The sequence below is a fragment of the Primulina tabacum genome, chromosome 2 (genome assembly GCF_025594145.1).
Source record: "Primulina tabacum isolate GXHZ01 chromosome 2, ASM2559414v2, whole genome shotgun sequence".
Taxonomy (NCBI): Eukaryota; Viridiplantae; Streptophyta; class Magnoliopsida; order Lamiales; family Gesneriaceae; genus Primulina; species Primulina tabacum.
Genome location: NC_134551.1, coordinates 49,553,964 through 49,619,144, shown reverse-complemented (window position 1 = coordinate 49,619,144; position 65,181 = coordinate 49,553,964). Strand labels below are relative to the sequence as shown.

The window sequence follows — 65,181 nt, the reverse complement described above, 5'->3', positions numbered from 1 at the left end:
TTATCTTGTTAATCTTAAATGATTTAGTGATTAATTGATGTGATTATAGACGGAATGAATCAAACCGGGAAAGACGAGAAAAGACGCGAAATATGTGCGAGGGAGATGCCATCCGCGCCCATGCGCGATCTGGTGCGCACACATGCGCGGATTTGGCAGAAGACCCCGCGCATATGCGCGGCGTGAAGGCGCGCATATGCGCGAGGTGTCCAGTAGCCAAGGGGCTGGAACAGAACATTGCGCGCACATGCGCGACGTGAGCCGCGCACATGCGCGAGGTAGGCAGAGAGTTGCGCGCACATGCGCGATGTGAGCCGCGCACATGCGCGAGGTAGGCAGAGAGTTGGGCGCACATGCGCGGGGTGAAGTCGCGCATATGCACGAGTGAGGGTGTGCACGAGACAGTAGGTCTCGCGCATATGCGCGAGCCGAGTGCGCGCATATGCGCGAGTTGATAAATTCAGAAGTGCCGGGCAGAAAGCCAGGCGCATATGCGCGGCCTTGGGCGCGCATATGCGCGCGACATGCAAAAGGAAAATAAGCCACTTGGTCTTGGAATGCTCGAAGATATATACATATATATATATCATGAATTCAATTCAGAATTCATAAGAAACCGAGGGAAGCTTCGGGTGAAATTTAAGTTACGAGCAATCCGTCCGTCTGTTTTCGAATCCGAGTACAGTACCGTGTTCCTAGCGACGACAGCTACAACGGGACGTAAGTTTCATTGAATTCTGGTATCGTTTGAAATTATGATATTGTCATAATTGAATAAGAATCATATATGGTGTTTCTGATATAATAGACATCGTATAATTGAAGTCAGATTGAAGAACAGACTGTGTATGTATTTGTTATGATTTTCGGAGTTGATTTGATTGAGATTCGATATCAGAACTGTATTGTTATTGATTATAAGTTGTACCGATATTGATTATGAATTCGGGTATTATATCTGTTATGTGAGATTGACGGGGTTATTGAGACTGCATTGTTATGCCGTCGAAACATCAGTGGATTGATATTAATCAGATTCAGTAGTGACTTCGATTATATTGTGATATTATCGATATGGATTAAATTGTATCTTGATTCGATATTGATCAGATTATGTTGATTTGAACATTGATCAGACTAGATTTTGAATTGAGTTGCGTATTGAGATTGTGTCTATGCGATATTGTATTTCAGATTGATATGGACAGATTTGACTTCGAGACTTCGACTTCGTCAGACCGAGAAGATAAAGGTATAAATTAATGTTGAGTTGGGATTCCACAACTCGAGTAAGGTTTGACTTGAGTCTCCCGAAATCACATACTTTATTTTATTGCATTGTTATTTGCAATTGAATGATATTGATATCTTTGATTTATTGATTTATGTACGGATTCATACGCGGATACGTCTAGTCGTACACGAGTGATCTTGTGACAGAAGCGCCTGATAGTGGTGGGATCACCACGGGCACATTGCACGATGTCACAAGATAGGATATTGGTGAAAATGCCAAAGTCTGTGACGGTTAGGTCAAGACACCGGACGTTTGGCTATATCGGAGTGGATAGAATTGGAGTTTCTTCTATTACTGGTGTTCGATATGGAAAGAGCCAAAGTCCGTGAATAAGAACATGCCACCACCCCGATCGGGAGTGTAGGTGGGTGTATGTTCTTATTCCGATCGGGATCCCTAGATTAGGACTGAGTCGAGTCTGAGTCTGAAAATCACGGAGAGTGATTCATTGTTTGATATTGAATTATGTTCCTGATGATTATATATGTTTAGAATATAATTTATTCTTGATATTGATTCATGTTTTAGTATAATACATGTGATGAATATTTGATTCATGCTTCTGACTTTGATACATGTTATGAATATCTGTTATATGCTTTTATATTGTTTATATGATTGTATGTATACATGATTTACAATGAGAATACAATTCTCACCGGAGTTATCCGGCTGTTGTCTTGTTTGTATGTGTGCATGACAACAGGTGGGACATGATCAGGGTCAAGAAGAGAACGAGGCTGGACTAGATAGCGTGGAGATCCGGGCTCAGAAATAAATTAGGAGTCAGCACTGATATGTAGTTGAACCTAGTTGGATTATTGTAGACCATACAGGACTTGTATGTTTATATTTAATATGTAATTCAGATTGATTTACATAACGTTTTCCGCTTTGTATTTTTAAAAAAAATTTAGACCCTGTTTATTATAATTGAGTAATTAGTCCCAAAGATGATTAAGAGCTTTGTAAGCGTCCGGGTCCCCACAACAGGTGGTATCAGAGTAGTAGGTTCCAGAACTGTAGGTTACCTTAGACTAAGATAGAGGCTAGTGAGCGGGGTAGAATGAATTTTCTTTCCTTGCATGTGATTGCTAGCATGTGATTTATTATAATGTTGAATTACATTATGTGTGCTAGCATGATATTATGTATTATTGTTTTTAAATACATGTTACCTGAATATCTGAGTTGATTTGGTAATATGTCTGATTTGAAAATGAATCAGAACCAATTCTTGATCAGAGGTAAGCTGATCAAAAAGGGACTGAGATTGATTTATCTCATGTGATACTAACTCTGGTGGTAATAAGATATACCTCCTCGAAGAATTCCAGAAAGATGTAGTACTTCGATTGATCAGATAGATGTGTCAGAAACTCCGATGGAAATACAGTTGAAACAGTTTCAGTCATTTCAACCGTCGATTCCGAGAGGTACTGAGACATCTGATGATTGTGAGAATTGGTTAGATGATATAGAGATATTGTTTGATTCACTTGAGTATCCAGACGAACGGAGAATTAAACTAGTGCCCAACCAGTTACACGATGTCGCTCGGAGTTGGTGGATTACAACCAAAAGAGTATTAGAACAGCGTGGTACGGTAATTACGTGGGAAATCTTTAGAACTGAATTCTATCGAAGATTTTTCTCAGTTTCGTACCGAGAGGACAAGAAAGCAGAGTTTGAGAATTTGAAACAGGGCCAACTGAATATTGAAGAATATGTTGCTAAATTCTCTACTTTATTACGTTTTGCTCCTCTTGTAGCTGGGAATGATGAAGCTGTAGCGGATCAGTTCATCAACGGATTGAATGCTGAGATATCTTCCTTGGTAAAGGTAGAGCGACCCCGGCATTTTGGTGATGCTTTGAATAAAGCAAGAAGAGCTGAGGCAAGTTTGAGTCGACAACGAGGGAGGTTGGATGTGATCCGACCCCAGACACAGCAATCCCCTATCAGATTTGATAGTGGCAGTACAAGGGGGAAGCCAGATTTGTTGAAAGCTCGAAAGAAACAATTTAAGAAATTAGGGAGCGGACCGAGCAATTCATCTAGCTCTAGTGGTTCTAGCCCGGGTTATACTGGAGTTTATTGCAGGACTTGCGGAGGAAGACATCCCACTGAGCAATGCCAAGGAGTATTTGGTAGTTGTCATAGCTGCCGACAGTCAGGACATTTTGCTAGAGTTTGTCCACAGAGAAGTTCCCGAAGATTCCAGGGAGCAGAATCATCTGGTTGTAGTGACCGAGGAACAGATCCAGGATGCACTTGATGATGTAGTGACATGTATCTGTTCTTTTATGATTTTGTTCCATATGTATTGGGAGATTCTCGTACATCTTATACATGATTCTGTATGAATTGCAATGAGACATGCTTTATTCTATTGGGTCTGTATATACTGTAGTATTGATTTCTTTATCTGGGAAAGATTGATACCAGTGAATTCTGTAAATATCGTATACTGCAGTGAAGTGAAAATGAGATTTAGTTATATTGTGATGTACTTGTGTTGTCTGATTTTGACCGTATTATTAATACTGATATGCTGACCAAGTGCAGAGCTATTATAGATTCTTACCAGGAGATGGTAAGATTCGGACCTGAAATGGCCGAAGAATGAATGATGTACGGTAAGGATTTTCGATTAAAAATTCCTTTGATATCTATATTATTTATGACTCGATGATTATCGAAAGGAATGGAGTAATTCCTTATACTATCAGCTGATTACTGAAAATGAATATACCATGAGCTGATTTGTCAGTAGCAGGAGAAATGCTAAAGTCTTTCTAGATGAAATTCCGGACTTGCCTTATATCAGGGAGAGTGATTTTCGCCTTGATTTGATACCAGGTACTGGTTTTATTTTAGAAGTCCGTACAGAATGATACTGATTGATTTGAAAGAATTGAAATATTAGTTAGAGGATTTACTGACCGAAAGTTACATCTGATTGTGTGTTTCTCTGTAAAATACTTCAGTTCTGATTATGGGTTGATGAATCCGGCATTCAAAGGTATTCTGATGATTCTATGTCATTTATCTGTGATATTTTGTGATATACTCGTGGCATATGACTGACTAAATCGAATATCTTGTATTGAAGGATCTGAGAACTGAAATCGTTGTATACAGAAATTGTTCATATATGAATCTTAATTGAAACAGATTGTATTCCGAGTATGTGATATCCGAATATGGTATACCGATTGATATTAGCACAGCTGAGGTAGTGATCAGTGGCTGAGAATGATACCGATGTCAGAAACTTCTTTATTTTCTTGCCTGAGTTTAACAGATTATTGTATATAACTGTTGTTTTGAAATTGCTTGCGAATTGTTATTGTTCTAAAACAGTATTAAAGACAGATTATATTGTTTGGGGGACATTACATCCGAAGATGATATAGCAGTTGATCTAAACAACGTCGAAGAGGTGATACAGATTATTGGGAACCGTTGAGAGTATATACAGTTCAAGCCGAATCAGAGCTGATTTTGAAAATTAAAGCAGTCCAGAAGTTTAATCAAAATGTTCAGAACTCGGTTTCGATAATCAGAACAGGGTGTCGATCAGAATATCAGGTAGGTAATATTGTATTATATGTAAATAATCAACTTGTTTGTGCCGAATATTTCGAATCTGAAATGACAGATATAGTCAGAAGCGCACGATAGTCGATTCAGTATTTATTCTGGTGACAGAAAATGTATGATTATTCAAAAAGACAGTTTTGATATAAACAGAGGAGATCTGTTGTAGCAGAGTTTGTATTGAAATATATGCATCGTCGACAGATGAAGACAGAAAAATAGAAACCAGGAGGTTGGTTATATAGATTATCGATTCTTGAATAGAAATAGGAGTACATTTCTATGGATTGTGTGACGACACTACTGAAATCTGGATAAGATTGTGCTATGATGTAATTATGATTAACACATGGCTTGAATATGCTTATATGATGTTGTACAGGATGACGTACAGATACGACCAGATGACTGAGATTTATGTCAGAAAAAGGGGTCAGAGGGTAATGAATACCAAAGTTGATTATATCAGAATGTGATTATCGTTTGATTTTGTACTTTTGGCAGAATATACAATAAATTCTTTACTTATCGTCTATAGATCGACAGATAGTCGGAGCGAACTATCCTGATACTGGAGGATATCCAGGAACTGTAGTGCTGGATTTTAGCACTAGTTGACATGATTTGTTGTCACTTTGTGAATGGATGTACGACAATAGCTATCAGATGAGTATTGAAATAGCTTCAGTCCAAGTATCGTACAGTGAGGACGGTAGATTTCCTTCGTATAGGAATAATATCTGCGAGATACCTGAGATTGGATCGGATGGAATCAGAAATATGAAAAAGAAATTGAAACTGATTCAGAGGAAAATAAAGACAGCTCAGAATAAATAGATTGAATATATCAACGTCGGATGATGACTGTTGATATTTGAAGCTTGAAGATTGAATATAACCTCGATTTGAAATTATCAGAGTTGATAGGAGATGTTAATGTTGATTTATTATGAGCTGTTGATGGGTACATACGGATGTTGTATAGCCAGTATTGTGAGATTAATTCTGTTGGAGTTATTTCGAGTGGTATTATGAGATTATACTTCTTGAATGATTATTCTAGAGTGAAATCAGAGATTCGTGAACGAAAGATATTTCAGGATGAAGACTATTCCGTTTGTGAAAGTTCAATGGAGTCGTTATGATACTGAAGAAATTATTTGGGAAACAAAATCTGAGGTGAGACTGAGATTTCAGAATTGTTTCATTGTAATGAGTTTTCTGATTAACCTCGATTATATATTTCTTTCTTCATCTGATTGAATTGCCTGTGATTTCGAGGACGAAATCGTATCTTAGAGGGGGAGAAATGTAAGGCCTGAGAAATTTATCATGTTAATCTGAAAAGATTTAGTGATTAATTGATGTGATTATAGACGGAATGAATCAAACCGGGAAAGACGAGAAAAGACGCGAAATATGTGCGAGGAAGATGCCATCCGCGCACATGCGCGATCTGGTGCGCACACATGCGCGGATTTGGCAGAAGACCCCGCGCATATGCGCGGCGTGAAGGCGCGCATATGCGCGAGGTGTCCAGTAGCCAAGGGGCTGGAACAGAACATTGCGCGCACATGCGCGACGTGAGCCGCGCACATGCGCGAGGTAGGCAGAGAGTTGGGCGCACATGCGCGGGGTGAAGTCGCGCATATGCGCGAGTGAGGGTGTGCACGAGACAGTAGGTCTCGCGCATATGTGCGAGCCGTGTGCGCGCATATGCGCGAGTTGATAAATTCAGAAGTGCCGGGCAGAAAGCCAGGTGCATATGCGCGGGCCTTGGGCGCGCATATGCGCGCGACATGCAGAAGGAAAATAAGCCACTTGGTCTTGGAATGCTCGAAGATATATATAAGCTTCGGGTGAAATTTAAGTTACGAGCAATCCGTCCGTCTGTTTTCGAATCCGAGTACAGTACCGTGTTTCTAGCGACAGCAGCTACAACGGGACGTAAGTTTCATTGAATTCTGGTATCGTTTGAAATTATGATATTGTCAGAATTGAATAGGAATCATATATGGTGTTTCTGATATAATAGACATCGTATAATTGAAGTCAGATTGAAGAACAGACTGTGTATGTATTTGTTATGATTTTCGGAGTTGATTTGATTGAGATTCGATATCAGAACTGTATTGTTATTGATTATAAGTTGTACCGATATTGATTATGAATTCGGGTATTATATCTGTTATGTGAGATTGACGGGGTTATTGAGACTGCATTGTTATACCGTCGAAACATCAGTGGATTGATATTAATCAGATTCAGTAGTGACTTCGATTATATTGTGATATTGTCGATATGGATTAAATTGTATCTTGATTCGATATTGATCAGATTATGTTGATTTGAACATTGATCAGACTAGATTTTGAATTGAGTTGCGTATTGAGATTGTGTCTATGCGATATTGTATTTCAGATTGATATGGACAGATTTGACTTCGAGACTTCGACTTCGTCAGACCGAGAAGATAAAGGTATAAATTAATGTTGAGTTGGGATTGCACAACTCGAGTAAGGTTTGACTTGAGTCTCCCGAAATCACATACTTTATTTTATTGCATTGTTATTTGCAATTGAATGATATTGATATCTTTGATTTATTGATTTATGTACGGAGTCATACGCGGATACGTCTAGTCGTACACGAGTGATCTTGTGACAGAAGCGCCTGATAGTGGTGGGATCGCCACGGGCACATTGCACGATGTCACAAGATAGGATATTGGTGAAAATGCCAAAGTCTGTGACGGTTAAGAAGATTAATCAGGATATTAATCAAGCAATTTAATTCGACAACAAAACCGTTTCCCAAGTCAAATGAATCATTTAATGTATGTTTCACACTTGTTGGATTAAGAAGATTAATCAGGATCATCTTTATTGAGTGATTGGACAAATGTCTTGGGAACCAAGCATTTCAGTGCAGAGAACAACTTTCTCTTGAATAAACAGAGATTCAAGAAGACCATGCAAACTGCGTATAATATTGATCACATTAATCTTTGTTTACAAGTTTACACAAATCTGGTTGTTATAAAATTCGTTCATCCGATGATTAATGATTAATTACCTGATGATATGGTTGTTCTTAGTGGTATTGTACCAGAAATCTCGATAATTCACTACAAGAAATTTCAAAATCAACAACACATCTACGACAACGGTTTTAACTAAAACCGTTGTTAAAAAAACTTTTAACAACGGTTTTAGTTAAAACCGTTGTCGTAGATCATTTTTTAAGTAAAAGACAACGGTTTTTATAAAATCGTTGTCTTTTGGGGGTCAAAGACAACTGTTTTTAGGGTCATTAACAACGGTTCTGTAAAACCGTTGTCTTTGAACGTTTATGACAACGGTTTCATGAACCGTTGTCTATTAGCATGTTTTTTCGGACAAACATTATTTAGCGACGGTTTGCAGCGACATTTTTACCTATATCGTCGCTAATTTCAAATTAACGACGGTTTCATTTAAACCGTCGCTAAAGTTAGCAACAGTATGATGTACACCCGTCGCTAATTTGAAATTAGCGACAGTTTAGCTAACACCGTCGCTAACATTAGCGACGGTTTAGCTTAAACCGTGGCTAATATTCGCGACAACTATAAGCCAACCGTCGCAAATTCAAAAATTCGATCCCGCCTAAACATCGCTCCATTTTCTTCCACTTCACTTCACAACACTTAAAATTTTTCTCACTTACACGATTTTACAACTTCATTACTGTAACGCCCCAGATTCGACGATTGTCCTCACTGTATCAATACGAGTCTTTCCAGCGTGCTTATGTCCTCACTCACACGCACCCTGGAAAACTTCCCAGGAGGTCACCCATCCCAAAATTGCCCCAAGTCAAGCACGCTTAACTTCGGAGTTCTTATGTGATGAGCTACCGAAAAGAAGATGCACCTTCGTGATATGAGTAGTACAAATCAAATCTTTTAAGCCCTCTTCAACTGTACAGTCCATTACATTGAACAGTCTCGGAATCCCTCTCATTCCCTTGTGGGTCGGTTCATTCATGTTCCCTCCACCTAGAAGCCTGCCAGGAGCCGCTCATTGTCCGTGCAACTGATGGCACCGGCGATCACCCCCCGTCCTCTTCGGCCCCGGGCCTCACAACAACACTTAAAATTTTTATCTCTTACACGATTTTTTTATCACTTCAAAACAATTAAAATTTTTATCTCTTACACGATTTTATCACTTCACGACACTTAAATTTTTTTATCTCGATTGTACCAATTCAAAACACAGATTTATTAAATTCTTAATTTTTTTATTTTACCTAAAATATTAGCGACTGAAATCATGTATGAATCGTCGCTAAGTAGAGACGGTTTTGCACATGAATATTGTCGCTACCTTTAGCGACGGTTATTATTAAACCGTCGCTAAATTTAGCGACGGCGTCACAAACAGTCGCTAATTAGCGACGGTTTATATATGCTTTCCGTCGCAAATTGTAGCTACGACAACAGTTTTTCATTTGCGACGGTTTTCAGACTGTAGCTACGACAACGGTGAAAAACCGTTGTCTTTGAGCGAACCATTTAACATATTGCAGCAGCAAATTAAGTTGAGATAAGTGTTGGACATTATCTCTTAGAAAAATTTTACCTCACCTTAGTGTTTTGGTTTATAACAATTCTTCCGCAAGATATAACGACTCTTTTTTACTATAACAACATTGTAAATTGTGAACAATAACTAGAAAATGAAGTATAGTCTCTTTCAAAAGAAAGAAGTAGAGGAGAAATGAATGTAATGTATACGGAAAAAACAGATAATCCAAAATAATAATTTTTTTCAACTTGTCTTTTATAATGTATTTTTAGATTTTAATCGTTAAGAACATGTTATTTCATCAAAGACTGTCATTTCATCCAAAAATATGATTAAAACGTCAATGGATACTATTTGAACGATAGATATTATGAAAAGTCGCAAAATCAGCACAGTCAGACGTCGCCCCTGGAAATTCCAAGGCACTAGAGAGGCGCCTAAACACCTCTCCGGCGACCTTGGATTGCTTGCATTCAGCGCCCCTCTTAAACGCCTCAACACTTTCATTGACGTCCACATTTTTTTTACTTTTTTTTTACTTAATTTCTATTCATCTAAATCTTAAAACATTCCAACAACGATTTCATCATAAATTCAAGAATCCCAATTTGAGTCTGCGAAAACTTGATGTTTTTTTGTAAGCAGCACCAAACATTTCACCGATGTTCATCTTCTGCCCACGGTATAAGCTTCCCCAGCTGCCGAGTCTTGTATCTGATCTTCCTCCTCCACTGCCGGGCAACAGTGCTTTGCGCCTGATAAGCTACTGCCACTTGTTGGCTGCTTCATTTTCACGCTACCATCACATGGTAACACAACTCCTGTAAACTGGTGGAGCCTTGGAAGATCCGGCATTGTCGGCATCGGAACTTCCTGTGGACAATCTTGAAACCCTTAGGCTGTCGACTTTTAGTTACTCGATATCTTAGTTCTCGAAAGAGAAATAAAGTGCTGTAAACTTTTGAAATATAGAAATTCGAACAGAAACCAATGAACAATGCATGAAAAAATACAATAGATAAATAAAGTAAACCGAAACTTGTACGAATTACATTGTCCTTAAAACAGTTGTCAAAACACAAGTTTCGCATTTGTGTTGTTTAACAACTTGGAATGCATGAATGTTTTCATGTCAATTAGTCTACGAATGATAATAATTAACGCGTTCAAATCTACCATAAAATAAAGAAGAAGGCTCAAGCAAGCAAGCAAAAGTGTTAAATTTATTAATCGATCGCATACTTAATAATCATTACATTGAGTTAAAACGACAATTACTTACATAGCTTCTTCTTCAGTTGTTCGAAAAAATGATCGTCTTGTTAGTTTTGATTCAAAACAAGTTTCGCATTTGTGTTGTTTATTATTTTGGAATGGATGAATATTTTTCATGTTAATTAGTATACGAATTGTATCATAATTAACGTGATCATGCCTACTATACCATAAACAGGAAGACTAAAAAAGTTAGCAAAAATGTTAACTTTATTAATCACATGTTTAATAGTCATTACATTCAGTTTGGACATATTACGTTTTTACGCTTCGGGAGTACTTATCGGATATTACGGGAAGCAAATAATTGTATTTTTCAGATTAATAAAACATGTCGTGCCGGTTGAAGAGATGATCTGTACTGTTGCAGGAGTAGTCCGCAAAATAAACGAAATAATTCGTTTCTGTTGGGTTTGGCCCAACTTTATCCCAAGCCCATAACCCAAAGCCAATTCCCTTAAACCTTGGCCTACTAGGTTGCTTTGTATTATTCTTAAATACCGATTTGTTTCCATCACCCAAGTAGCCAAGCGTGATTTTTCTGATAGAGGCAGTAGCGTTCATTCTTCTTCGGCATGTAGTGTTCTTTGCTTGGTGCATGTGAGCTCTTCTCTTCTCTTCTTCCTCTCTATTCCTCAAGTGATATACGAGTGTGTGTATGAGATTGGAAACTGTCCTCGGTTCCTTGTGATGTCTCGATCAGTGTCGTTGCCTACTATGTGTGGTGAGATGTGTGCTTAGGGGCTATTTGCTTAGGGTTGAGTTGGTTATCAGTAACCGGGGTTTTGATCGGGAAACATTTGTGATCTTCGCCTTGGTTTACTGCGTATTTGGAGAGGCCAAAATCAGTTCGTCTGAGCCCAGTTTTACCCTAACATATCATATTGTATTGTTTCTTGTCGTGGCTAAAAGTTGCAGGTCGGACAACCAGCATTAGAAGATACAACATCACTGATGGGAACTCAACAGTGGTATCAGAGTCTTATATGTCGTGTCTTCATTTTTTGGTTCATTGGAATCTGAAATCCTTACTTAGTGTTTCGCTCTGGTAAATTGGCTGGAACCTCTTTTTGTTGTTTTCATAGCGTAACCACTTGCCGCGGATTTATGTGCTGGGATTTGCTGCTGGTAGAACGCTAGGTTTTATATGCTTGTTGTTTATTGTTGTGTTTTCATTTCCGTGGCTAAAAGTTTCTTCCGCTGTGTTCGTTTTGATCTTGTGCGATTTAAATTTTTTTTGTGTGAAAATTTGTTTTTTTTTGTTAACTGTTGTATTTTTTTAAAATGGCTATGACTGGATATAATCTTGAAAGGTATTTTGGTACAACAAAGAGTTTTTAAAGCGATAGACTTGTCATATCCTGCTGCTGTAACTCCTGAAAAAAGGACTGAAATGGATGAGTTTGCTTATTCTTCTATAATTCTGAACTTGTCTGACTCTGTGTTAAGAAAAGTTGGTAAACTGAAATCGGCTAAGGAACTTTGGGAAAAATTAGAAGAACATTATACTAAAACTTCGTTGTCCAGTAAATTGTTTTTGCTTGAGAAATTTTTCCGGTTCAAACTTGATTTAAACAAGGACATTGATGAAAATCTTGATGTGTTTACCAAATTAGTTCAAGATATTAAGCAAACTAGAGATAAATATTGATGATTACACCCCCTATTGTTCTTTTAAATGACATACCTGATTCTTACAGTGATGTTAAATCTGCTATTAAGTATGGCATAGATCAGGGTAAGTTTAGAAACTGTCGTGAACGGCCTGAAAAGCAAAGAGAGATTTAAAAACCCAATAAGGTGGTAATAATTCTGGTGAGGTTATGTTTGTTAGAGGAAGGTCTAAAAACAGATTTCAGAATCAAAAACCTTCAAACATCCACAACCAATCTTCTGTTAAAAATAGAGGTAAGAGTAAGGCAAGGTCCAAGTCGAGACCCAACAATAGAAAATGCTATAATTGTGGTGAAACTGGTCATTACATTAGAGAGTGTTCTATGCCCAAGCAAAACCAAAACCAAGATTTCAAAAATCAGCATAATGACCTTGCTAATATGGCTTCTGGTAGTGAACACATGGGTGATGTTTTTATTGTGACTGAGGTATGTGATATGTCTGTGGTGAATTCTGTGCATTCAAGTTCTTTGTGTGAGAATGAATGGCTAGTTGATTATGCGTGCACTTTCCACATGTCCCCATTTAAAAATCTGTTTTCTAATTATAAAGAAGTGAAGCATGGGTCTGTTTCTATGGCAAATGAAAAATTGTGTCAAGTTGTTGGTCTTGGTGATGTATCGTTGAAATTTGATTCTGGTTATGTGTTAACTTTGAAAAATGTGAGGCATATTCCCGATTTATGTCATAATTTGATTTCATGTGCTGCATTAGAAGATGATGGTTTACATGGTAGATGGGAAAATGAGGATATGAAAATTATGAAAGGGTCTTTAGTGGTTTTCAAAGCTGCCAAAAAGAGAAACTTGTATGTTTGTCATGCTGAATATGAATCTTAGTGTGCAAAATTCTGTGAATGTTGTCTTAAGTGAAAAAACTGATTTGTGGCACAAAATATTAGGTCACATGAGTTCTAAAAGTCTTGAAATTTTGCACAAAGATGGTTATTTTGGTAGTGATAAATTGTCTTGTATGCCATTTTGTGATTCTTGTGTTCTTAGGCAAACAGTCCAGAGTTAAGTTTTCAAATTCCCCTATTCCCAAACACTTTGTCACTTCTGAAATACTTGAGTATTTTCATGCTGATGTGTGGGGTCCTGCTAGTGTGCCAACGCATGGTGGAAATCAGTATTTTCTATATGTTATTGATGATTTTTCAAGAAAAATTTGGGTGTTTTTAATGAAAAACAAATCTGATGTGTTTGAGAACTTTAAAAACTGAAAAAACTTGATTGAAAATCAAACATGTAAGAAAATTAAAATTCCAAGAACTGATAATGGTCTTGAATTTTGTAATCGATTTTTTGACAATTTATGTGTTGAATCTGGTATTCAAAGACATAGGACAGTCCCTTATACGCCTCAGCAAAATGGTGTAGCTGAACGTATGAATAGAACTTTACTTTAAAGGTGAGGCGTATGCTTGCAAGTTCCGGTCTTTCAAAAAAGTTTGGGGTGAAGTTGTTTGTACTGCTGCTTATTTGATAAATAGGTCTCCTTCTGTGCCTTTGAATGGTAAGTGTCCAGAATCTGTGTGGTCTGGTACGCAAATTAATTTTTCAAACTTGAAATTTTTTGGTTGTTCTTGTCTATCCTGATGGGGTTAAGGGTTATAGATTGTGGTTAAGGGACCAACTTGGTTTTAAAGTGTTAATCAGTAGGGATGTTGTTTTCAATGAGTTTGAATTTCCCTGTTTATCTGTTCATTTACATATTTCTGAACCTACCACTGATCCAAATAAGGTGGAGCATTTACTTGGTCCAAGTCATGATTCTGACAATGTGCAGAATGTTCATGATGTGAACGATTTACCTGAAAATCTGTCTGAAACTGTTTTTGATAATCAAGTTGATGCTGATGTGCATGAAGAAATTGCTGAAAATATGCCTGAAACTGATCTTAATGATTTGAATGATTATCAATTGGCTAGGGATAGATCTAAAAGAAATATTAGGCAGCCACAACGTTTTGATGATTTTCATATGACTTCTCATGCATTTAGTGTGTTTGAGTCAATTGATAATGTTGAACCTAAGTCATATGAAGAAGCTTTAAAATCTGAAAATTTTGTGCAATGGTTAAATGCGATGAATGAAGAAATTAATTCGATGCATGTTAATAACACTTGGATTCTTGTACCTAAACTTGAAAATTGTTCTGTTGTAGACTGTAAGTGGTTATTTAAGGTCAAAAATGAATGTGAATCTGTTAGATTTAAAGCTAGGTTAGTGGCTAAGGGCTTTACTCAAAAGGAGGGATAGACTATACTGAAATATTTGCTACTGTTATAAAGTTTACTACTGTGAGAATTATGATTGCTCTGGTTGCTCAGTTTAATTGGGAGTTGAAACAATTAGATGTTAAAATTGCTTTTTTACATGGTGAACTTGATGAAAAAAATTTTATGAAGGCAACTTGATGGTTTTGTTGATTCTAAGTATCGTGCTCATGTTTGTTTGCTAAAAAAATCTTTGTATGGATTGAAGCAATCCCCTAGGCAATGGAACAAAAAGTTTGATGAATGCATGCTCTCTATGGATTTTACTAGAAGTAATTATGATAATTGCTTGTATTTCAAACACAATGCTAAAGTCCTTGTTTTCTTGCTTATCTACGTGGATGATATGCTATTGATTAATTTTTGTGTGAAAACTATTGATCATGTCAAAAATTGCTTGAGTGCTGAATTTGATATGAAATTACTAGGAGATGCTAAACGTATTCTTGGCATGAACATTTATAGGGATAGAAAACGTTATGTCATTTTGTTGAATCAGGATACATATGTTAAGAAAGTTTCGAGTAAATTTTCCATGTCGAATGCAAAACCATTCAATGTACCTTTAGCTGGTCATTTTGTTCTAAGTAAAGAACAATCCCCTAAATCTGATTTTGATGTTAAAAACATGAAGAATGTGCCATATTCAAATGCTATAGGTTCTAGTCATGTATTTAACTGGTTAGCATGAGGCCTGATATTGCATATTCTGTGAGTTGTTTGAGTCGTTATATGTCTAATCATGGTGTTTAACATTGGTAAGCTGTCAAATGGCTTTTGAGATATCTGAATGGTTCTGTGAAGCATGGTTTAAAATTTTCAAAATCTGATGCTGGTGTTAAATTGGTTGGATATGTAGATTCTAATTATGCAAATGATAGAGACAATAAAAAATCAACAACTTCTTATGTGTTTAAATTGTGTGGCGCTTGTATTAGCTGGAAATCTCAATTACAACACATTGTTGCTCTTTCAACCACTGAATCTGAGTATGTTGCTATCACTGAAGCTTTAAAAGAAGCTATTTGGTTGAAAGGTCTTATTTCTCAAATTGGTTTTCTTGAAGGTGAAATTGTAGTATTTTCTGATAGCCAGTCTGGTATACAACCGTGTAAGAGTCCTATTTTTCATGATAGAACTAAACATGTTGATGTTAGATTCCACTACATTCGTGATGTGGTTGCAAAAGGCATAGTCTATCTTGAAAAAATTCCTTCTCAATTCAATCCTGCTGATATAGGGAACTAAGTGTTTGTCTGTTGAAAAATTCAGATCTTGTTTAAAAATTTTAAATTTTGATACTTCTGATTGATGTGTTCGGTTTCTGTTCTTTTATGTAGCTTACTTAGTGTTTGCTAAAAATTGGTACTTGTACTAACTTTGTGTTTTCTGCAAGTGGGGCAATGATGATGGTTGTAGGTGACTCTCCTGTCCAGTGAACCGGCGTTGGGCCAAAAGGTGGAGAAATGTTGGGTTTGGCCCAACTTTATCTCAAGCCCATAACCCAAAGCTCATTCCCTTAAACCTTGGCCTACTAGGTTGTTTTGTATTATTCTTAAATACCAATTTGTTCCCAGCAGCCAAGTAGCCAAGCGTGAGTTTTTTGATAGAGGCAGTAGCGTTCATTCTTCTTCGGCGTGCAGTGTTCTTTGCTTGGTGCATGTGAGCTCTTCTCTTCTCTTCTTTCTTCTTCCTCTCTATTCCTCAAGTGATATACGAGTGTGTGTGTGAGATTGGAAATTGACCTCGGTTCCTTGTGATGTCTCGATCAGTTTCATTGCCTACTGTGTGTGGTGAACTGTGTGCTTAGGGACTATTTGCTTAGGGTTGAGTTGGTTATCAATAACCGGGGTTTTGATCGGGAAACCTTTGTGGTCTTCGCCTTGGTTTACTGCGTATTTGGAGAGGCCAAAATCAGTTCGTCTGAGCCCAGTTTTATTCTAACATATCATATTGTATTGTTTATTGTCGTGGCTAAAAGTTGCAAGTCGGCAAACCAACATTAAAAGATACGGCATCACTGATGGGCACTCAACAGTTTCTGTTTGAGCAAAGATGGTGGGTTCTGCATGGAACTGGTGAAATGAATCCGAACAACAATAGTTGCTCAAAGTCATAACTGATGGAAGAAATCGACCGACTACCCAAGTAACTTAGATTTTACTAAGAATTGTTAAAACCAATCAAAACTATAAAAAAGACACATAGAAGAGAAAGGGAGAGAGAGATACATGCTTATAAATATATAGAGATATTGTGGAGAATAAAAAATTAATTTTATTTGTTTCAAACAATTAAGTTTCGCCAAATAAAAAATGGTATTTTCTTAATAAATAAATAAAAAGAAGCCTAAAAATTCGAGTATATTGGAAAATAATATTTAAAATGTGTGTATTGAATATTTGAATGTTGAATATTTGAATGTTGAAAATAAGAGTTGTAAATATTGAAAATTAGTGTGTGATGATGTAGGTAATGATGTATTTTATTTTTGGATTATTTGTAAAGATTTCCTATAAATAGATCTCTCATTTGTGAAGAAAATCACAATTGACTAGAGAGAAAAATATTATAAAGTGTGTAGTTTGGTAAATTTTGAGAGTTTGAGATTTTTACTTTTTACCATAAATTTTTACTTTTTCACAACACGTTATCAGCACGAAACTCTAAAAGTCCTACATACTTTTCCAAGCTCCAAACAGAAGAAAAAGGTAACAAAAATAATTATATTTATTTTACTGTTATTTATTTATTGTGTATTTATTTAATATACAATATAATGTTATTATTAGAAATAATAAAAATAAATTTTTCATAAACTTGTTATAAATCCTGGGAGGATGTTAAGACGACATCCCACACTCCCGGTAAGGGATACGACAAGTATAAAAGCCTATAAGGTTTTTAAACAAAATAAATTATGACACTCATTATAATATTATGATATGATATACATAATTATTTAAACATGTCTAATATTATATATATCATATTATTACCATAAAATTATACAAATACATACCTTTATTTTTTTTTGTACCCCAACGGTCATAAATGGTAAAAAACGGCTAGTTTTTGCCCTATAAATATGATCTCACAAACACATTCCATCACTCCAACTTTCTCTTCTTCTCTAAAAATTATTCATCATCAAATTTTTCGAAGAAAAAAGAAAATGGCTTTCTCAAGGATATTTTTAATTATTTTGGTTGTCATACTCACGAGTCTTGTATTTATCGGAGAATATCATCCTCGTGCGTTTTCTTTATTTTTACAAATACTTGTACTTGTTGTTTATCCGTTACTTTGTATTGCAATAATTATTAACTAATAAAATGCATCGTAATTTTTTTTAGTACCACCATGTCAAATTTAACAAAGCTCGAATTTGTTGCGCTCGACATCACGGGAAAGAATTATATGCCATGGACTCTAGATGTAGAAATGCATCTTGAGTCATTGGGTCTAAGCGAGACCATTAAAGAAAATGGCATATGCACGTCACAAGAAAAGGCAAGAGCCATGATATTTTTGCGTCGACATCTCGACGATGGATTGAAATGTGAATATCTGATTGAAAAAAATCCCATGGCTTTGTGGAAGGGATTAAAAGAAAGATTCGAACATATAAGAGAAGTTATACTTCCGACCGCCCGGGATGAATGGAATAAATTGAGATTCCAAGACTTTAAAAAAGTCAGTGATTACAATTCGACGATGTATAGAATAATCTCGCAATTAAAATTTTGTGGACATGAGGTCACAGAATCTGAGATGCTTGAAAAAACATTTTCCACATTTCATGCATCAAATATTACTCTACAGCAACAATATAGAGTACGTGGATTCGCGAGATATTCTGAACTCATCGTCTGTCTTCTTGTGGCGGAAAAAAACAACGAGCTATTAATGAGAAATCATCAGTCCCGACCCACTGGATCAACAGCATTTTCAGAAGTAAATGCTGTAAGTAAAAATGAATTTAAACCTGGAAACCAAAATCAAATTCAAAGACAAAGTTTTGGTCGAGGTCGAGGTCGAGGTCGAGGTCGAGGTCGAGGTCGTGGACGTGGACGTGGACGTGGACGTGGAATTGGCCGTGGTCAAGACCGTGGTTTTGAAAATAATCGAGATAGTTATTTTTATAACTCATCTCAAAAGAACGTCCCAAACCATCCACAGAAAATGCATCATGAGAATACAAGTGTTAATGAGAAGCACTCAAAAAGATATGAAAGTTCTTGTTACAGATGTGGTACTCCAGGACATTGGTCCAAAGTTTGTCGAGCCCCTGAGCACCTTTGTAAACTTTATAAAGAATCATTAAAGGGGAAAGAAAAGGAGACCAACTTCACTGAACGCAGTGACCGTTTGAGTGATTCAACTCATTTTGATGCTGGTGATTTTATGAATGATTTCTCTGGAAATGATCAATATGTTGGTGGGATAGAAATGAACAATATTGATGCTGCAGATTTTCTCAACGATTTCTCTGAAAATGAACAATATAATGGTAGAATATAAATGTACAATAATCTATTTTTCATGTATTCATAGAATAATGTTTTATTGTATAATTATGATTTGTGTTATGTTTAAATATATATTGCAAGTAATTTATTTCATTGCATATTTTTTTGAAGTTCAAATATGGAAAATGCTATGAGCAAAGCTGAAGTTTGCATACCCGATAGTGGTACAACGCACACTATCCTCCGAGATAAAAGATATTTCTTGGAACTAAACCCAACAAAAACAACGGTGAATACAATATCAGGTCCTGTAGACTTGATTAAAGGATGTGGTAAAGCACAATTTTTGTTACCTAATGGTACAAAATTTTTGATCAATGATGTTTTATATTCACCACAATCGAAAAGAAATTTGTTGAGTTTTAATGATATATATTCCCATGGGTATGATACTCAAACAATGAATGAAGGGAATGAGAAATATATGTGTCTTATCACATATAAATCAGGAAAGAAATATGTGATTGAAAAACTACCAATGCTCCCTACTGGATTGCATTATACACATATAAGTCCCATTGAATCAAACATGGTAGTTGATAATTCTTCGATATTAACCAATTGGCATGATCGATTGGGACATCCTGGTTCAACAATGATGCGAAGAATTATAGAAAATACACATGGTCATCCACTGAAAGACCAGAAGATCTTTCAGAATAATAAGTTTCAATGTAAAGCATGTTCTCTTGGAAAACTTATTATAAGACCATCACCAGTCAAAATCCAAACTGAATCACCAATGTTTCTTGAACGTATTCAGGGTGAGGACCAATCCATCCACCATGTGGACCATTCAGATACTTTATGGTATTGATTGATGCCTCCAGCAGATGGTCACATGTATGTTTATTATCAACTCGAAATGTTGTATTTGCAAGATTACTTGCTCAAATAATAAAATTGAGGAATCAATTTCCCGATTATACAATCAAGAAAATTAGACTTGATAATGCTGGTGAATTTACTTCCCAAACTTTCAATGATTATTGTATGTCTATGGGAATCATTGTTGAGCATCATGTTGCTCATGTACATACACAGAATGGATTGGCTGAATCATTGATTAAACGTCTGCAAATGATTGCTAGACCAATGATTATGAAAACAAAGCTCCCTGTTTCTATATGGGGACATGCAATTTTACACGCTGCTTCATTAATTCGCATCAGACCAAGTGCATATCATAAATACTCCCCATTGCAGCTTGCATTTGGTAAAGAACCAGACATTTCTCATCTGAGATTTTTGGATGTATGGTGTATGTGCCTATTGCACCACCGCAACGAAAGAAAATGGGACCTCAAAGAAAGGTTGGAATTTATATCGGTTATGATAGTCCATCAATCATTCGATATCTTGAACCTCAGACAGGCGACGTGTTCACAGCACGTTTTGCTGATTGTCATTTTAATGAGGAAATCTTCCCAATGTTAGGGGGAGAACAGAAACATACCGAAAAGGAAATTACATGGTATGTATCATCATTGTTACATCTGGATCCAAGAACAAAATAATGTGAAAAAGATGTACAACAAATTGTACACTTGCAAAAAATAGCAAATCAAATACCAGATGCATTTGCAGACACAAAAGGGGTAACTAAATCATATATACATGCTGCAAATGCCCCTGCTCGAATTGATATTCCAAAGAAACAAATGGAAGATACTCATGATGTCATTAAACGCCTGAAGCGTGGAAGGCCAGTCGGTTCCAAGGATAAAAATCCTCGAAAAGGAAAATTCATAGAGAAACACGATGATCACAAAATAAAGAATGATGTTTCTGAATAAACACATGATGATCACAAAATAGAGAATGGTGTTCCTGAAGAAACATATGATGATGAAAATGTTCTGTCAGAACCACAAACTGACGAGAATCATGAAATCTCTATCAATTATATTAATACTGGAAAAATATGGAACCGAAAAGATATAGATGAAATTGATGATATATTTTCTTATAATGTGGCAATCGACATCATAAATGATAACGGAGATCATGAACCAAAATCTTTTGGTGAATGTAAAAATCGGCAGGATTGGATAAAATGGAAAGATGCCATCCAGGTTGAATTAAATTCGCTAAATAAACGTAATGTTTTTGGTGGACCTATAGTCCTTACACCTGAAGGTGTAAAACCTGTTGGATACAAATGGGTTTTTATTCGAAAGCGAAATGAGAAAAATGAAATAGTAAGATATAAAGCTCGACTTGTTGCACAAGGTTTTTCTCAAAGGCCTGGAATTGATTATGAAGAAACGTATTCTCCTGTGATGGATGCAATTACGTTTCGGTATTTGATTAGCTTGGCGGTATCTGAAAATTTAGAAATGCGTCTTATGGATGTTGTTACAGCTTACTTATATGGATCACTTGATAGTAATATATATATGAAAATCCCTGAAGGATTTAAGATGCCTGAAGCACAAAGTTCAAAACCCAGGGAATGTTATTCTGTGAAATTACAAAGATCATTAAATGGGTTAAAGCAATCAGGTCGAATGTGGTATAATCGACTAAGTGATCACTTGATGAAAAATGGATATGTAAATAATTCAATATGCCCTTGTGTTTTCATTAAGAAAACAACATCCGGATGCGTAATTATTGTTGTATATGTTGATGATTTAAACATCATTGGAACGAATAATGAAATTCAAGAAGTTGTGTCATACTTGAAGGAAGAATTTGAAATGAAGGATCTTGGAAAAACCAAGTATTGTCTGGGTTTACAAATTGAACAAAAAGAATGTGGAATGTTTGTTCACCAGACAAATTATACAGAAAAGATCCATAAACGTTTTAATATGGATAAAGCAAATCCTTTAAGTACTACAATGGTTGTTAGATCATTAAACATAGAAAAGGATCCATTCCGTCCATGTGAAGATGATGAAGATATTCTTGGTCCAGAAGTACCATATCTAAGTGTCATCGGTGCCCTTATGTACCTTACAAATTGTACAAGGCCTGATATATCTTTTGCCGTGAATCTGTTGGCAAGATTTAGCACATATCCAACAAAGAGACACTGGAACGGAATTAAACATATATTCCGTTATCTACGAGGAACGACAGACTTGGGACTTTTGTATTCAAAAGATGCTAATCCAAGTATAATTGGTTATGCTGATGCTGGATACTTATCTGATCCACACAAGGCACGTTCCCAAACTGGATATGTATTTACTCGTGGAGGCACTGCAATATCTTGGCGTTCTCAGAAACAAACGCTCGTAACAACTTCATCAAATCATGCCGAGATTATTGCACTACATGAAGCAAGTCGTGAATGTGTGTGGTTAAAATCAATAACCCAACATATCCAAATTTCATGCGGATTATCATCTGATGAGAAGCCTGTGATACTATATGAAGATAATGTTGCATGTGTTGCTCAAATGAAAGAAGGATACATAAAAAGCGACAGAACTAAACATATTCCTCCTAAGTTCTTCGCATTCACCAAGGAGCTTGAGAAGAATAGATGTATTGATGTTCGTCACATTCAATCAAGTGAAAACTCATCAGATCTCTTCACAACGGCACTTCCTACGTCAATATTCAGAAAGCACATATATAATATTGGGATGCGCAATCTACGAAATTTGTGAAGAATTGTTCATGTCAACATCAGGGAGAGTTTACGTGACTGCACTCTTTTTCCCTTACTATGGTTTTTATCCCAATGGGTTTTTCCAAGTAAGGTTTTTAACGAGGCAGTACAAAAACACGTAATGAAGACATCATCGTATCATGATCATCATCACAAGGGGGAGTATTGGAAAATAATATTTAAAATGTGTGTATTGAATATTTGAATGTTGAAAATAAGAGTTGTAAATATTGAAAATTAGTGTGTGATGATGTAGGTAATGATGTATTTTATTTTTGGATTATTTGTAAAGATTTCCTATAAATAGATATCTCATTTGTGAAGAAAATCACAATTGAGTAGAGAGAAAAATATTATAAAATGTGTAGTTCGATAAATTTTGAGAGTTTGAAATTTTTACTTTTTACCATAAATTTTTACTTTTTCACGAGTACGTAATGTAATCAATAGTTATAGAAATATTCGTGTCCCATCATTCTTGCCACAATCACCCGCTTCTGGAACACTAGATGACAAGAAAACATAGACATCATGCTTTATCGACCACCAGGAACATTTGGATTCTCAAATCCAATCCGGAGGAAAATATCAGAGAAGAGAATGGCCTCACGGAACAGTTGAAATGCCTTTTCTTCTCACTTCACTGCCACCGCCACCTCCTTGTCAACCGACCAAAACTTCGTCAAATCTACCATCTTTTAGTATATCGGCCTTTTCTACAAAGCCCGTCTCCATAAATTCGGGTCACAATAATGGGTTCCCGTGTTTGTCTCATGTTCGGACTTCAAAGACAACAGGTTAATTTTTTCGTATCGACTCTAGATGAGAAACTGTTTTATTTGGCATGTATATGTCAAATGCAAAAAATCATTGGTTTTTTTGCTGTCTTTTGCCCTTTGAAATTATAGCTGACATGGATGAGGCAGAGGAAGAGGGGGCTGTCTTCACCAAACTGAGGCAGAAAATGGACTCCCGTGGAGTAAAAATTGATTCTTGTACACCTGGTCTCTATGATCTTCTTGTTTGTCCCAAGGTACGTAGTGCTCTGGTCCGGTACCAGCTGTTATGGTTAATTTTGTTCTATGAACTTGCTTGGAACTAAATACTTACTCAGGAAAATGCAGCGAGATGACGATGTTTTTTGCATGGGAATTCGCGTCTTAATAAGATAATGCCTAAAGATTATATTAAATTAACACTACGGGGAGCCATGGTAGTTTTACTGAAGTTTTTTTCTCTTGATCTTACTTGTTGTTGTTGGCTGTGTCAATTTCTTAGCCAAGACCCAAATTTTCTTCTCAAGATGCTGGTAGGGACATTGATATTCTTGATAATTATCTCATTGAATATATTGGCATTTGTCGTGTAATCTTGTTCTCCTCTCTTACTTTATCCACCGTTATAATGGTAAATTTAGTATGCTTTATAGATGCCCTGAGGTCTAAAATTGGCACTCAATGCATCTACCTTCTTGTGGTTCAGTGCAACGGTGGACAATCTATGCAAAGAAGTCTGTCATTTCATGTTGGCCAAAATTGGTACATTGCCTTCTAAATTTTTCGAGGTTACATACTTCTTGAGTTTGATTAAGTATATACATTTATATAACATATTAGGAGTTATGCAATGTGGAGATGTTTTGATACACGATGTGGATGGGCAGGCCAGGTGGCATGACATGTGGTTTTGTTTACAACTTTTTCTCCTTTCTCTAATGTCTTGAAACCATATTTATTTTGGGAGATGCTGATTTTGATTGCAGGTAGTTACAAACAGTAGAAAGCCTTTTCCGGGTGGCAATCTTCATGGACAAATCAATTCCAATTCCCCATCGACAAGGGAAAGTCTAAGGCTAGAGGTGTTGGGTGAAGAGGTAAAAAATTTATGGATCTGACCAGAACTTTTACATGTTTTGATGGACTTTCAATTTTATTCAATTAACTGCACCATTGACATGATTCAGTTGTCCAAGGTTTTTGAAGAATGCACATTTAATTTGTTATTTTTTTCTTCAGCCTTGTGACTATAGACATATTGCAAGGGTATATCATGCAAATGATAGTTTAAGAGAATATGTGGCCATTAGCTTCTTATATTGAATAAGTTTGTAATTGCATCAACTCGATTGACTTGTGACATATTCTGGTACAATTCTCTTAGACCGTCGCTATATTGGTTCCATTCTCAAAATTAGATAACAAGATTAGCTTTTAATTGTATTCATATTTCTCCTCACGGCACCACTACAGGTTTTTTCTGAAGGAGTGGTCATCATTTTAAGTTTGACCTCCTACACCAGCAACTTAAACTCTATGTCCTGTCATGCCACCGAGCATTAGGCATTACGACTGCTTGTGTTTTGGAAAAATATGTATCATGGAGTATTCTTTTCTACAGCAAAAATTGAAATTGCAACATTTTGGATTTTTTTTTTATCGAACTTCTTGGCTACAGAAGATAATAAAGAATTTAAAGCAAAAATCTGTAACAACACTTGAGTCAAACTAAAAATCACAGGAGATGATTTTCCCAAGTTGGCAACACACAAGTATCAAACTTGAAAAGTTTAAGACTGATAATTAGCACTGAAAATCTGATTGGAATTTGAGGAGCAAATCAATGAATCCTAGTGATTCTTAGTATTCTGTTATAGTGCAGCTGTGTCACTCTGCTGCCACTTCCTATGCAGTTTCCATTTCTTGATCTTGTTTCTTTTGGAGACATGGTGGAAAATGTCTTAGAAGCCTCATAAATGATGTGAATGATGAGGTTAAGTTCCTGGTTCTTCAACGAGCTATCGTTGAGTTTTCACTTAGAAGTTTAATTCAGTTATCTTATGTTTCAGCTGGTAGATTACTTTGCTGGAAGAATGATATCCAAGGAAACCTTGCAGAGAAATAAAGTGATGCAAGTTTCTGGTCAAAAGGTACAGATACTCACATTATATACCTCTATCTCAAATTATATGCTACAATTCACTATTCCTGTTCAAATTGAACAGTTTTTGGGTTCATAATTTTATGGAAAGTATGATTAGTGTATGTGTTACATTCAGATTCGGATGATGTCAATTTCTTTTTCACAATTTAAGATATAGAAAATTTTGAAATTGATTTGTAGAAGACAGAGAAGCTCTTAGTGATAATGAGAACTATCTTCCATGAAGTAGTAGACAAGATTAATTTTATAAGTACGTTGTTTTTTTCATCTAGAGCAAGGAAGCCCAGTGGCAGTTGGCATTGGGAAGAAAAGTTTCTTTAGATTCTTGATCTTTGTCTTTTTGGGAACCAGTCATCTGTATGTGGAATTTGGGAGTTCTTTTATTTGGTGCATTCGTGCTCAGGTTTAGTTTGTAATTTCTCAATGCAGAAAATCATTGCCTTTACTTATAGACAAAATGGGCTACTTGTTGGCTGCAAGTACCGTACAATAGAGAAAAAGTTTTGGCAGGTACTTTGCAAACATCTACTTTGGAAGTCCTCTTCAGCATGTTACTTTTAAAGCATTAACGAGAATGATTATTTAGTCCTCTCGGTGAAATTTTGGTGAATCCTAGTTTCTGAACAGACCAACAAAATATCCCTCCTGTAACCGACCTGATTTTTGTAAATTATTGCCTTCAAATTTCAGGACAGAGGTACTGAAAAAATGTTATATGGACTGGATGACATTACAGAAGCAGATGAGATTATCATTGTATTCACTCGAACATTTTTCTGTGATTTAACGGACTCATCTCTGCCTGTTCCCTTCCTCATCATCTTTTTTTGAATCCAGGTTGAAGGTGAAATAGATAAGCTGTCAATAGAAGAAGCTGGTTATTACAATTGTGCAAGTGTTCCTGGAGGAGCACCACAAACTGTTTCAATCAAGGAACTACCATCAGTGGACAAGGTTCAGTTGGCGGTTCTCCATGATTTGATTATTTATACTCTCTAATTAATCAATGGTTGATGTAGAAGTTGAGCACAAACTTTCAATATATTATGTATCCTTATCAGGACGTGAGCTTTCAGTATCTATGGAACTGCAAAGACTATCTGGACAAGGTTCGATATATGTGAATCTAAACTTATGATGCCTTGTAGATCTTCTATAATTTGCTATCGTGTGGTCCACCAATCTTATATATTTTTATAAACCCTTTTAGGCGTCTCGAATAATCCTGGCAACTGATGGTGATATACCAGGCCAAGCTTTAGCTGAGGAGCTTTCTCGCCGCCTTGGAAGAGAGAGGTTACAATGCTCGAATTGCTTCATCCCTATTCCATTGCATCTGTATTCAGTAAAAAAAGACAAAAGAAAGTTCTACCAGACAACATCTCCTCTGATGCAAACTGTTCTTATGTTTCCAGGTGTTGGCAAGTAAATTGGCCGGAAAAGGATGAGTTGAGCTCTTTCAAAGATGCAAATGAGGTAGGATGAGTATTTTTCCATACACCTTTAATCTTGATTTGATCATTCCATTCTTAATGCATAGGTTCTCAAGAATTTGGGCGCAGCTGCACTTAGAGATGCCATTAACGGAGCTAAACCATATGAATCACATGATTTCAGTTGATCAACTTGGAGATAATGTCAAATTTTGTATATTGATTGGCAAATGTTTTTCCATCCTGATACGAATTGAATGAGACATTTTTTTTAATGATATATATTTTAGATTCCAAAATAGCCTAACGCCACTCGTTTAATCATTTTCTTGTTCGATCTAAATACAAAACGCTTTGTGCATATTTTTACCCAAAAGTGCATGGCATGTTTCTATAAAAAAAATTTAAATTATAAATATGTTTGTAGAAATGTTTTTTTAAAAAACAATATAATCCACGAGACATGTAAAACTGGGATCGAAGTCTATCAAATGGCAAGCAAAATAGGTACGCATTGATATAATCCTCACTCCATTGGAAGTGAAGATGTAGAGCTTTGAATTCGAGAGAACAAAAATCCCATCCCCAATCGTAATAAATAAAATGGCAAGCAAGATAACCATAAATTTTTATTCAGACAGTTGCACTTGCAATTACTGTAATAAATATTTTCTAGTCTTAAATATAGATGTTATATTTTCTTTTTCATCCGTCCCAAATATATAATCCAAAATTTATGTATTATTTTCTCCATTATTAAATAAATGAACTGATTATAACAATTCTTGTATCTCATTAAAATATTCATTAAATAGTGATAAATAAAGTTTTAAAATAATTTGTTTAATATAAGTATAACGCAGATATCTAAATATAGAGAAATTTAATCGTAAAATTTATATTTTCAATAATTTTTTAAATATTAGTGAAAATACCAAGTCTGAATATACAGAAAAATGTAATCGTAAAATTTCTCTTGTCAATAATTTTTTTAACAAAACATGTCAGCCTAACAGAATGCATGGGAAGAGAGTAATAATAATTAATTTTGAATTATATATAAGCCATACAGTAGCAGTACTGCACGGATTCTCCAACGAGGGAATACAACTGTATTCTTCTTCTTCCTTCTCCAGGACTCTTCCGCTGGGGGGAATGCAACACCTGTGCCTGCTCAAGTGCACCGTCAATCATCCCCCGTCTTCCCGTTTCTCTTCCTCGCAGGCACACTTTTTTCGAATCCATAGGGAACTTCTGTTTTCTGCTTTTTCACCCAAACCCATTTCTCCTATTTATCACAGAGCCTCTGGCTATAGTTATACGCCTCATGCCGCGCTGCCCATTCCCAGACCGAGTAATGTTTCTTTTTCCTATCCCTACCTTTGATTTCCTGATTTCTTTTACTGTTTTCTTTTTTTGATAGTTGTTTTTCCATTTATTGGTTTCTTGATAGTTTTTTTTACCTATTCTGTACCTTCCTCCCATTTTTTCAATATGTTGGAATATCTCATGTTCGCAATCCTAATTTTGACGATAACAAAATTTGTTACTGTGTTTCTAATATATTTAGTCAAGTGTTATTAACATAAGCAGAAATTAAAACTGAGTTTAGTCAAACTGAATTTCTGACGAGCTTTGATGTTTTGATGCTATATCTCAGCTGGATGACTCAACTAACAATCCGCCAACATAACCGATCAGAAAACTCAATTTGGAACAAGTCGTATTTCACGTCAGTTGGGCAAAATCAGATGTTTTTTAGGTTAAATCGTCCGCTGAATGACCAAACTGATTGCACGAAAACAGCAATCAGTTGGGTATGAGCAGTTGCGGTATTTTGGTCATATCTCTCAGCTCGGTAATTGGAATGAAACGATTCAGTATGCGTTGAAAAGAAAAGACGATGATCTACGAATCATCTTCAAAAGTCAAAGTCTGAATCGAAGTTTCAGATGCTGATAAATGACGATGAAACTACTGATTCTGCTCATGCTGAAATCAGGCACCAGATTGAGCTGCTGACCAGTTCAGTTTCAACCGCTGACCAGTTCAACCGTTAGCAATCGCTGACCAACTGTTGACCAACCGCTGAAAGACCAGTTTAAGTTCGGGAAAATGTCCAGCAAGACGAATTTGACCATTGCAAATTCAGAAACAGTACAGAAACTTTCCAAACGGTCATATTCTTGTGTCTAACATATATATATCATTGTTGAAACCTATAAATACAACATCTTGACCAAACAAGAGCTTTTGAAGGGGATTCAAAGTATAGGCAGTTAACATGAAGAAATATGCTAATTGAGATAACAAGCCTTTGTGTCAGGATACATTTGAGATGTACACTGTAAAGGATAAATTCTTCACACACAATCACTCACACATATAAAGAGAGTTGAACTTCAAAGTTTAGTTGAGTGAGTCTTCACACAAAGATATTAAAGATTGTGTTTGTAGTCTTGGCATAAGAGACGTTAAATATTATGCGGATTGTGAGGTTGCGGTCTATAATCGAGAGTGTGCTAGGAGTTTCAATTAGGCAAGAGATAAATACTAAGTTGAAATGGATTTGTACAAATTGTTGTATAAATCAAAGTCTTCTAGTGAATCTTTCCCAAGAGAAAGAAAGGGGTGACGTATGAGTTGTTAATCTCCGAACATCCATAAATGGATTCGTATCTATTTATTTATTGCATTTACTTATCATTTCCACTGTTTTTAAAGATTCGTTTTATGTGCTATTCAAATACCAAAATATTACATTCCAAGTGTTTGATAAAATGTTTCAACCAAAATATTTTTATTTATTTAACTTGCATATATTTTAAAATGCTTTACAAAATGTTTAATTAGTTTCTACGAAGGATTATTTTGATTGTCTTCCGCTTAGTTTGAAAACCAAACTCGATTTAATTCATTGGTGTTCAATGTTTCAATAACCGAGCTATTGTAACTCAACGATGATCCTCGATCATGTCAAAATGATAGCTCTCGAGGAACATGAAATCATATGATTTCTTGATATTTCTTTATTTATTTATTTAGTTTTGTGATTTTGGATTGGGGTGTTATCCCGTCTTTTTTTTCATCTGCATTTCTAATGTGAAAATAGTGGAGACTCTAAGTATATTTACATCAAGATTTAGCACTGTTGGTTACGTAGTTGGATAATTCATATCTAGATGCTTGCTATGTGTTCCCAGGAAAGTACATAATTCCTTTGATGTTATTTATCTGGTGGACCTGGATGGTTACAGTGTTCTAGATATGCCTGAATAATTCATTCACTGAGTTGATAGCTTATGGATGCGTGATTATTGATGGCATTGGATATATTGGCCATGATCATGTTTTGACTGTCTTTCACATCACATGGCTTTAATCAATACAACAGATTTTTACCTATACTAATTGCAAAAACACTTGCTTAATTTTATTGTATTTATGTTGCAATGGTTCTAGTTTCTAGCGTCGATTTGGAGACTCTCGATATAGCAGATTCAAAACAGCTATCAACGTTGAGGCAGAAGTTGCTTGAGATTGGAATTGATGGCAATGATTGTATGCCTGGGCAATACAATGGTTCGATTTGTCCACATGTATGTTTTTCTTTTTTTTTAATGTTTAGAAGTTTGATATTTTCAATTAATTTTGCCATTATGCAAAGATGGTAATTAACTGTTCCATTCAGTTTTTCATGACAAATATTGAATATGGCATGGACAATCTCTTGAAAGGATGAGTGTCGAGGAGTTGCAGCAAGGGAAGAAATGGCTCACCGAATCATTTTCTTTAATAAGGTGACTCTGTCGCAGGCCCGGGATCTTAGGATTTCAGTGGGCTAGACCAAGATTGTGTATTACTCAGTAGAAGGATCTAGAAATAGGAGAGAGTGGGAGAGAGATGGTCAGCACGAGAAAAAGAATAGAAGGGGAGGGAAATTAGTTGACAGGAGTATGCATATTGTTCAGAACAGTTTGTGTTTGGTGGTTAGCGTGAGCTAAGTCTTGTCATTACCGTATTATACAGTGTATTTCCTTTTGAGAGTTAAATATATCATTGACTTACTCTTCAGCTCAGACTTCAGATTTATTTGTGCGTTGTTAAGAATTGTGGTTGCAACATACTACATCTGCCCAGGGATGCATAAGTTCGCATAGTACACTTGTGGATATATATGTATTGAATGACAATGGCTTATTTATATTCATTCTTATGGAATATAGTTATTGTCAATATTGAATTTTAACTGCTTAGTGGTTCTTTCTTGGTTAAATAACTGGGACACATGTTAGATCTGTGGATTGACATTGTCATTAAGTTTGAACTAGTATTTTGTCATTTTGTATGTTAAATCATTTAATCATGTCCTGGCGGATACAAAAAATTGTAATGAGATAGGCTCGTCTAAGTTTATATAAGTTGTCTTGTGAAATGAAGCTTCGTTTTTCAGGAGGCTTATATTCATCATATGTTCTCATTTCGAATTGTTTGGTTCCCCTTTTACTTTTGACATGTATAACGGCTGATATGAACTTATACACATACATTTTTCTTATGAAAGCGTGAGGTAGTTTTGTACTGTATGAGGGTTCCTTATATCTTAGTGAGCTGAAAACATTATGAAACAGGTGTGAGAATGATTGCCTGCCAAGCATAAATTGGGTTCTTGATCTTGCAAGAGTAGCAGTTCTACATCATGGTGTTAATGGGCTTGTGATCGATCGTATAATGAGCTTGATCATCATCGTCCTCCTTACCGGCGAGTCTGTCATTCTTTTCCAACTTCCTCTCTTCAAATGAGGTCTTCATCCAAATTAGCTTTCACATTCTAACCGCTTTTAATCATGGTTGTACGGTTTGTCTTCCATGCTAATTGATTTTAACCTCCAACCTTTTACGATACTGTTTTATTTCTCTGCCAATTTTACACGACAGAACTGAAACAGAATATGTTAGTAAGATGCTGACGAAGGTCAAACGATTTGCCCAGCATCATGCATGCCTTGTTTGGTTTGTAGCACATTCAAGACAGGTTTGCAGTTGTAGCCTTCATATTTTCTCCGCTCCGAGATTATCTTATAAAAATAACCATCATGCCTATTTTTCTTAGTTGCATAATTGGATTAGGGGTCCTCCAAATATGTACGACATCAGTGGAAGTGCACACTTCATAAATAAATGGGATAATGGGATTCTTATTCACCGTAACAGGGATCCAGAGGCCGGTCCTCTCGATACAGTCCAGGTTTTAGCTTTTTCCATCATACTATCAATCTAAAGACAATAGGATCCAAAATGTTTTACTGATTGATCTATATATGTACAGGTTTGTGTGCGGAAAGTCCGTAATAAAGTCATAGGAACGATAGGGGACGCCTTCTTGTTTTATAACAGGTATGAGCATGTGAGTATTTGTGAATCAGGGATTTGGGTTGGGTTCAGAAGAGAATCTCAGTTAGCTAACGATTTCTATAAAATCTGGATAGGATTACCAGCGAATACATGAATATTGATGCAGCATCCCAAAAAAGATGATTAAGAAATTATTTGTAGCATGGTAACCTTCCTATCGGTTAGTGTTTTCGACAAGTCAAGCAATTGGAAATTTATCGTCGTATTGAATTAAGTATTTGCTTGACTTTTTTTCTGGATTCATCATTTATATCATGTTCGCTTGGTCAAAACTCACCAATTGGAACCTTTTCCATTCAAGAATATCTTCCCTGCTTCCGGTTTTATCAGAAAATGATTTTTAAAAAATCTCTATTTTGACTATATTTTTTTATATCCAATGCTAATTTAAGATTCACCTGCAATGGTTGATTACAGGTGTGTAACTGGAAATAAGGTATTTATCGAAGTAAGTTCTTGTTTCTTAAAAAAAAAGTTGAATATAAAATTTAATCTTCTATTTGGGAGGTCAATTGTTTTTTATTGGCCTTTAACTTGATACTCGCTACGGAATTTTTTTTCCTCCCTTTATTATGGTTTTATCGCATATGTAGTATTTATTTGATACCAGGAGATGTACAGGATCATCTGTGCACAACCGAGGGACCCGGATTCTTTATAAGTAACACGTTGAAGAGATTAGTGAAGAAAAGATTGTTAGCCGTCGCGCGTTGAATTTAACTTATTCTTTTTGTATGCAAAATATTATTAATGGATTTATGATATTTAACAGAAGGCTTGCTTTTATTTTGTTCAAGATTTTAGCTTTCTATCCTTGATTTTGACAGTTGACTGAAGAATAAGCTCTTCAATTTGGTGCGTAACTTTAGCCATACATCAGCTATGTGTATTCGAAATATCTTTATTTCAACTATAATACGACATCTCGTGTTTTCAACTATTATTTAGATCAAAAAGTGGATTATATGATTGATAATCTTTCTTTAGAAGCAAGATTAATTTGAGAAATTCGTGCACAGAATGTCACTGTTCTGCTTATACAATGTCGCAAGATTTAATTACTAACAAGTACAGGTGATAAAAAAAAATTAATTTCGTCATCAGTCGGGGCCGTTAATGTGAAAAATTATAAATTACAAGTGAATTCTAATCTACCTCGAATTAGTTCTTGAAAATAGATAGAATTGCTTGCTGATAGACCGCATGTCACCCAGCAAAATGTATACCCATGATGCCGGATTGTCGCCTCTTCTTGCCTTCAGGAGTGCACTTCACACCACCTGATTTTCCCACCTGATTCTCCTTTTCCTCTTCGCTTATGATTTTGGCACGTCGTTTTGTTAAAGGAGTTTTAGCTCTCCTTTTGGATGACTGAAGCTTCACTCCACTTTTCCTCTCATTCCTAAGCCGCCTAACATGGAAACTATTCACATCTGAGTAACAGGTGGACGAACCTTTTGTGTTGTATTTCACCAGATCAACATCTCCATTGTTCACCTGAACCATTACAAATGAAAATGAGTATACAACCGGTCCATGCCAAGGTCCACAGAACTATCCCCACATTTTGGCAATCAATAGAAGGGTAACTTGAAAAAAGACACAAGTGTAAAATCAATATTGGTAGGATGGATTACCAATTGCAGAAGGGCAGAAAACATTCTAGCGACATCATGCTTCTCTTGACCCCCGACTATATCTCCAAAAGACGAGGTACTCGAATGATTTTGTTCCACGAAGAGCTTATCTAGAATTCTTTCACCGTACTTGTGAATATCAAATGGTGGCCGTGCATCCTGACACAGATGATGGCTGTTAAGTCACTAAATGATGTGAAACCTAAAGCCATTGTAAACCATGATATACTCACTTGCTCTTCCAAGTTCTTTTCAATTCTTTGTTTCCATGTAGAAACCCTGCTAGCCAGTTCAGTTTGCTTCTCACTTTCAGAAAGACTAGCTAGAAGAGAATCCTACAAGTACAGGTTTCGACAAGCATGTATAAGATCGCCAAAGTTCCAACAGGCAGTAGCAGTAGATAGTGTGTAGCACTTTCTTGTTAAAATCATTTCACACGAACTTATCTCAGCTTTGGAATAAAAAACTTTCTTCCAGAGAAATATATGTGGTCACCACTTTGGATTCATCAATTGTCACATCAAAGTATTAATTCTTCATTGAACACTACAAAGCTTTGATTGTAAAGAGATCTTTCTCCTGCCTTGGTTTATGACATCAGTAGCTCAAATTTAGCCACACCAAATAGATGAAAAAACGGCTTTTGATTAATGAAAATCCTTCTAAGGAAGTTAACATGCAGTAAATGAAGATTTTTCCACTGAAAGTAGTAGTCAAATGGTGTGTATACATAATGTCAATTTACATATAGTCCTGGACAAGCTTCCCCCAACGGTGTATTAAATTTAATGATATGATAACATCTTTTTGGCTTTAATGAGAACACTGCTGAATTGTGGGAGTAAGTCTATTTTCCAGTTCAATATGTTGATAAATGAGTTCCTGCAAATAATTTAAGCATATTGCTCGAGACTGAGAATTCTCTTGATAAATTTTGAAATGAAAGGTATGGAACAAACATTAAATGCAATATAAATATTTTGTAAATAATTATGAGGACTTGTGTATCAAAAAAACTAAATTGAGAAAATTCTGGAGAACTTCAATTTGAACTAATCTCCTATTCCATACAAAAGGATAATATATTCAGGTTCATGTAATCCCCAAAAAATTATGCAGAACCTAAAGAAATGGAATCAATTCCATAAGCTTATATGTCAGCGCTATCTAATTTACTTGCAAACCAGCACAATGGCGGATATAGTTTTGTATTCTGGAAGATTAGGTCATAGTCAAAGTAATACAAGATCTAGTCATTGGAAAGCCGCAAAGAAAGTGTCACGCCCTGAGCCCGGGACCGCAGCTGCGTGACTGCACAATGGACCCCTATAACAACTACTTCGTATTCGTCATCGTTTTACGAAAATGATTAACCCAAGTTGCTATAGAAGTCCGTTGTAGCTCATTATAAACTCATTTTAAAATTTAAATATTTAAGATGTTGGACAAGGGTATCACAATCACCCCTCCTTCAGAACGCGACGTCCTCGTCGCGGCCTGACCACTCGATCCACCAGCACCGAGAATCTAGAGGTGGCTCCTACAGGTTTAATAGGTGGCTCCAGTCATATAACACTTTGCCCCGCAGGTTCCAGTCATATAACACTTTGCCCAGCAGGTTCAAGAGGTGACTCTCATGCACGTAGCACTTTGACCTGCATATCACTTATTTCCCGGTGTTCCATGCCGGTAACCGAATCTGATATCATTATGTCACGTTCCGAGCCCGGGACCACAACTGCGTGACTGCACAATGGGCTTCTATAACAACTACTTCATATTCGTCATCGTTTTACGAAAATGATTAACCCAAGTTGCTATAGGAATTCATTGTAGCCCATTATAAACTCATTTTAAATTTTTAATTTTTAAGATGTGGGATAAGTGTATAACAGAAAGTGTTAGGTATCTTCGGAAAACTAAGAATGAGATTGTATCACAGAAAGTGTTGGTATCTTTGGAAAACTAAGAATGAGATACTTGAGAAACAAAGAGTTTTTGTTGAGCATGTCAATACTATGCTCTTGATAATTGACCCTTTAACTGAAGATTTACAACCAAGATTGTTTTAACATGTTCTAAAGATGGGTCTTGGTTAATTGAAAACTTATGTCATTGGCACTTCAAGCTCTCTAATGTATTTATGAAATATACTTTAAATTTCTTATTATGTTTCGATCTTGTATGCGTAACTTTCATTAAATTAGCAGAAAAGTCTTCACAAGACATTATTGAGACCATTATCAAAGTATGATTCTTCATGAAAGTTAAATGGCAAAAATTGTAAATGTTAATATATGGAAAGAGGTATACACAAAACAGTATATGACCACAATAACTTACAAATTTATGATAATGAAAGATTATTTTGGACGTATTTATGTGGAGGTATTAATGAAGTTTATTGATTTGAATAGAAGGTTGATTGATGGATGTATCGTGGTAATGCAACACTTATATATATGGCTGGTCCTCTCTCAGTCCCTCTTCCAACAAAACAAGAAAACGGATCTAGATTATGAAATCAAAGAAAGGTTAGGAGACAGAAATTAGCTTTAAGAATTGCTTTATCATCTGATAACTCAGTTATATAATCTCTCTATTTTGTGAGATGGCATGAAAATATTCAATTTCAAGATGAGTTAATAATAAAAATATATTAACTTAATGCGCCATTCATTGGAAAAAGCTAAAGAATCTGTCTTACCAAGTGAGTCCGACAAAGGTCTTCAAGGCTTGTATGAGCATCAGCACCATCATATTCATTTTCCATGCCAAAGTGGTGACCACCAAAATCATGCTGCACATGTTCAGACTTCAAACTAAGTTTGAACATTTCCAGCATTTACATGCATTGAGGGGGTCTAAATGTACGGCCTAACCTTTTCCTGCTGTGATGGGAAATCTTTATTGTTGAAGACACTATCTGACATGCCAATATCTGGTGGCCCAGAATCTGGATCCCCACTATCATATCCAATGTCTTCATTGAGATCTTCAGGATCATAGGAGGAATTGTCCTTTTTCTTGTCCCCGATAACAAGTGACTGGCGCAGCTGCATATATAAATTTGGCATTGAGGAAAAAACTTAGCACACAAGCATAAATACAAAACACCAACCTTTTCATACAATGATGAAGGTTGTGATTCACCGTGCGTCTCTGAGGCATTAAATTTTGCCTCCCATATTTCAGCTAGTTCTGGACCAATAGGGCCGTGAAGTTTCGCAAGAGGGAATTCTGTAGCCACCGAAAGATGTTTCCTAGAACCGACCCTTAGCCTTCTGTTCATTTTCACTGCATTGGAGCACGAAGAGATCGAAAAGTATCACATGCCTACATGGTACATGCAAAACACTTCTTGTAAATCAAAATCACAGAAAAAGAAGTTAAGAAAACCTTTTCTATAAGGTTTAACTATCAAATTCCCTGGTTCATGAGGATCCAAATGTTTCCATGGATCGACATCATTGTCTGAGTCAAACAAATCCTCAGATTCAGAATAGCCGTCTCTAATTCCATCATCGCAAGGAAAATGATAGGCAGTTGAGCCCTTTTGATCGTCATTTGATTGAAACCCGTGGTCAGCACAGAGTGATTGATTAAAATCCTGTTTCTTCCCCACTGACAGCTTTTGGCCAGTTCCTACAGATCTTCTCGATGGCGACTGAAAGCTCTTGCGACCCTTAGAAGTTAGATAGCTGCCTCCATAAAAATTATTGAGCCCTTTGCCACTCTTACAATTGAGAAAATTATCGACAGTAACAGCATCACAGTAATCCAGGAGAATGAAATCCCGGTAAAGATCATTCGTTGCTAACTGCAAGAATAAACACATCACTTTAAGAAAGTGATATGTACAGTCGAAATAACATGACATAAAACTGATATTAATGTACCAGATATGCTTCTAGCTCCCCATCATCACCTACACCATCTAAGCAGTCACCTTCGAGCACTACTAAATTTGCAGGTGGCCTCACAAAAAGACTAGGTGACAAATCTCTAGAGACTGAACTATCTAACAAAATCTTTGTTTCAGCTGAAAAAAAATATATCAATTGACACAATCAAAATTTTAAATTGCCCATAAATTAAGCAGCCTAAAAGATAGTGAAACTACCAACCGGGGATATCATCTAAACCCCAAAATGGATAATCTTCTTCATCTTTTGCAGGATGGGAAGCAGTTTCTTCCTTTTGAGTGGATGTGCTCGCAGATTGATCTTCTTGACTGTAAGAAAATGCACATCAGCGGCATCATACTGTGTTTATTTTTGTCATTTGAAAAAAGGCAACATAGTAGAATTGGTGCACAACCACTATTAACACATCTGATTGAATATTCTACAGAACAATTTGAGTTAGGTGTAAAAGAAAGCAGTAGCCACGGCCCACAGGCATCACAAGTTTTGAACTCGTGATCTTGTTAGCATTTAAATGTCAACAAAAAAAAAAATCATCCCTGATGCTGTCATGCATCAACATCACATGTCTTGTTTGGGAAAGACAAAATGAACAAATGATTCCAGCAGTTGTGCGCCTGTGTATTTGGCTATCAGTATATGAACAATAAAATCATATAAAATCACAACTTTACATTCATATATTATTGAAAGTTAGATTGCACGAGTATATTATGACTCCAAGAACCAATCCGATGGCTTAGAAATAGTGTTGTTTTTTCTCAAGTAAATAATTAAAATGTGTCAATGAACAAGTTCTTTGTGCTTAGCCATTACATCGGCTTCGCACAAAATAAAAGCACTTAAGCAAAACAAATTCATACTATTGCAGGTGTTGAATTCACAAATCTATCCATGTATTGATGCTAAATGATAAATTTTCTAGCCGGTTCACAGGCTTGCAAACCATCAGTCCCCATACAAAACAAAAGTGATACTTATCCATGACAAGTTCAGAAACACAAGCCAGATTTTCTCAGTAATATAAATCCTCAGCTTTCGCATTTAAAAGACAAAAGCCAACAAAAAGCAAACTTGAATAAGCTGTAAGAGTAGAGCATAAATTTAAGAAACCTAGAAATTTAGAGTTAACCTTTTCTGGGAAATAAACTCCAAAGCATGCAGAACCAGGGAATACAGATACTCCACCTTCCTACCGTAAACCTGCGCCGATCCCTGAAGCACCAAAGCAGCTACAAATTCCACGCAAAAACATCAAAATAAGCTCCGAAATAGGGGAAAAAGTTAAATTCTAAGTGAAATGAAGTACAGAGACTTACCTTCAGCAAAATTTACAGAGCTTAGGGAATCCTCGTTGCCCGAAATCTCACCAGAGCAAATTTTCAGCAGATAATCTTCCAAACTCTTGGCTAAATCCACGCTCCAATTAGATTCGAGATCTCGAAGAGGCTGTAATGTTTGGAGAAACTTCGCAGATGAAGATTCAGGATTGTCAAATTCGCTATTCATTTTTGTTAATTACTTCCATGAATCCAGATTCCTTCGCGTAGTGTTGAAGATGGTGCGTGCGTGTATGTGTGTGAGGGAGTCAGAGGGACAGCGACTGAGATTAAAATTTTCGTGGCTTTTCCCGCCTAGATTGGAAGAAAGTAGTAGGGGCCTAACAGAGAAGCCCAATAAGTATTTTTGGTCCAGGAAATCTCCACCGTGGTCTTCGTAATGGGTCAGGCCATTTACGTGTGACTTGTATTAAATTTTTAATACTTTATTAATATATATTTATTAAAATAAATCATGATACCAAAATAATTTACTCTAAAGGTCTTACACTTAATAATATAATATAGATTGTATAGATATATACTAGTAGGTTAAGATGTACATAAAACGACTTTTTCAGTCTTTTAAGTTTTAAATAGATTCATGAAAATAAATAAATTAATTAGTCAAAAATATTTCAACCATCGATTAAGTATCGAGTAAACCGTCTTTTCAATCTTTTAAGTTTTAAGTGAGTTACGATATAAACGAAACTGTAGATAAATAACATATCAAAATTATATGTATATATTCATAACACGAGCTCGTGACCTATTTCCATTCATGAAGATCAATTTTTTATAGGTGGTATATAACATGTTGATATTGTTGTTCCTATTCTCACGTATGCCAAAAATCATTACTAGGTCTTTCAGTTTCAACGCAATTTTAATGTTTTTTAAAAATTCAAGATCAAATGCAGCTGATACTATTGTAAACGGATATCCTTGAAGACTTGTACACCAAGGGCCAGTTTGGTAGGTAATATTAAGATTGGATTGATTATTAATATTTTGTTTGCTTTCATTTTTAGATTTCACATTGACTATTTCATTGACAAGTTTACTGTTTTTGTTGGAGAATAAGTCCATGCACTGAACACCGATTAAAACAATCCGGCTACCCCAAAAAATTTTAATGACCAAAATACCCCTGATTGTACATACCCAACTTGCAAGTGGGTCTTCTTCACGTCATTCTCCAAATTTCTTACGAAGACTGGTGCCCTTGACCACTGTTGAAGAAGTTCGAAATCGAAAGTGGACAACCAAATCCCCATTTCTAACATAGATATGAAGTAATTTCAAGCTCATTCGAAGGTAAATCTGGATAAATTCTAGCTTCGTAGCTATGTGTGATTGTTGATGTTGCAGCTGTTGCGTAACGCCTTTGGCCGTCGATTTAAGAACAATCTATTGTTTTCTGTTTTCGTTTTCTTCTAGAAATGCATTGTAGAAACTGAATATTTTTATGTTTTCGTTTGTTGGGTGTGTTTTTATATTTTGCTGATAATAATTTTTAAAAAAAAAAACTATCAAAAACATGGACCTCGTCTTACAGTGTAGTAGACATTCATTGGCTTTTATTTTTGTGATGTTGTGTAAGAAATATTGTGTTTCGTAACTTCTAGCATTTTTTTGTAATGGTACTGATGAAAATGATATAAAAGAGTTATAATTTTATTAACTATTTTTTCGGAGACTTGTTAATCATGTTTTGGCTTAATCTAACTTTTTTTATTTTTGCTAAGTAAGAGTGCAAAATGGACCGTAGACGTCATAACATTAGAATTTTCCTGCTGCTACACCAATTGATGATCCGTACAATTTTTATGGTATGTCTTTTAACACGGCATCGCTCGAGATTACTCGCTGAACGACGTCGAGAAGCACGTAGAACGTCAGCTTCGTACAGCATGACGGGAAGACTGAATGCACAAATAAACCATTTGAGAAGAATTATTGAAACCGGAGATGTTCAATGTGTGGTGAATTTGAGGATGAACAGAAATTCATTTGCACAACTATGTTACTTGTTAACTCATGTCGGCGGGCTTGATCATTCTAGATATGTTAGGACTGAAGAAAAGGTGGCTATGTTTTTGTCCATTTTGGCGCATCATAAAAAAAACCGTGTGATCGGACATGATTATGTAAGAAGTGGTCAAACAATCAGCAAACATTTCCATGAAGTCTTGGGGTCATTACTGAAGCTCCATCCTATACTGCTGGTGAAACCTTACCCTGTCGATGAAACCTGCACCGACGAGACGTGGAAATGGTTCAAGGTAATATGAACATTTGCTCAATACTAATTACTACAAATTTCATTTATAATTTTGTACTTACAATACCTTTTAGTATACATCTTGATACATATTACTCGTACTTTTGTAACTTATTTTGCAGGGTTGTGTTGGTGCGTTGGATGGTACATATATAAATGTCAATGTGCCTCTTTTAGAGAAGGGAAAGTACAGAACCAGAAAAGGAACCATTGCAGTGAATGTTTTGGGAGTGTGCAACCGAGATATGAACTTCATTTATGCGCTTTGTGGGTGGGAAGGATCGGCAGCCGATGCTCGAGTTCTTCGTGACGCATTATCACGTGATGACGGCCTTAAAGTTGAAAGAGGTTAAAATAGTGTTTAATGTAGTTATCTTATTTCACAGTTCTTTTTTATTGGATTGCTATTGCATTACTTATTTAATTTAATTTTTATTAACAAAATATATTACTTCGATGGTAGGTTGTTACTATTTGTGCGACCATGGATATGCAAACGTCCAGGGCTTCTTGACTCCATATAGAAGAGTACCATACCATAGGGATGCTTGGGGAAATCGCACAAATGCTCTACAGAATTATAAAAAAACTCTTCATTTGGAGACACAGCAAAGCTAGGAACGTGATTGAAAGAGCTTTTGGGCTGCTTAAGAAAAGATGGGCTATTCTGCGAAGTCCTTCTTTCTACCCACTAAAAACTCAAAACAGAATCATAATGGCTTGCATTTTGTTACACAATTTCATCCGATCTCAAATGCCGGATAATCTTGTAGACGAGATTGAAGAGGATACATTAAGCCCAACTCCACAGAATGAGACTTACTTTATTGAGGATTTCAATTCCTCCAATGTATGGGATATGTGGAGAGATAACTTTGCAATGTCGATGTACCACAACTAGGACAAGTGTTTTATGTTATTGTATTTGGATTGCAAACTTGATTTTCGTTGCTAGTTATGTACTATTGATGTTTGACCGAATAATTGTTTTGTGAATTAGGTATTGGATTAACTGTTTTATTGTAAAATATGTTGTCGAATGTGTTTATCCATTTTGCAATTTATTATAGCATATCTCATTCTAACTTGTCACATTACTGTTTAACAGGTTAACATAGCAAACACATTCGAATCCATGGATAGCACAAGTGCGACTTCCAAAGGAAAAAAAACAGACAAGTTGCGGCGTAGTTGGACAGCCCCCGAGGAAGAGGTTCTAATTGTGGCATTGAAAGATATAATAAGCAAAGGATATAAAACGGAGAACGGTTTCCGTAATGGCTATTTACCATTATTGGAATCTTCATTGCGGAATGCTTTCAAAGATTCAGATGTACGTGGCCATCCCCACATAACTTCCAAAATACACGTCTGGAAGAAACATTATGGATGTTTGACATCAATGCTATCAAAAAGTGGTATTGGTTGGAATGACATAGAGAACATGATTGACGCTACAAATGAGGCATGGGATGCGATAGTGAAGGTAATAAATTTAAGTGAAATGTTTAAATTTCATATTTCAAATGTTTACTCTATTACAACGAAGTTATTTCAGGTGGACAATAGTGTTCGAGTTATGCGTTACAAGCGCTGGCCACACTATAAAGATTGGTGCGTAATCTTTGGCTATGATAGGGCAACAGGTGATCGAGTGGAGACTTTTTCAGCGGTTGTTCATGATGTCTTAAATATGACTGAGCATGAACCCATTGACATGGAATTTGGCATGGACGACTTTTACCGCCCACTTGAAGGAGATGGTGAATCAATGTCTGTAGCTCAGACTCTTCCCTCAAACCCAACAGGAGTTTCAAAGGTGAGGTCTAAGAAACGCAAGAAATTAGACAAAGTTGACAACCAAATTGTTGTTGCAATCAATAATTTAGCTGACATCACAAAGGAGACAATGTCAAACCTCATCAAAGAAATGTCATCGGATTCGAAAATTGAAGATGCTATGGATAGTGTGTTGGCCACATTAGGAACCATCCGGGAGTTAAAGTCAGACGACAAAGTGCGTGTTGCGGAGCTACTGGTGGATAACCCCAACAAACTTTCTTTGTTCTTGCGGCTTAATCTTGAAGGAAAGATAAGCTTAATTAATCGACTACTGAATCCATAAGCTCACATGCTATGCGGTACATGAACTTGATGGTTGTGATTTTTTTTGGTAATGGCCTGAACTATTTTGTGTGTGGATCTTCCCACTTTTGAATCATGATGTATTGGGTACCATATTTAGGCACAATATTATAATACATGTGCTTAAACTTGAGATGTAATTCAGAAACGGAGTTAGATGATGGGTATGCATCGATGTTGCTGGGGTATGGACAGTGTTGGTGTATGGACATTTGCTGGTGCTACTGGTTTCACCTGATATGTTCATATCATGGGCAAATTTTTTTTCGGTTTTGTGGTTTTTCTCAGGTTTCCTCCTGTCCGTACATTCATATATGAATGTTCAGATACAAACTGACTGTGTTTTAATAGTATCACTTCAACTTATGCCAAAATGCACTAGGATGAGTAATTGTGGAGATTTTTAATGCTTCTGATTCTCATAACAACTTTGAAGAGCGTAAGAAATTATAAATAATATAAGTACGAGGGTAAAAATAGACAAGTTTGTGAATGAAATAATTCAAACGATATTGGAGTCTTGCCTCTTTAAACAAGTAAAACCAGATCGATGCTGCTCCAAGTCTGGCATCTCATGACTAGTTTTTTTGGCAGCTCGCAAATGATGAAGAATACATTCATGGGCAATGCACTGGAATTATTGGGGAGATTTTAATTAGCCACTGAACCAGCCATTTACGTTGCTTTTCTGAAGTAAACAACGACCAACATAAGATATCACTCTATTGCTATCCTCAAATTACAGTCCCAAGTTGACAGAATAATTTTTTTTAAACGCCAGTGGCCAAAACTAAATTCAGTCATAAGTTACCAGCATCTACATTACTTATACAAACACCAAAATTAGTCATACGAACACCAAAATTTGGTGAATTAATTATACAAACACCAGCATGTACGTTAGTAAATCCAGTCATTAGTTATACATCCACAATTACAGTGTCGTCCTTCTCCACATGTTGCAACATCCAAAAACAAAAGCTGATACAAACACCACAACGACATACGTCTACCGAACCAGACACCACTACCGAGTAAACCAAAATATCGATGCATACATGAGATGGTACATTTGTCAAGAGCAAAAGAGTAGCATACTTATGATATACTTGTACGAAGTTTCATGTCGAACGAGCTGAGTAATCCGAGCTACTGAGTAGTACATATCCATCAGTTTCAGTCTGCCGTAAGGTTCTCTTGGAAGGACGACCAGTGGGATTATTGTTCGAACGTTTGTTGCATGCTTTGAAAGGTAGCATGTTAGTTTTGAAGTAGTCATCCACTAACTTCTTGCAGGGATTGTTGTTGGCAGTGCTCACTTTTGGTACATTCGGAACTTTGCTTGAAATAGGCTGCACTTCCTTGTACACAGCAGCATATGGTCCTTGTTCATTCACTTGTTCATCGTCCGAGATGATAATCACATCCACTTTGTACTTGCTAGTTACACTTACTTCAGAGGAAGCTTTGTAGTTGACAGACATTTTGGGTGTGTTCTGCAGAATAAGAAAAAGTTGAGCAAATAAACCGGGCTTCTATTTGTGCTGTGACCCATGAATGTGTGAGTATTTAAGTAACACAAACACATTAATCATAGTTGACCAACCCAAGAGTAAATGCTTGTCATTCAAAAGAGATAGAGGATCATATTGATTTGATATCCCACCAAGTGTACACAGTGTTCATGACAATTAATATGTTCAGGCTGCTTACCTTATATAACAATTACTAAACCACCTCCGAAAATGTAGACTCCTCAACCAAGCACCGTTGAAGAGATAAACTTGTCACATAGTCGATATAAATCTCCAGCATGTATAATATTTTGCATTAAATGAACAATGATGTCAACCGGAAGAACAGTAAAATCATATTTGAAATGAGATTACTTACCCTTCACTGCTTTGTACTGCTCACTGCTACACGTATTCACTTCTGTTGTATATGTGAGTGGCATAATACAGGTGCTTAGATTCTCGAACAAAAAACTCAACAGAAATGAAAAATCAGACAATTGTTCATAATTAAGTACAGAACCATGAACAAAGCCAATTAAATAAGTCAACATAAAACTTGTTGGTAGAACTTGCATACAACACATATGTTTGATATTTGAAAAGTTATGCAAGTACATGTCATAGAGTTGGACAAAACAATTTTAAGACACCGGTACATAGACAAAATGCAATAGATCAGAATCTCAAGAGAAGGAATGTAATGAGGACGAAAAGAACGATGATCAATGCACATGTGAACCCAAAACAAAAGCACACATGATCACGTGAATACGGTCTGCTCTTCATCCCATGATTCGGTATCTCATATCTTGTACTTGACATGCCACGGTCCATTTCATAATACCGGTTGCTGGCATGTGGATTAGCTTCTTTCGGACGACGAGCATATGGACCCGAGGACGAGTTCGTGGACTCTTTCTTACAAAACATTGGGGTACTAGTATGACACGATTGATCTTCCAAATTAGTTGCGTGATTTTCATATTTGTACGACTGCTCCTGGGTGGGTGTTACATTCTGACTATGGTACTCAAGATACCAACAAAAACTTCTCCGATGTTTGAGACTCGCAGGACATATATAGTAATAGTGACCAGGACGAGTCGAGTAATCCCCAGCTTTCCGTAATATCATTTCCCTGTTTCCACAATTGCACTGTGGTGATGTCTTCAGTTCCATGATACCTACAAATCAGTACCTCAGATTTGAAACCCTTGTACACAGATTCACAACGCCTATACCAGTTGGCTGAGTAATTCAAGTTATGTATTTGTACATCTTGTTGTAAAGTATGTTTCAACAAATTACTTGATGTCGGCAACAGAGAAGTTAAAAATTAATATTCAAAACACATTCTTTTAGCTCTTTTCTTAATAGCATTCAAATACTACAAATGTTGATGACTGAGAAATTAATGCGAATAACAAGATGCAAAAACTTATTTTAAGAAACAATAACAAGATGCAAAACTAAAAAATTTTAAGAAACACATACATAAAAAATTGCTTCCGTTGCGACTAAATTATTCAAATTACTTTCTGTTAAACTCGGAAGTACAAGATTACTTGAATAAGAAATTCGAAAATTACTCAAAATAAACTTGTTCTCGCAGATAAATCTTGCTTTCTATCAATGGATCGAACGACGTTTGTAGAAATAGTGTCAAATCTCACATGTAAAAGAAAAAAATTTAACTCACATGCTCCAGCTTTCTGTTGCCTCTTCGGTTCAGATCTTTCACGGATCTGAACTCATCGGCCAATCTTCACGGACGAACGAAAGGGAGAGAGTTTCCAATTGCCGTGTGATTTTCCGAAGAAAAGGCCGTAGGTTTGGGGAGGATAAACGATATTGGGAAAGAAAATAAATATTAAGATGAAGGGTATTTTGGTCATTAGTATATGTATCATGAATTTATATATCTTGTTAATTTCACACCACACATGATATTACGTATCTCTCAAATTAAATATCTTATCATATCAAACGTTTATCAATCAAATTATTAATCATTCAATTATCACATCCTACAAACCAAGTGAACCCCAAGAAAACATAGGATGTGTTCCTGCATGTTGTGTGTCGGTGCACTTCATAATCTATTTTTAGAAATAAATATAGTGATTAACTTTTAGTTTGCGGTTGAGAATTTTATGATTTTAATTTGATAAAGTATTTGATGAAGGTTTGAAATGACTTTATCGCAATAACTCAAAAAATAACTATTCGAAATTTGAAATGCTGGATTTGTCCAATTCAAGAATAGGAGACTAGGTCTCTTGTGAGACGGTCTCACGAATCTTTATCTGTGAAACGTGTTAACCCTACCGATATTCACAATAAAAAGTAATACTCTTCACATATAAAGTAATATTTTTTCATGAATAACCCAAATAGAGACTCATCTCACAAAATACGACCCGTAAAACCGTCTCATACAAGTTTTTATCCCAATTCAATTGATTTGTTATAACTGATTTAAAATTCATATATTCGAATCTATTGATTCAAACGCAATCTTAAATTAACATTGATATATCTTTTCATGTAGTTTTTTTTTTTTAAAATAAAAAAATAATAGGTTCTCTTCTAGATGGTACGTCTTGCTTGGTGATGCTATTGCTTCGGCGGCCATATATTTCCAAAGACGCGGTCAAACTTCATAAATAACCATTGCATTTTGACGTATCAAACTTGATTTGATGGTGCAAAGTTCAATTTTAATAATTTTAAAATGGTTGACTTGCCAAACTTGTCCACTACATATACAACAAAGAGAGTCGTAGCCTCGTAGGGTATTATAATTTTTAATAGTTGCGGTTTAATTAATTAATACTAATATTGACAATATTGTATTATTAATTAAGTAAAATATTGTAGTAATTATTGGTTTTAGTCTCCTTAATATACTAGTTTTTTTTTTTCCAAATATCTTTCTTACCATACATTCCTTTTTACGAGAAACCGAAATATAACAATAACTCAAGTACATCGGGAAAAAAATGTTCTAAAATAAATAAAAATAAACAAAATCATAAAAATAAAACATAATATTATATATATTATTTCGCGTACCATGTGATTACTACTTATAACATATGCTTCTATATCAAGTAAGAGATTATTCGGATTGTCACACTTGGATTTTGTGGTCTTGGTAATATAGATTGCAAAATTTATATTAATAAGTGTTGATTAAAAAAAATGAAATAAGATAAATACAAGAAAAATAAAATAATCCAAAGAGAAGCAGTCAAAGAGGGCACACTTCATTAATAAAAAAAAAATTAGTATTTTAATTTTGCCGACAAAGTCCTCAGCAGGTATGAAACCTCGTAGATACCGTACAAATTCTACATGTAAGAAATTTTAAAGTCAGCTGAGAATTCTAACATACTAAGATATTATCTCTATCTATGTTAAGTGGAGGGGCGCAGACCCACATATTGTTTTTGTGTTTTTTTCTTCCTTTTTTTTTTGTGTTTTTTCCTTGAGTATTTACAAAACACAACTTAGTTACAATTATTATATCATATTTATTTCAACATAAATCAGATTGATTTAAAAATATATATGTAAACACGGTGGGGCAAGCACATTCGAACCATAGAATGCAATCCAAACATGATTGTGTGTCAACAAAGTATTTTCAGAATTATATGACAGAGTATATAAAATTATATTTTATCATAGAATGGTTGTTAACTTACGAATACTATCCAAAAATTTATCACGGAGATATTTATTTTATCTGAAAAATTATCACGGAAATTTTCAATTACTAAAAAATATAATCATTTTACAATTATCTTAAAAGGTCATTCTATTATTTTAATACCAAAAAATCTAAATATTGAAATATATTATTTCCATTCCTTTAATAACATCTTATCATTATTAAACAAAGAAATCGTCCAAATGTCTGAATCAGAATATTCAATGCATATTTATCCAATTTAGAAACAAAATCATTCACACTGGACCAGGTACGACACCCAAAAAAAATCAGAAAAATTGATAAATTAATAATCTCTATTATAATATTTTTACCGGGTCTCAATTTGGGCAAGTTAGATAATTAACAAGTCAATAAACTTTTGGAAAATTATGCATCCGTTAATATTTTAAATTATCAATAATATTTTAAATATTCAGTCATAACTAAGATAATTTAATAAAATATGATTATATTTTTTTCGTTTTATTGAAAATTTAATTTTTATAAGTTAATTTCTATGGTTGTTAGTCTACTATTGTTTGTTTGTACGATTAATTTTATTTAATTAGTCAATATATTAAATATTATTGTAAATTATTGAAAATAATGAATATCACTTACTTATTTTTTAAATATATATATATATATATATAATAAATTTTATTTTTATATTTATTCAAATAATATGATATAAATATAAGTGAAATACAAAGTTTTTTTTTTTTGTAATTAAAATTATGTTTGATAATCGAACAGGTATTTTTTAAAATAATAAATTATTAATTTATCGATTGATTAATATATTTTTAAATTTATCAATACTATTAATTTATATAAGTTTTACTGTATAACTTATTATCTTTCTAAAAAAAAATTGTCATAAATTAAAATTTAAATAATTATAATTGGATGAATAAATGTACGAGGTTATAAATGAGATCATATGGGAAACTAAATTCCAAATATATTTTTTCAATGTAAGATTTTTTGTGAGATGAGTCAATCGTATTATTTACAATTAAAAATAATAATATTTTGACATAAAAAATAATATTTTTTATGAGTGACATAGATAAAATATTCATATCATAAAATTGACATGTGAGATCGACTCACGATAATTTTTATGTAGTTTCAACTCATTTGGTTACACTGTCTATGGCAACACAGTGTGACTGTGTGTTCTATTATTACACGAGATATACATACTTGGTCTAAAACTTACTACGTGACATATAATTTTTAAAAATAAATAAAAAATATAAGAATATCTTTATCCAATAACAACATATTATCAGCTACATTCCAATTCTAATAATACAATAATTGATATTTTCCTTTTGAGAAATAGTGTTAATCCATGTAAGGAAACTTCGGATCCCCCCTAATAAATTAGTCCAATTAACCAAATATAAAACCAAAAAATTCAAATTTTAACATATTTACATACCGGTAAGATATTAAAAATCTATGATATATTCTATGACAATAAATATACATACGTGTTTTGTTGAAATTGAGATTATTCAAACCCCAATCTGCATATATTTAATGTCTTAATTCTACAAATTCACAATTCACAGAGGCATTCTGCTACCACAATCAACAATGGAGAAAACTCCATTTCCCTTAATTGTCCTCTTCTTGTTTCTCAATTTTGTTGCATTTTCAACTGCAGATTCTGTTTATGATATGTTTGTTAAGTGCTTTTCGGAAAACAAAATCCCAGATTCGGAAATCTCCAGAATAATATACAGCCCCACCAATCCATCGTTCACAAATATTCTTGAGGATTATGTCAGAAACCGCCGATTTAATGTCTCAACCACCCCGAAACCCAATATAATCGTCACTCCAACGACCGAATTACACGTCAGTGCCGCCGTTTTGTGCTCCAAGAAACTGGCCATCCAACTTAAGATCCGGAGTGGTGGCCATGATTATGAGGGTCTTTCGTACGTGTCGACTCAAGATACGTTCGTGATTCTCGACATGTTCAGTTTCAGGACGATTGACGTCAACATCGCGGATGAAACCGCGTGGGTTCAATCCGGTGCGCAGCTTGGGGAACTGTATTACAGGATCTGGGAAAAGAGCAAAGTCCACGCTTTCCCTGCCGGAATTTGCCCCACTGTGGGCGCCGGAGGGCACATCAGTGGCGCGGGATACGGAAACTTGCTGAGGAAATACGGCCTTACGGTTGATCACGTGATCGACGCAAAAATAGTCGATGCCAATGGCAGAGTTCTGGACAGAGCATCCATGGGGGAGGATCTTTTCTGGGCAATCCGTGGCGGCGGAGGCGCCAGTTTTGGAGTTATCTTGGAGTACAAAGATAAAACTAGTTCCTGTTCCGCCGGTTGTCACCGTTTTCAGGTTGGAAAGATTCCAGAACGGCACTGCAGCAGACTCTGTTTTTCAATACCAACAAATTGTAGAAAAGATGGACAACGATCTCTTCATCAGAGTGCTGCTACAGCCAATTACCAGGAACAAAGTGAGAAGCGTTCGAGCAACGTTTATCGGGATGTTCTTGGGGAATTCAGCCCGATTAGTATCGATCACGGATTCTCAGTTCCCTGTATTGGAGTTGAAACAATCCGATTGTAAGGAAATGTCCTGGATCGATTCAGTCCTATTCTGGACCAATTTCGACAATACCACAGCCCCCAGTGCGTTACTCAGCAGAGTCCCTGACTCGGTCAATTTCCTAAAACGTAAATCAGATTACGTGAAAACCCCGATTTCCAAATCCGGGCTCCAAACCATTTTCAAGAAAATGGTGGACATCGGCAAAGTCGGCCTGGTTTTCAACTCCTACGGCGGAAGAATGAGCGAAATCCCTGAATCAGACACCCCTTTTCCACACCGAGCAGGAAACTTATTCAAAATCCAATATTCGGTGAGCTGGGACGAAGAAGGTGAAGCGGCAGACAAGAACTACATCGGTCAAATCAGGCAACTGTACAGTTTCATGAAACCATATGTATCCAGTAATCCCCGAGAAGCTTACCTGAACTACAGAGACTTGGACATCGGCACCACCGACAACGGTAAAAACAGCTACACCGACGGAAAAGTATACGGGGTGAAATATTTCAAGACAAACTTCGACAGATTGGTGAAAATCAAGACTCAGGTGGACCCGGACAACGTTTTCAGAAACGAACAGAGCATACCTACGCTGGCCGTTAGAGGAAGAAAATCAAAAGGCTGAGTGAGTGGCTTCGTGTATATTGGTTGATCGTTAGTTTAGTACACTTGTGGGGTCAGGCTCAGCTTTGGCTTGGATTGATGATTATTGCAAAATTTATTTAGACATATTTTTACATGAAGTCATCGGATGTCGCACTCAACTAAATATATCCATTGAATATGTGGCATATAATAGATTCGCGTTTTTTTATTTCTGCCTGCGCACGCGCTTAGTCGAAGTTGAATTTGTAACGACTGTCTCCTGAGTTAATTTTGTGAAACAGATCTTCTATTTATGTCATTCATGAAAAATATTATTTTTATACAAAAAATATAATTTTAATTATAAATATGAAAATGATTACTCCGTTTTACAAATAAAAATACGTGAGAACATCTCACATAAATTTATTAGTGCGTATTGAAATGATTATTTTACTGTAATAATCATATTTTGAAAAGATTATCGTATAATTTGTTACTTTAAGTATACGAGGGCATGTGATGTGACACATCTTTGAATATTTATTTAAGCAAAATATTTTTTAGTGCATCTGAATATAACATTAAAATGTTTCGAACTCGAAACTCAATGGTAGGAAATAATTTCATGATTTTGAACACACAAAGGAAAATGTTGTGCCAACCGATTGAGGATGGGGGATTAAGATCAGAGAAATTGGAAGCGTGGAATAAAGTGTTCTTAGAAAAAACATTGTGGAAGATACATACGAAGAAAGAGAGCATGTGGATTAAATGGATAAATCAAATTTATAGTAGGTTTGAGAATGTTTGATATTGGGAGTGGCACAAGGAAAAATCTCCTCTAATCAAGCGTCTAATTTGCATTCGGGACGAGGTGGTTGAGAAATAAGGTTCGGTTGATGCTGCTATTAATACACTACACCAATGGTTCGGTGGTAATGGCGGGATAGTTGATGCTCACAGATTCTTCATTGGGAGTGTGGGGTTGTGGACACGGAAACTTTTCTAGCAAAATCATGCATACTACCTAAACATCGATTCGCATTATGGATGTTTGCACACGGTAGTTTCTAACTCGAAATAGACTTGATTTTGTTGACGAAAAGAAATATGTGTTGTGTAACGCTGCTGTTGAAAACGTGGCCCATTTTTTCTTCTTGTGCCCGATTTCTGAGCTGATTTGGAATGGAATTAGACAATGGTTTGGCATGAAAAAAATTAGGGGCTCAAAAGCTGCGGTCCTCAATCATTCGGAGGTGTATATTGAGGCAGCTCCACGCTGGCAAATATGAGATGTTCAGTCCTTGCAACGACATTTTATCATGTTTGGAATGCAAAAAACATTATCATGTTTGAAAAGAAGAAGCCGAATATTGATGCAAAATTTAAGAAGATCAAGATTATTATACTGCGTTGTTTTCCAGGTTCTATTGTTGTATCTTTATTTTCGTTTTAACTATTTCGTTTAATTAGAACCGATTAGCTGAGTTGTGTTATCTTCTCAGAATGTCAAGTATAATTGTATAATTTTTTTTTAACATTATTAATGGAAGTCATTTAGTTAATAATAATAATAATAATAATAATAATAATGCATTCTAACGGAGAAAAATATAACAACAATTGTGTGTGTGTGTTTTATAATAAATCTCAATGGCTAACAGTTTTTGTTGACTAGTGTTGAGAAAAAATAACAATAACATAAATAATTTCAATTTTGTCTTTGGAGATTAATGTATTTATTTATCTTATTTATAAGTAATAGTAATTATATTATTAGTATACTTGTTCGTATTTCAATAAAATTATGATAGGAAATAATTCGGTGAGTTTTTAGTATTTGGGTCACTAGTTTAAAGAAACAACCACCTTTTTTTGGCTATTTTATGTGTCGATAAAATCTAATTAATTAAATGACTCAGAAAAAATGATATCTGATTCATGACTTTTCCGGTTGATTCTCACTGAAAATTTAGGGTCCGATTCAAACAAGTGACACTAATCCAGACACATGTTTCGAATTTGCCTGAGCCTGTAATCACGAAGAAGACCATTAGAAAGGGACCGAGTGGGTGTCCCGACGTAGCCCCTCCGACGCTCAAGTCAAATATTGAGGATATAAGTGGAGAGCAGCTAAAGGTGCTGCTGAAAAATAATATCGTGAATGAATGAACTGAACATTCAAACCTGATATTTATAGGAGAATACTTGAGCTCGCTAGGGTTAGGTCCAAACCAGATTTTATATATCTATATATATTACCAGGGCCATTGGGATCAGCAACACAAAAATTTTGAAGAGGGCTCGGGTCTGATGGCTAATTCAATCGAACAAGTTGCAATCAGTAAACTGAGCACACGACCAAATGAGAAGCCATGGTTTTCTTTTTCCTTCTCTTTTAACCTAAATCTTTGCTTAGCTTTAACAGGGGACTATTTATCGGGATTGAATGGGAGAAAAAGCAAATGTAGAGTGCTATATGATCTCCCACGTTAAATCGAAATTTGGACTTCGTTAAAATATTATTTTAGTAGTACTAAAGTTTTTTTAATCTACTGTTTTTGTTTTAAAAAATATATAACTATAATTAGTGTTTTTAATATATGTATATATTTACTTAATTTTTAAAATTAGGTATATATATATATATATATATATATATATATATATATTCTTATTTATATACATCTTTTAGGTTTTAAAATTCAAAATATATTATTCATTATATTACATTAATATTTATATCAATATTCCTGTACAATCGTCCATCTAAACTGGACTGATCTGATCAGTTGGACAGTTTTTGTAAGGCCCGAGATTTTAATTACTGTAATCCGAAATTAATCTGAAATGATTTATTGATTAATTGATATGATTATAGACAGAAAAGATCAGACCGGGAGAGCCGAAAGAAGATTTGACATGAGGTGCAAGAAGAGTCCCCGCGCACATGCGCGACATGTATGGGCGCACATGCGCGAGGAAGACAGAACCATGCGCGCACATATGCGCGACTTAGATTCGCGCATATGCGCGAGAGGTCCAGAGAGTTGGGCGCACATGCGCGACCTCAATACGCGCACATGCGCGGAACGTCCAGAGAGTTCGGCGCACATGCGCGGCGGAAGGCGCGCATATGCGCGACCTCAATACGCGCACATGCGCGGAACGTCCAGAGAGTTCGGCACACATGTGCGGCGGAAGGCGCGCATATGCGCGAGCAATGCGAGAAACCAAGGGAGAATTCCAGAGAATTCGGCGCATATGCGCGACGTAGATGGCGCACATGCGCGTGATGGGCAGAATGTTCGGCGCATATGCGCGGAGTTGATCGGCGCATATGCGCGAGCAGACAAAAGATGCTGGTTCGAACTACCGGCGCATATGCGCGACCTTGTGCGCGCATATGCGCGCGACATGCAGAACAAGAACAAGCCACTTGTCTTTTTAGGTGCAACGTGTATATATATATATATATATATATATGTATATATGTTGCAATTCAGAATTCAGCAAAAGGAATCAGAAGGGAAACACTGGGAGAATTGATATTTCTTTTGGGATTGTGCAAAATCCGCCCGTCTGAATTGTAATCCGACTTCAGTACTGTGTTCCTATCAACGCAGGTTACAACTGGACGTAAGTTTTGTTACGTTTAGATACGATTTGAAATTATGATGTTGTCAGAATTGAATAGGAATCATATATGGTGTTTCTGATACAGTGGACATCGTATAATCGAAGTCAGATTATAGAACAGACTGGCTATGTAATTGTTATGATTTTTGGAATTGATTAATTGAGATTCGATATCAGATTTGTATTGTTATTGAAATTATGAGTTGCACCGATATTGATTATGAGTTCTGGTATTATATTTGTGGTGTTGAAATTGACGGGGTTATCGAGATTGTATTATTATGCCGCCGAAACATCAGTTGATTGATATTGATCAGATTCGGTATTGATTTAGATGGTATTGTGGTATAATATGTCGATTGACATTGATCAGATTATGTTTTGATTTGAGTATTGATCAGAACAGATTTTGAACTGAGTCATGTACTGATATTGTATCTATTCGATTGTCATTATCAGATTGGGTATGGACAGAGTTGAATTCGGGACTTCGTCTTCGTCGGACCGAGAAGATAAAGGTATAAATTAATGTTGAGTTGGGATTGCACAACTCGAGTGAGGTTTGGCTCGAGTTTCCCTAAATCACATACTTTACTTTATTACATTGATTTGATTGATATACTTGTTCTCTTGATTTATAGATAGCAGGTATTAGACGAGTAATCTTGGGACATAAGTGCCTGATAGTGGCGGGATCGCCACGGGCACATTGCACGATGTCACAAGATAGTGTATTGGCGATAGTGCCAAAGTCTGTCACCGGATGTTTGGCTATCGATGTGGATAGAATTGTAGCTTCTTCTATTACTGGTGATCGGTACCATATCGATGTGGATAGAATCGGAGTTCCTTCTATTACTGGTGATCGATACTATACCAATGTGGATAGAATCCGAGCTTCTTCTATTACTGGTGATCGATACCATATCGATGTGGATAGAATCGGTATTTCTTCTATTACTGGTGATCGATATGGAATGCTAACATCTGGAATCGGGATCCCTAGACTAGGATTGAGTCTAGTCTAAAATGTGAAGTCATGAGTCTAATTGACAGTTTATATTGAGTTACGTTGATTATGTTCCTGATGATGGTACATGTTTAGAATATGATTTATTCTGGATATGGATTTATATTCTGATTTGAATACATGTTAGATATATCTGTTATATGCATTTATATTGTTTTTATGATTCCATATATACATGATTTATACTGAGAATGTAAATCTCACTGGAGTTATCCGGCTGTTGTCTTGTTTGTATGTGTGCGTGGCAACAGGTGGGATAGGATCAGGGTCAAGAAAAGAACGAGGCTGGACTAGATAGCGTGGAGATCTGGGCTCTGAGGCAACTTAGGATTCAGCACTGTCATATAGTTGAACCTAGTTGAATTCTTGTAGACAATACAAGATTTGTATGTTTATGTTTAATATGTAATTTGAATTGAATTACCTTACGTTTCCGCTTTGTATTTTAAAAAAAATTTAGACCATGTTTATTATAATTGTTTGAATTCTTCCTAAAGATGATTAGGAATGAATTAGCGTCCGAGTCCCCACAGTTTTTCTAAGGTAGACTAATTCAATTACCGATCCGATTATGAAAACACTAGTTAGATTAAATCTTGAAGTTTACAAGTGATTTAGTGCAACAAAATGTACAATTGTTGCACCAATTAATTTTTTTATCCATTTTTTTTAAAATCGTAATAATAAAAACAAAGCGAGCTCAACCACGGAAAACGCCTCAGTCTTCTTTTTTTCTCATTCGTAATAGTAATACTCAAATCCAAGATCTTATTATTTCCAAAAAAAAAATCAAAAATCTTATTTAAGAGATTCTGAATTTCGTACCACTTATATATAATTCACGAGTAGGTCTCTTGTAAGACTGTGAAGGTCGTGCAATATGGAAGGAGGAAATGAAGTGCACCAATTTTGAGGAAGGAGATTCATGCAACCAAAAATCACTCTCCATTTGCAACTTAAGGAACCAAAATAACTCTCCATTACAGCCATGAATCTCGGATGTGTATCTCAAATCAAGAAGAGGCCACGTTCATTTGGAGAGAAGAGTGTAATCATCCCTTTGACTAAGCAATCAGCACACATTAATGGAGTGATAAAAGCTTAACTTTGTGGCTGATTATCCCAGCCTTTATAAGAAGACCGAAGTGGTAGTAATCCCACCTCACATACTGCAAACTCCTCCCCGTAGCTATAGGAATTCGAAATATATGCTGGAAAACAGGCCAAAGTCGAAGCATTATAGCAGTCGAGTTCACAGCTTTGCCGCAACCTTGTTTCGAACGGAGATTTTTTAGCACGCCCTTCTAGCGTTGTAATCCAAAACGAAATCAGGTAAGTGTGTTTTTGAATTATTATATTAAAATGGCACACTTATTTTCTTTTAAGTGATCATGACATATTTCGAAAATAATTAAATATGACTTTGAAAATTCGATTGGCATGATATATTCGTTTCCATTTGGTATGAAATCCCCTGAATTATTCGTTGTTCGATATAAGTTATAATATTTGAAAGCATGTTGAGTATTTGAAATGCACTGTAATGATTTGATTTAGAAATGATAAAGAAAATTCTGAACTCTGATATGCTTTGTTTAGGCCCTGATGCGGTGAGTTATAATAATTGTTCCTTTGACCTCGTCCCTTAGAGGAGTAACATATAGGAGACTGATCAGTAAAACAATAGAAAATGAGATGATTTTCAGTGCTATATCGTATTTATGTTAGTATTTGATTCAACATGCTTAATATTGAAATTACGATAATTTATTCGTATGTATATCCTCGATATTTGTTATGCACGATCGGCCCCCATTTATTGAGTATTTCCCAAAATACTCACCCCTTACATTCCCACCCAGATAAGAACGAGGAACAAATCGAGGATGAAGAGCAAGATTACTTTTGGGGATGATGATGAAGTCAATCCAATTCGAGACCAGTCAAATTATTCGTCTTTTAATTTTATTATCATGTATTTTCGCTTCCGCATTTTATTGTAAAGACGATTACTTGTTATGAAAAAGACTAATTATTGTGATTTTACTACGAGGCTTATTGTTTTGCAATTATGTGAATGTGAGACAATGTCGGTGTCGACTAACCTCGATCTCGGGGCATGACAGAGACGATCTCACGAATCTTTATCTGTGAGACCAGTCAACTTTACTGATATTCACAATAAAAAGTAATACTCTTAGCATAAAAAGTAATACTTTTCATGGATGATCCAAATAAGAGATTTGTCTCACAAATATGATCCGTGAGATCGTCTCACACAAGTTTTTGTCATTACTCTGAGTTGATCAAGTAAAAGAAATGGCAAGTCCTTAACTGACTACTGAAACAGCAAAAAAAAAAAAAAAAAACTCAATAAATCGATGCAAAGATATAATAACTTGATAAACGAATCAAACTTTGAGTGAACACTGACACGATCTTTCCTTAATTGAGATAATACAAAGATAATGAATTCAAATAAATAAAATAGATAAGAAGAAGAAGAAGAAAGCATCAATAGTTCTTCTTCAGGCAGGCAACTCAGAACTTGGACTGAATCCAATCGACTGTTTTAGTGTCAACCTGGAATGATTTTGCGAGAAGATCATTCGCAATAGCAGGCTTCGATCCGAAAACTGCATTACCAATGGTGATGACCCCTGGATTTTGGCTACTAAGACCCACAATGGCAACAGCATTACCATATCCAACGTTTCTTTGGAAGTGGACGAGGCCTTTCGGGAACACAAACACGTCTCCTTTCTGCAGTACTTTTCGGGTGAGATTATTTTCCGGGTTTGAGGTCACGAATCCCACCTCAAGACTGCCTTCGATAACTGTCAGAATCTCAGTTGCCCGAGGATGAGTGTGCGGAGGGTTTATCCCCCAGGGTGCAAAATCGATCCTTGCCAAGGAAATTCCAAGTGTGTTCAGGCCTGGAATTTGAGCCACGGTGATGGTGTCACTTTTGAACCCACGGGATTCGATGTGTTGCCTGGTAAATGAAGGCCGGCGAAGATGAAATCGCTTGCTTGGACAATATTCGAGTCCTTGCATGCAAAACCATTCACCAGCACTGCAATCATAGATGCAATTTTTTACGAGAAACGATTAGCACAAGACACATAAATCATGCAGAACAATGAAGTGGGCTGGATCAGACGCGAAAGCAATGGAACAGGTAGCGATACGAGCACGAACAAAACGAAACGGGCCGCCATTTATCTTTTTTGATGCAGAAGATTATAAGTTGTTTTGGAGGTGCAGAGGCTACATTATTCAGGGCTGCTTTTATAGACTGAAGCAATTAGTGCATAACTTCAGGTTTTTGCCGTCCTGTATCACAATTGAACAAAAAACTCTTGTCCCATTGTTCTCAATCGACCGCGTTGAAATGGTAAACGCTGCTCCTTTGCATATTAATTATCGATTAAAAAAAAAAACATTTAATTCCATTTTCCCCCATCAATCTATTTCTAAACCCCATTTTAAAATCCTCGAGCCCGAATTCACTCATTTAAATAAAGTTAGTGACTTTGTTTCATGTTATATATTCATTTAAACATGATCATATTTCTAAAAATTTTGAGCATATGACTGAAATATTTGATTGATAGATTGATTTTTAAAAGTACTACAGTTGAGTCTTGAATCCAAAATAAGTTCATGTATATATAGTTACGTACACTATGATGAATGGAATAGCCGGATAGGCATCTGTCAAAGCTACAGCAATCCGGCACAAAACGGATTGCTAATATAATTTGTTGATCCTGTCATAGCAGTCTGTGTTTAGTCACAAAGAATTCAATAATCATTAATTTATTTATCTTTCCACAATGTAGGTGCTATTCTGATGGACGGCAATTTATATGTTATTGGCTCCAAATACTATAAAACCCGCTTTCCTTGCTCGCGTTCGCCATCTCATTTTACAGGTTTAATTGTTTCAAAAGTAGTACTTATCTCTTAGCATTCTCAACCCTCTCTAGATAAAACATGGCCCCTCGTTTCGTCGTGCTCGATAGTTTTATTGATTGCGATTTGTTCACTGGCATTAGCATTAGACCCGAGTTCTCCTTCAAGATTTCTGTGTCGCTGATCAACTGGCCCTGGTAATATATTCTAATGTGATATTAAACTATACTTTGAAAATTTATCATTGAATTTTTGTTTGTTGACCTTTTGTTTTTGCATGGTGGCAGTTATGGTGAATGGGTTTGCATGCAAGGATCCAAGGCCGCGCAGGTAACTGATTTCTTCTTGCCGGCTTGCACATGCCAGGAAACACTTCTAACCCTGTCGGATCAAATATTAAACCCATAAATGTCGTCCAAATTCCAGGACTCAACACTCTAGGAATCTCCCTGGCACGTATTGATTTTGCTCCATGGCGAGTCAACCCCCCGCATACGCACCCTAGAGCCACTGAAATTCTGACGGTGATTGAAGGCAGTCTTGAGGTGGGATTCATAATATCTAACCCGGAAAATTGTCTGATTACCAAAGTACTTCAAAAGGGTGATGTGTTTGTTTTCCCGGTGAATCTAGTCCACTTTCAAGGAATACTGGATTCTGGTAATGCAGTTGCCATCGTAGCTTTAAGCAGCCAAAATCCCGGAGTCATCACCATCGCAAATGCACTCTTTGGCTCGAACCCAGATATTGCCAATGATCTTCTGGCCAAGGTCATTCCAAACCGACACTGAGACAATTGATTGGATACAATCCAAGTTTTAGGAGCAATGAATAACCATGGCACAGGCTCTCCTCATTTCAAACTTGTTTTCTCTCGGCTGTAATATTTCTTCTACATTTCTAGTTGATTTCATTTCTTCCAAGTGGTTTGTTGTTCCTATTTATTGATTAAAAATTAAATATTCTGGAATCTTGTGGGCACAGTGGCTTTTATAATGACCGTTAAAAGGTGAGACATGACAAGTTTGGTTTTCTTATTTAACATAAACAATTATTGACACAGAAAAAACTTCCAAGATCAAATTTGGAAAGAAAAATGAAAATATCGTTCAAATGATGACAATAGTTGCAATGTGAATGAATTCGGTACATAAAGATATTCACAGAAAAAAACAAGAACAAAAGGAACATGTAATTTTTCCCAGAGCTGATTATGTCATGTTCCTGGACTTACAGGAACATGTGTGATGTCCTGGAAACCTGCAGCCTATTCCTCCGGTTTCTTGATGTCGTAGAAGATAAATCATCTGATGAAACTAAATCTTTGCCTTCAAAGTTGAAAGATTTCAACGGCAATGCTGAAGCACTACGATTTTTTTGCTGTGAATGGCTTCTGATGCTGATCGAAGTAACACAATGATGGCCTCAATAATTTCTCAGGTTGCGTAAAAGTTTCACGTCCATGTTCAGTAGATCCTTCCATGGAGATGGGAGTCCGTGGAATCACGTTAGAATTCACGTTTTCATCATTAAGTCCTTTATTTACTGAACCCTCTGCAAAATAGTTGCCTGAATATATCTTTGGAAAATCTATTTTCCAACTTTCCGAAGCTTGCTCTTCTTCTTCAACCATATCAGCCCAGCTTTTCTTGCGTTTACTTTTTAAATTCTCTGGAGAATTTTCGCAACCCTTCAGGATTTCCTCAGGTGTCGAGTTTCTACTTCTTAAGACATTCGTCAAAATTTCTTTTGCATCAGGTTTCAGCTGGAAATTCTTCAGTTTTTCTTCATCATATGTCAGTGGAAGCTCAGTTTCGGTTTCAGCAGATTTTTCGAAGAAAGATAATTTCCGACAGAAGGCTCCATTATTAGCCTTTGCATTTCTTTGATTTCCATTATTGGAGGACAATGACATCTTCTCGGCTGTGTGAATGGAACTTTTGGAATTTTTCCGTTGTAGAATGGAGAACCATACACCGGTCTCAACGCACGATCTGCTTCTTGTCGGCTCACATTGTAACAACCGTGGTTCGTTTTCCGGTCAAATCGGACCTTTTTTCATAGGGAAATTCTGTAAATGCACCTAGGTTCATATCCTTGAAGGACAAACAGATGTCCGTTTGTTTCACAGGTTCAAGAACACTCTTGCCTCCAACTCAACCAACATTTGGGAGGCACGTTCATAAGACTTCACAAAGGATTCATCCATAGGCCCACTGTCAAATGAAATTTCTGTGGCTTGCAGCAAAAATTTGGCTTCTGTTAACTTGTTCATGCTCATCAAACACATTGCTAAGTTGCACTGCTTGTTCTTATCTGGTTCAATAGAGAGTGCTTTTCTGCATTACAACACATTGATGCAAGAGATTTTGATATTTAAAACAGTCGGTAGTTAGCATAATAAACTCCAATCTACAAAAAAGTACCTGTAAAGTTCTTCCGCGGACCTGTAATCTTTCAGCTGCATGTAAGCCCAAGCCAAATTCCCCAACAATCTTCAGATAAATTTTAAAAGCAAATAAGTTAATGATTTTTTAAAAAAAAACGTCTCAAGAAGTAACGCGAATACGAACCTAGAATAGTCTTTTTCAATTGTGATCTGAAATTTCTTTCCTTGGGTTCTTGCAACCTTCGTCCTCTGCCGCCAAAAGCTGTTCCATCTTCTATTTGCTTCAATTTTAGTTTAAGCATTTCAATCTCTTCCTCAATCCTGCAGATTTCTGCATTAACCAATAAAATCTTCAAGAATCAGCATTACCAAATTGTAGTTATCTCAATAACTTTATTACCTTATAGAGTTCGACCAGTATGTTGTCAAGAGATTCCTGAGATTCAAGGGGACATAGATGACGAAACGACTTAATGGCCTCAACCGCCTCATCTGACCTATCCAATTGTTTCATTACAACTGCCATGTCTTTCAGAGCACTATCAACTCGATCTCCAGAATTAATAGCTGCCCAAAACATGGAAACAGCCCTGCTTGGGTCCTTGTCTACCAGCTGTTTTTTGAGCATGAAATCAGCAAACCAATTTTTTTAAATAATTAAACACTACTGTCAAGTAAACGTTTTTGGCCTTTGAAGGATTCTCCCATTATAATCATCATCAAATCACAACTTCTTTTGAGTAACTCTTTAGAACAGTTTTGGCAGCAACCTACTCTGCCAAGTTAGAACAGGACGCGGGTATAGAATTTGAATCTAATCTTATTTTCCTTTGCAATTATATCCTTTGGATTTGAAACTCCATAGAAGCAAGATACATACTTCGAAAATAAAATCAATGTATTTCGTCAACATCCATTGCCTAACGACTTATCAAGTGAAATTTTTTCAGTTTTCATTACCCTAGAAGAAACAAGAAAAAAAAAAACAAAATTTTTAAATCCAGAAAAAATATAAAGCATCAATTAAATCCAACAATGTAAATAAAACATAATCACAAATGCATACAGCTTCAAAGGAAAAAAATTCGATTAAAGAAACAGAAAAATGTGATGAATCAACGATCACCTGGACATGCTTGGCTCTACCGTATGGAGAGTCGCCGGAAGGAACTTGTGAAAGACATGAAAAGATCAGATGTACCCTGGGGTGACCTTCTCGGCTTCTTCTCCGATCCTGGAAGCACTGGAGAACTCCGCCTGGTCTTCCATGTTGGCGGAGGCGTTCAAGAATCCTCTAGGTGAGAACTGTAGTAACTGGTGTACTGATCAACACTACTGTTAGTCGGATGCCCTCTCAAAGATAATCAGGTAATGGATCGAAGAAATCCCCTTCTCTGATAAATTTTTAGTCCCTTTTCTTTAATTTCAAAGAAACCCCTCTTAACGGCGTTGGAAATCAATCAAGAACAAAGTTTCTTAAAAAAAAATCAAGGAATTCGAAGAGACGTGTAAACAAAGATGGAGCAAGAGTGCCCGATATCAGAGAGGGGAGATTCGATAATAGTGATTGAGAAAATCAATTACACGTTGAAATTGGGGAGTCTAAAATGAGGAGGAGATAATCATCGCGGTTGAGGGAAGTAGCCGTTATATAAGTATCCGTTGGGAAAGGTTGGGAAAACCGGCGGCTTTTAATATTTTATCTGTTGCCAGCATTAACGGGTCGGGTTAAAGTTTACCCTATGAATTATTTCTCTCCCCCGAAACTCAAGGTGACTTCAAAGGACTGGGATGGGAAAATTTGTAAAATAAATTTGGTAAATTATATTTTT

General features: G+C 35.9%; 4 protein-coding genes, 1 long non-coding RNA gene and 4 pseudogenes across 8 annotated transcripts; 6 read left to right on the top strand and 3 right to left on the bottom strand.

Moving 5' to 3' along the window:
• The first annotated feature begins 23,317 nt into the window (after positions 1-23,317).
• On the top strand, positions 23,318-33,428 carry LOC142537831 (primase homolog protein-like). Its single transcript, XM_075643316.1, has 17 exons — positions 23,318-23,653; positions 23,765-23,889; positions 24,339-24,394; positions 24,473-24,524; positions 24,619-24,729; positions 25,702-25,782; positions 26,226-26,306; positions 26,487-26,552; positions 26,634-26,750; positions 26,858-26,905; positions 27,007-27,092; positions 27,212-27,272; positions 27,337-27,412; positions 32,116-32,264; positions 32,343-32,477; positions 32,559-32,626; positions 32,719-33,428. The coding sequence occupies exons 1-17, from the start codon at positions 23,479-23,481 to the stop codon at positions 32,765-32,767; spliced, it is 1,536 nt and encodes a 511-aa protein (XP_075499431.1). The 5' UTR covers positions 23,318-23,478; the 3' UTR covers positions 32,768-33,428.
• On the top strand, positions 28,286-32,000 carry LOC142534698 (uncharacterized). 4 transcript variants are annotated; one of them, XR_012817134.1, is made up of 4 exons: positions 28,286-28,583; positions 30,692-30,828; positions 30,921-31,029; positions 31,861-32,000. It is a non-coding gene; the product is annotated as an uncharacterized LOC142534698 (long non-coding RNA). The 4 variants fall into 4 exon arrangements; XR_012817140.1 differs by lacking the exon at positions 30,921-31,029 and having other exon boundaries at positions 28,287-28,583; positions 30,692-30,811; XR_012817146.1 differs by lacking the exon at positions 31,861-32,000 and having other exon boundaries at positions 28,287-28,583; positions 30,692-30,811; positions 30,921-31,854.
• Positions 33,429-33,656: 228 nt separating the features above from the next.
• On the bottom strand, positions 33,657-39,837 carry LOC142534682 (condensin-2 complex subunit H2-like). Its single transcript, XM_075641519.1, has 11 exons — positions 39,527-39,837; positions 39,340-39,439; positions 38,409-38,515; positions 38,181-38,323; positions 37,681-38,101; positions 37,403-37,578; positions 37,164-37,337; positions 36,989-37,081; positions 34,515-34,616; positions 34,282-34,440; positions 33,657-34,141 (listed from the first exon to the last, which is right to left on the bottom strand). The coding sequence occupies exons 1-11, from the start codon at positions 39,714-39,716 to the stop codon at positions 33,851-33,853; spliced, it is 1,956 nt and encodes a 651-aa protein (XP_075497634.1). The 5' UTR covers positions 39,717-39,837; the 3' UTR covers positions 33,657-33,850.
• A 1,426-nt stretch (positions 39,838-41,263) lies between these two features.
• On the top strand, positions 41,264-42,814 carry LOC142538008 (uncharacterized; annotated as a pseudogene).
• Positions 42,815-42,821: 7 nt separating this feature from the next.
• LOC142538009 (uncharacterized) lies at positions 42,822-43,975 on the top strand. Its single transcript, XM_075643456.1, has 2 exons — positions 42,822-43,299; positions 43,372-43,975. Exons 1-2 carry the CDS (start codon positions 42,949-42,951, stop codon positions 43,936-43,938), a joined length of 918 nt encoding a protein of 305 aa, XP_075499571.1. The 5' UTR covers positions 42,822-42,948; the 3' UTR covers positions 43,939-43,975.
• Positions 43,976-50,675: 6,700 nt separating this feature from the next.
• Positions 50,676-52,643, top strand: LOC142534667 (berberine bridge enzyme-like 21; annotated as a pseudogene).
• Positions 52,644-59,583: 6,940 nt separating this feature from the next.
• On the bottom strand, positions 59,584-60,263 carry LOC142538007 (putative germin-like protein 2-3; annotated as a pseudogene).
• A 635-nt stretch (positions 60,264-60,898) lies between these two features.
• On the top strand, positions 60,899-61,782 carry LOC142537830 (putative germin-like protein 2-1; annotated as a pseudogene).
• A 1,265-nt stretch (positions 61,783-63,047) lies between these two features.
• On the bottom strand, positions 63,048-64,618 carry LOC142537828 (protein POLLENLESS 3-like). Its single transcript, XM_075643315.1, is given in 6 exon segments — positions 63,048-63,299; positions 63,387-63,455; positions 63,534-63,600; positions 63,603-63,699; positions 63,750-63,962; positions 64,562-64,618. Coding segments are annotated over 6 exon segments (717 nt in total). The 3' UTR covers positions 63,048-63,085.
• Positions 64,619-65,181: the final 563 nt, after the last annotated feature.

Coding starts and splice junctions, on each gene's coding strand:
- LOC142534682 (XM_075641519.1), bottom strand. CDS start 39,716: ATGAATAGCGAATTTGACAATCCTGAATCTTCATCTGCGAAGTTTCTC. Junction 38,324..38,408: donor GGGTTTAGATGATATCCCCG/GTTGGTAGTTTC, acceptor ATTTTTTTTCAG/CTGAAACAAAGATTTTGTTA. Junction 34,441..34,514: donor AAAAGAACTTGGAAGAGCAA/GTGAGTATATCA, acceptor CATCTGTGTCAG/GATGCACGGCCACCATTTGA.
- LOC142537831 (XM_075643316.1), top strand. CDS start 23,479: ATGCCTTTTCTTCTCACTTCACTGCCACCGCCACCTCCTTGTCAACCG. Junction 24,730..25,701: donor TAGAGGTGTTGGGTGAAGAG/GTAAAAAATTTA, acceptor CTTATGTTTCAG/CTGGTAGATTACTTTGCTGG. Junction 25,783..26,225: donor TGCAAGTTTCTGGTCAAAAG/GTACAGATACTC, acceptor TTCTCAATGCAG/AAAATCATTGCCTTTACTTA.
- LOC142538009 (XM_075643456.1), top strand. CDS start 42,949: ATGGATAGCACAAGTGCGACTTCCAAAGGAAAAAAAACAGACAAGTTG. Junction 43,300..43,371: donor CATGGGATGCGATAGTGAAG/GTAATAAATTTA, acceptor AAGTTATTTCAG/GTGGACAATAGTGTTCGAGT.